General features: G+C 30.4%; 4 protein-coding genes, 2 long non-coding RNA genes and 3 pseudogenes across 11 annotated transcripts in view; 6 read left to right on the top strand and 3 right to left on the bottom strand.

The window, feature by feature from the left end:
• Positions 1-528, top strand: part of LOC149886976 (uncharacterized) — a 1,027-nt gene extending 499 nt beyond the window's left edge. The window contains exons 3-5 of the long non-coding RNA XR_016453715.1: positions 1-66; positions 141-339; positions 433-528. The exon at positions 1-66 is cut by the window's left edge and continues 5 nt beyond it. This is a non-coding gene — a long non-coding RNA (uncharacterized LOC149886976). The remainder of the gene's footprint in view (positions 67-140; positions 340-432) is intronic.
• A 1,212-nt stretch (positions 529-1,740) lies between these two features.
• On the top strand, positions 1,741-8,559 carry LOC145182723 (uncharacterized). Its single transcript, XM_090089603.1, has 3 exons — positions 1,741-1,980; positions 2,159-3,203; positions 6,237-8,559. The coding sequence occupies exons 2-3, from the start codon at positions 2,984-2,986 to the stop codon at positions 8,480-8,482; spliced, it is 2,466 nt and encodes an 821-aa protein (XP_089945729.1). The 5' UTR covers positions 1,741-1,980; positions 2,159-2,983; the 3' UTR covers positions 8,483-8,559.
• Positions 8,560-8,623: 64 nt separating this feature from the next.
• Positions 8,624-13,080, top strand: LOC149886975 (uncharacterized; annotated as a pseudogene). The gene is made up of 12 exons (XR_016453107.1): positions 8,624-8,830; positions 8,928-9,094; positions 9,210-9,371; positions 9,591-9,840; positions 10,101-10,268; positions 10,425-10,599; positions 10,916-11,072; positions 11,182-11,288; positions 11,464-11,611; positions 12,360-12,430; positions 12,703-12,726; positions 12,847-13,080. The product of XR_016453107.1 is annotated as an uncharacterized LOC149886975 (transcript).
• A 1,245-nt stretch (positions 13,081-14,325) lies between these two features.
• LOC145190785 (uncharacterized) lies at positions 14,326-34,759 on the top strand. Of its 2 annotated transcripts, none has more exons than XM_090089602.1 (18): positions 14,326-14,480; positions 14,744-14,812; positions 14,933-15,010; positions 15,130-15,282; positions 27,162-27,276; positions 27,411-27,523; positions 27,761-27,832; positions 28,295-28,414; positions 28,508-28,609; positions 28,733-28,909; positions 29,313-29,495; positions 29,593-29,730; positions 29,812-30,080; positions 30,747-30,843; positions 30,925-31,026; positions 31,113-31,148; positions 34,269-34,391; positions 34,548-34,759. In XM_090089602.1, exons 2-18 carry the CDS (start codon positions 14,752-14,754, stop codon positions 34,694-34,696), a joined length of 2,088 nt encoding a protein of 695 aa, XP_089945728.1. In that variant the 5' UTR covers positions 14,326-14,480; positions 14,744-14,751; the 3' UTR covers positions 34,697-34,759. The 2 variants fall into 2 exon arrangements, with proteins under 2 accessions (XP_089945728.1, XP_089945727.1); XM_090089601.1 differs by having other exon boundaries at positions 14,358-14,480; positions 34,254-34,391.
• Positions 23,614-26,327, bottom strand: LOC149886974 (uncharacterized; annotated as a pseudogene).
• Positions 34,760-39,195: 4,436 nt separating the features above from the next.
• Positions 39,196-42,779, top strand: LOC149886973 (uncharacterized). Of its 4 annotated transcripts, none has more exons than XR_016453602.1 (4): positions 39,196-39,338; positions 42,193-42,280; positions 42,402-42,461; positions 42,557-42,779. It is a non-coding gene; the product is annotated as an uncharacterized LOC149886973 (long non-coding RNA). The 4 variants fall into 4 exon arrangements; XR_016453600.1 differs by having other exon boundaries at positions 42,360-42,461; XR_016453601.1 differs by having other exon boundaries at positions 42,360-42,461; positions 42,546-42,779.
• A 4,873-nt stretch (positions 42,780-47,652) lies between these two features.
• Positions 47,653-49,769, bottom strand: LOC149886972 (uncharacterized). The gene is made up of 4 exons (XM_090091105.1): positions 48,904-49,769; positions 48,435-48,573; positions 48,142-48,204; positions 47,653-47,791 (listed from the first exon to the last, which is right to left on the bottom strand). The coding sequence occupies exons 1-2, from the start codon at positions 49,039-49,041 to the stop codon at positions 48,454-48,456; spliced, it is 258 nt and encodes an 85-aa protein (XP_089947231.1). The 5' UTR covers positions 49,042-49,769; the 3' UTR covers positions 47,653-47,791; positions 48,142-48,204; positions 48,435-48,453.
• A 4,407-nt stretch (positions 49,770-54,176) lies between these two features.
• LOC149886971 (uncharacterized) lies at positions 54,177-56,698 on the top strand. The gene is made up of 2 exons (XM_090090732.1): positions 54,177-54,292; positions 54,589-56,698. The coding sequence occupies exon 2, from the start codon at positions 55,172-55,174 to the stop codon at positions 56,645-56,647; it is 1,476 nt and encodes a 491-aa protein (XP_089946858.1). The 5' UTR covers positions 54,177-54,292; positions 54,589-55,171; the 3' UTR covers positions 56,648-56,698.
• Positions 56,699-60,156: 3,458 nt separating this feature from the next.
• LOC149886970 (uncharacterized) lies at positions 60,157-63,403 on the bottom strand (annotated as a pseudogene).
• Positions 63,404-72,089: the final 8,686 nt, after the last annotated feature.

Here is a 72,089-nt window from a genome sequence, read left to right as displayed (position 1 = left end):
GCTACTTAGACACGAGGGATGTGGTATCAAATCGAAATTCTGATATTGTTATTTGCATCTCTTTTGGTGAGCTAATTTATTTTTGATTTAATTTATCATTATTTAAGTTGGAGACCTTTTTTTTACTTTTTTTTTGACAGGTTTTGAAGTATGTGGAAATTATAGAACCTTTCAGTTATCAGATAAGATTATCTTTTGTTACACATTTTTATTAAAGATATTATTTAGTTGTTGCATTGAACTTTACCTTTAGAAAATGGTATCAGAAATTAATAAAATAAAAAAATTTCTATTATCAATTTATAAATCAGGAATTAGCAATAGCAATATTTCTTAAAGGTACTTTGTAAAATTTTATTTTCATTTCATACTATTTATATAATTTAGGTTCCATATTTTCTTTATTGTATTTTATGTTATATTTACCTTTAGGAATTGACATCACGTTGCTGGAATTGAAGCGTGAAACATGTACTCAGAACAGCAGCGTTGGTTTAGTTTAAACATCTATTGTGTATATGGGGGTGTGTGTTTTATACAGATGTTTTATAACCTCAAATATAATGACTATTAAAAATATATTTAAAAACTATTTTGATTGTAATTAAAAGTTTGTGTACTGAATTACATTATTACAAATATTTGATTAGTTTTTAATGACCAGTTAAAGAGTTTTTGAAGCTTGCTAAAAAATTGAGCACTATATTTCTCCCAACCATGGTAGTTTGTATGATTAGTACTGCTTGTATCAGATGGGTGGTAATTATTACATTTGTAATGGTAAGAACCAATGTGTATTAAGAATATCATAATAAAATAATCCAAATATAAAAAAATGTAAGGATTTTTTTATTATCAAATTACAATACTGTGGCTTAATTCATCTTTAATTATAATGGAATGATTTTAACTGATTATTCCGTACAATAACGTTATTTTAACTGAACAGCGGATAATTTGATACACTGACGTAGTAACTCCTTTATTTAAAAGGATTGTTTTATCGGAAAAATATCAACGGACTTCAATCCGTTAAAACTTTAATCCGTTAACTTAACGGAAAAGCCGTTGGTGCAATAGCGACGGATTGATCTGTTACTCAATTCGTTGTATACAACGGATTTTTTTTAGAGTGTACTCTCTGGTTGCAGCAGCCAAGGGCGGTGCTTAAGGTTGTAAAACAAGCGCGGAAATTAAGGGTTAACAAACTTTCTAAGGTAATAATAGTTTCCTTAATCTATAAAACCAACTTTGATTGGTTTTAAGGAAGGTTTAACACAGGGCGGTTTTCGTATAAGCGAACAGGCAGTAATACTTTCATAACTTTATTTGCTATTTTTGGAATTTTTTTGTGGTTGATCAAAATACGTTGTTAATGAAAGTTTTTCAAACATTTCACTCTTCACTTTTCAAATGTGTCTAACTTTTAGTTGGTTTAAAAGAAGTAATATTATCTTGAAAATGATTTACAGCTAGAGCAATAATTCCAAAGAATAAAATTTTGAAGATAATAACTAAGATGATACTGTAAATAGATCTCGTAATTTAACTAAACATTTTGGTTACATAATCATAATAGTTAAAGAATTTCCTAAACAATCTGTTTCAATATCATCAAAAACAAAAAAAAATCTTCAATTTCGTCAGCAACTTTCATAAGTTCCTCTATGGATTGTTGTTATTAGTACCGTATATTGAACAGTTTATTCTTTTTCTAACTTTTTACCAACAATACAATATAATATACACTCTGTATGTAACCTTACAAGAAGCAGCAACTTTTTCCAGGTTGATTGGCTTTCGACAGTTGATGAGAATTAAAATATTTCGAAATCTCACATTCATTTCTCTATCGGTGTTTAGCACACTACTTTAAAGCGGATTTGTGAATGTTTGTCGACAACCGTTACTTTTAGTACTAACACCTGCTACTCCCGATGTTGGTTAATCCATTCATACTTTAAAGTGCCAGCAATTTAGGTGGGGATTTTCTATCTATCATACTTAATAAAGTTTTAAAGTTTTTTTAAAGTTAGTTTTAAAGTTTTTTTAAAGTTAGTTTTAAAGAAAAATTTGTCTGAATATTTTCATACTGGTATACAGCTTTTGAACAGTGTATTCAGTTAACAGAGAAATTATTTGTGATTTTGTATTTCAGTTGTCATATGTGATGCACCTACTTGTGCTTTTGTAAAATGTTTAAGAAGACGTGGTGTTTACATTGGATGTTAAAGTGTCTACAACATGGAGTATAGATTGGAAGAGTTACATATCCAGAGGTTGATGCTGAATTGCAAATTGATTAAAAATTTAAATGGCACTGAAGGAGCATCATATTGAAGAATCTATACTTGTACATTCAAGCATTAGCATGGTTTTTGGTGACACAATTTCCATGTGATTATATGAACCTGGTCTGTATAGAGATTATAATGAAACTCAGCTATATATGAATAAAGAACCCACTAAATATCAGACTTAACTCAAAAGATGTTATACAACTTTCAGATATAACGGATATTTCTATGATTACGTTTACATTTTGAAAATAAGAATTTTTTTCCAACAGCAATACTAACCTTTGGATTGATTCTTTTGTCATAACCACATTTTTGCCACGTGTTTGTGACTTTTGAATATTTTTGTGAGATTCATCAAAAATTAACTTCTTAATTTCATTAGGAATTTCCAAAATTGTAGATTTGTTATTTGATATCGTCTTTCAGAATTTCATTATTGTTATACCCCATCAAAAGTTCCAATCAAAATATTAATACACTCTAAAAACAATCCGTTAGAAAAAGTAACGGACTGCGTGTCTCCGTTAACTTAACGAAGTAATTCGTTTCCAAAAACAACAAAATTAACGGAGTAAAGTTAACAAATTACGTAATCTTCGAAATTCCATTAATTCAACGGATTAAATAATAAAATACGTTGAAAAAAAAAAAATTTTTTTTTAAAAAGGTTACCGAAAGAAATTATGAAGTGCTTCCTCTGTAGATTGTATTTTTCTTCATTACATGTCCTTTTTTCTCATTTTCGAAATTTACATGGATTGACTTCGAGAGGTTCAGAAGTCAAATGCACTTTTGATAAATGCAGTAGAGTTTTCCTAAGTTTCATAAAGTTAAGAAAACATTATGAAACCCAGCATTCAACAATTCCTGATGAGATCAAAGCTGCAAGTTCAACTACCACTAGTTAGTTTCTTTTTATTTTGTTCAATCGTATGTATGTATGTATGTATGTATGTATGTATGTATGTATGTATGTATGTATGTATGTATGTATGTATGTATGTATGTATGTATGTATGTATGTATGTATGTATGTATGTATGTATGTATGTATGTATGTATGTATGTATGTATGTATGTATGTATGTATGTATGTATGTATGTATGTATGTATGTATGTATGTATGTATGTATGTATGTATGTATGTATGTATGTATGTATGTATGTATGTATGTATGTATGTATGTATTAGGGCCCTGCGAATCGCTTCGATTCGATTCGATTCGCGAATCAAATGTCGCTTCGATTCGAGATTCGATTCGAAAAAAATGATTCGAAATTTTCGAATCATTTTTTTATTTAAATCACTTTATGTTTTCATACAAACGGCGTTAAAAAGTTTTCAAAATATCATTATTTATGTTATCAGAAAATTCAGCGGTAGAGTAATTTTGGAACGTAAACATACTTTTCATTAAAATTAATTGTCGATTAGGGATTTAAACAGAGCGGAACGCAAATTAGTAACGCAAAAGTTAGGTTTTATTTTTTGCGTCGTTAATGTTTAACTTCGCTTTCACTAAAGTAATTTTAAATTCGATACTTTTTGTTTGTGCTACATCAAGCTATTTTCGCATCAAGCTATAAAATGACTTCTAAAAAATCGGCAGTTAAAGAATTCTTTGAAAAAAAAGGAGTATTCTGGCAATGCAAACAAGAAAATTGCAACAAAAAGTATTCTGTTCAGAAAACTGGAACTTTATCTCATCTATGGAACCATTTAAAACGTGACCATAAAAAACTACACGTAGAAGCAACAAAAAAGCGCACATCTGTTTAAAAGAAAAAAGAATTCTGATAACACAATCGAGCAATCATCAAGTTCCTCGTTAAATTCGTATTTTATTCGACCTCCAATAGATACAGTTAATAAAAAAAACTACGACCGTGCAGTGCTTAGATTTGTAATTGAAGATGGAAGATCATTTGAGACAACTTCTGGATCTGGCTTTATTAATCTGTGCTCGGTGCTTACTCAAGGGCAATATCATCCACCACACCCGACCACTTTATCTCGAAATTTAGGTGACATGGTCGATGATTTATATATTAACTTCCAACAAAGTATAAAAAGCCAATTAATCTCCAAACCTAGCATCACTTTTGATCACTTTAAAGCCGACAATGGCGATAACTTTCTTGTTTCTACTTGCCACTTTATTTCATCCTCTTGGGTTTTAGAATCATGCTGTTTATCAGTTGTAAATCTGGAAGTAATAAATGCTTGTCACAAAGCTACTTCCACTGAAGAAATTTTAAGAAACGTGCTGTCAAAATTTGACTTGACTTCAGATAATATTTTCCGAGCTACAACCGATAGTACTCCTAGTATGCCATGCACACTTAAACTTCTTGGGATTGATTGGCTAGGCTGTTGTGCTCATAAACTCCAACTTTGTGTGAAATCAGCTATACACAACCAACCAATTCTTGTTACATTAATTAGCAAGGCTCATAAAATAGTAGGATTTTTTCACTCATCATCAGTTGGACAGGCAGCTCTCAAAAAGTATCAGATTTCTCAAGGAAAACCTGAGTCAAAGCCTCCAATGGATGTGGAAACGCGCTTTAACAGTACTTCTAACTTATTGGAATGGATTAAAAAAAATAATGATTCTATAGAGATTGCTCTAGTTGAGTGTTCACAAAAAAAAAAACTGTATGAAAGTGCCACCGACTTGTCTAACTGAAACACAAGTGCAATTATTAACAGCAGTCGCTCCTATTTTTAATGCAGTATCTGAAGCCACCACTATACTAAGTGCGGAAAAAAGCGTAAGCATTAGTTTAGTTTATCCGTGCATTACAACTTTGAAAAATTATCTTCGCTCGATGGATAAAAGAGGGATGGGTAAATTTGTTGACGATCTTATTACGCAGTTGGAAATGAGGTTTGATTTAAGTGAAGACGTTTTTCTTACCGCTACTTTCTTAGACCCTCGATTTAAATCAGAAATGTTTACTTTGGCAGAGAAACAAATCGTAAAATCTTATCTAATGACATCTAAAAAAAAAAAAACACGATTTAAATATCACTATGATTCCTGCTGAAATTCAACTCGAAGTAGCAAATTTGTCATCTGAAGCAAATGGAATTTTTGATAAAATGTTTGAACATATCTCTAAAAATCGTACTCTACCAGAGAAAAGAACTTTAGATGAGCAATTAAATTTTGAAACTTCTGCATACATCGAAGATAAAACGTTGGGACGTTCAGATTGTTCTATTCTCTACTGGAAAAACAAACGGAACATTTTCCCTTTATTATCAAAAGTTGCAACTGATTTTCTTGCTGTTCAAGCTACAAATTGTTCGTCTGAAAGAGTTAACTCTGTGGGAGGAGGAGTAATCGACATTAAACGCAATAGTCTTTCCGAGCAAAATGCGGAACGGTTAATTTGGGCTAGAAGTTACAAAAAGAGTTTGTTCAAATAACATTCAAATTTTGTAATATTTTGTATAGTATACATAAAAATAAAGATAAAAAACTTAAATTTCTTTCAATTAGTGATTCGATTCGTGATTCGATTCGATTCGCGAATCAAGACCTGCTTCGATTCGAGATTCGATTCGAAACTAAAAATGCCGATTCGCAGGGCCCTAGTATGTATGTATGTATGTATGTATGTATGTATGTATGTATGTATGTATGTTACATATATTATATATATATATATATATATATATATATATATATATATATATATATATATATATATATATATATATATATATATATGTATATATATATATATATATATATATGTATATATATATATATATGTATATATATATATATATATGTATATATATATATATATATATATATATATGTATATATATATATATATATATATATATATATATACATTTATATATATATATATATAAATTTTTTCTTTTATATAAATTGTTTTCTGTAATTTTTTTTTAGATATCACTGATGAAGAAATAACAATTGAAAGCCAAAGGATTAACACAGATGACATTATTGAGGATGTAGAACAAACCACATCCATTAACTTGGAAGTTTCAATTATGAAATTTTTTTCAGAATTATCTGCAAAAGGTAACATTACTTTAAGTAACTCACAAATGATAATGGAAAATATAATTGGAGTTGTAAATGACATATCATTTTTTGGTTCACAATTGCTTAAAGATCTGATAATCCAGTTAAGTTTAACACAGGATAATACAAGTATCAATGAAGCTTTAATAAAAATGCAAAACATTTGTAATATAACAAATAACATTGATACAATTCATAAAAGGGAAAAGTGGTTAGTGGACAATGGTTTTTTTATAAAACCGATAGAAATACCTCTTGGCATGCGATTAGAACAAAGATTTTCAGCTGGTTTAAAATCAATGCAATCTGTAATTGTAGAAGATAAATGTTATTTTGTTCCAATTGATCAGCTTCTTGCAAAGATAATGGAGTCTGCATCCGAAAAAATTATTTTTCCAATGTACCGTCCTAGTTCAATTCCAACAAGAATTAGAGATTTCTTTGACACACGAAGATTTCACAGTCATCCTTTTCTCCAAAAATATCCAAAAACATTTTTACTTCATTTTTTTGTTGATGCATTTGAAGTAACTAATGTGTTAGGAAGTCATACAATTGTTCATAAACTTGAGGCTTTATACATGCAAGTTAGAAATGTTTTGCCAGAGTATCAGTCCAAGACAGACAGCATTTATTTGATTGGAATATGGTATGCTTTAGATGCCAATATTACAAGCTATTCATATGATAACATTTTGAAAAATGTTTTATGTCAGCTCCAAGAATTAGAAAGTGAGCAAGGGGTTCAAGTTATAGTAAATGGAAAGAAAATAACTATTCATGCAATAATTGTCATTTTTTCTGCAGATAATTTAGGAGCACATTCCTTATTTGGTTTTATGGAAAGTTTTCGTGCCACCTATTTTTGTCATTTTTGTAAATGTACTCAATCTGAATTGCAAGAAACCTATAGGTCAATAGTTTTTGAAAAACGAACAATAGCTGATTACAATCTGTGTGTAGTTGAGTCTCAATCAACTGATTATGATCCTTCCAAAACTGGCATAAAACATGGTTGTTCTTTAAACTGTCTTAACTGGTTTCACTGTATAGAACAAAGTGCTGTAGATTGTATGCATGATTTGTTGGAAGGAGTAGTGCCGTTAGAAATATGTCTTGTGTTACGGACTCTTACAGACAAAAAAATTATTTCCCTTGTAGATATAAATAATGCAATAAATAATTTTAATTACTCCTTGGCAGACAAAAATAGCAAACCACCAGAAATAAATCTTCAGAATTTACGTATTGAAGCTGCTGAATCATGGTGCTTGATACGGAATTTGCCTCTCATGATAGGCAAATATATTCCAGATGAAGAACCCCACTGGAAACTTTTGGTTCTATTATTAGGATGTTTGGATATTATTTTTGCTCCTGAAATAACAGATGGTCTTATTACTCAACTTGAATTTTTAATCGAAGAGCATCATTACTACTTTAAATCAGTTTACCCAGAAAACAGTTTAATCCCAAAGCATCACTTTATGCTGCATTACCCAGAGTGTATGGCTAAGTTTGGGCCATTAAGTAGATATTGGTGTATGCGATTTGAGGCAAAACATCGTTTTGCTAAAGAACTTTCTTCAGTTATACGTAACTTTAAAAACATCTGTTACTCAGTCATGCATCGATACCAATTGAAACTTGCTAATTGCTTATTTAGTAGGTCATTGTATTCAGATAATAAGCAGCTTGGTAAATGTGATAAGGTTATTGTTGGAAATTTGCAGGTAGAAATTGGAAACACCATATGTGAATCATTGAATTTAAATATATTTGATGAGGTTTATGTTGCTCATTCAATTACTTTTGGATCATATGAAATCAAATTAGGTTGCATTTTATGTCATGATGTTGTTGAAAGTTATCCACAATTAGGAGAGTTGCTCTGCATTGTTCATATTAAACCTAAAACTTTTTTGGTGTTGAATCCACTAGAAACAGTTAATTTCAATGAGCATTTTCATGCTTATGTGGTAAAAAGAAATGAAAATTTGTTTAAAAATATTGTTATCAATGCAGATGATTGTAAAGATTATCACCCTTATAACATTACTAACTTAAATGATCAAATGTTTGTCGGCATACGCTATAGAATTTTTTAATTGTTATTGTTAGCAGTTATGATTTTGTCAATAGTTAAATTCATTACTTATTGAGAATAACTTTAAATTTTTGATTACTTACAGAGTTGTACATTTTAACAAATACTCTTTTTCTCATTTTTTAATATTTATTAGATGAAGGTGTTGTTTTTTTAAGCAAATACTGCTTTATAATACTTGTTATGTTTATATAAAGTAATTTTGAAAACAATTTATGATTTTTGTTTTGATTTATATCATTGTTGAATGATATGTATAGAATGTCTCTAATTTTGAAAATATGGTCTGTTGATCAATCAAAAAAAAAGTTAATTCTGCTGAAGAAAGATGAAGACTTCGTTACTAAAGGTGAAATAATTATTAGATAAATAGATAGCATTTTATGTTTTGTTTTAAATTTTTTTTACGGAGAGTTTGTAAAACTTGTAGTCATTTGCTATTTTAGTTGCCAGTAAATTTGGTTTGTTGTCTGGAAATGATTTAAGATTTGCATTTCAAAGTGATGGAACAGAAATTGATGATTTTGACTATGAAGTTCTGAAACATTTTTCTGATAGTGGCACAAATATCACAGTGCTTGTCAATGATGAGAAATGGGTACCTAATAACTTGGTAAGCAAATTATTTTAAAGTATTCAAAATTTACATGTTTTTAATGATTTAAATCCATTTATATATTTTTAAATTTATTTTTGTATAAAAAAGATATTAATACCACATTACACAGATTGCGTGTACACCTGAAGTTTGCAGTTCTGCAAGTATAAAAGATGATTTTGTTGATGCCAATAAAGCATTTGTGTTTAATGATCAAACCTCGTTGAGCCTTAAGCAGGATGACACATTTTCTTGTTCAAAAACGTTAAAAGCTTACCTAGCACAACATCCGGTGAGTATGTAGCGGAATATATTTTTAAAATTATGAAGTTTCATTAATTGTCTACTATGTCCTATAAATTATAGGTATTGTCAACAGTAATTGTTTAAATTACAGGAAAAAAAAAACTGCATTAGTAGTGCATTTATTATTTTTATTTTACTGCTTTACATTTACTATAATTTATTATGTTTTTCCTAATAAAAAAAATTTCCTTATCTTTGTTAAAAGAATACCTTACAATATATGAGTGAAATAAATAATTTCAATGTCAATTGCAATGCAAGACAACATATTGTTAGAGTGGTTGTGCACAAAATGGTTTGTCTTTATGGAAACTATCCAAACAAATTTCAAAAAAGTAATGTTGCAGTATTGCTAGGCGAAACACTTGGATTGCCAAGCACCCTTTTTTATGATCCTGTAAGTTATCATGGGTATCTTGACAGGGCTCTGGAAAATGCTAGGAGAAAATTGTTACGTGAGTATTTTATAACATTTGTATTATTATAAAAACACTGGCTTCTATTTTTCAATTGTGTTTCTCATTTTAATGTCATCATGAAACATTTAAAGTTGTATTATAAATATTTAAAGGAACTTCTACCCCCACCCAACTTTCATGGAGGAATCAGCTCATAGTAAAGTGGCACTACAAATTATAAATAAAATTGTTCTTAATTCATGCATTTACCTCTTATAATGGTAATAATTAAGAAAGTATTTACGATGTTCATTTAGCTTCAGCTAAAAAGCATTCATGGTCAAAAAAAAGGGAAGCAGATAAAATCAAAATACCTGATTCTACTGTTTTGGGGTCAATTACAGAACAAACAGAAGGAGCCTCGTGCTCAAAACAATTGAAAGAAGGGTGTCCTCGTGACTTGGCAGATTGTATGATTTGTGGAGGTTTATTTTCATTTTAAGTTTATGAACATGTATACTAAATCTTCAATAATAGAATCCAGTTCAGTGGTTTTTCTAGATTGTGATTTAATTTTAATTTCATTTGCAAAATATTATATAATGGTGAAAAATTTTAAATAAACTGTCACTTTTATAAAGGTGTTTCAAACATTGAAGATGTTGAGAAACTAAGATATCTTGCCTTGTCGAGAGTTGAGGAAATAAAACAATGTACGCAATCTACCTTTTGTTTGCGACATGGATTGCAGATGAGAAACCAATCTTGTCTACTATTATAACAAATTATCCCAAATTTGCCTTAATTCCCAAACTGGTAATATTCTGTATTTGCTTTTATATATTTGAAATTTTATGTTTAAACATACTTTTTATTTTTTTATGTGTGACATATCTTTAACAATAACATGAAATGTTTTTTTTACTTGTAACACTTTCAGTGTCTAGTTTTAGAAATAACTTTTGCTTATACTACTATACTATACGATTAGATTTGTATTATATTCGATTATAAACTTTTGGACATCAATTGAATAGAATACACTCTGTCAAATTTTATAACACCTTGCTTTTTTTTTCAAAAACCATTTTGTATTTGATAAGTTTTTTTGAAATAATATTGACTTTTTTAGATTGATATGGAATTTTCAACCAAATATCCTTTATGTAAGCTGAATGTAATGGATACGTTTTTGACTAAAATCGTTCAGCCACTGTTTCAGTATTGTGGACAAATGAAAGTTCTTTATCTGACAAATCTAGTCAATGCACCTAACCAGAGCAACATTGGTATACTCTTTGTATTTCAAATTTTATCATAAAAATTTTTTTAAGCATACCGTTGAAAATGGTATGCTTTAAAAAAACTTTTATGAAAAAATAATTATTTATTACCTAGATTGGAGAGTGTACAATGCATGCAAAATGTTATGCTATTTACTGCGACAAGGAGGAAAGCAAAGGAAATCTGCTCCTGAGATAATGGAACACATCATGATATGCAATGTAAGTATCATCTCTATAAAAGAAATTTTTGCCTAAAAAATTTTTATGCAATGTAATTAAGAAGAACAACCACCAGATACCTGATTTTTTGAGAGAAGAGAAACGGCAGTGAGGTGTTAAATCCTCAACAATAAATTTTATTGTTGAGGATTAAAAATAGTATTTTATTATTTAGGTAGGTGATGCAATCTCATATTTTGCAGAAAATCTTGATAACCCATATCCTGTACTGTTAATACAAGGACAAGAAGGCGAAAAAATTTTATCAATAAAAATTGCATACGAAAAAAAAATAATCAATGCGGGCCAATCTATAATGGAAGGTATAGATCGAATGCTCAAACTTTACTGGTGTTTTAACATTCAATACAATCCGATTTCCAATTATTTTTGGCAGTTTATTCAAGCTTATTATGATCTTGACTATGGAAAAAAGCCTAAATGTGTTATTGAACTGCTTGCTAATTTAATAAAATATACCACATAGTCATGTGGCTAATTTTTTTTTAACACATCCCATGACCTATAATATTTAGGTGTCTTGAAAAACAATATTTTTTGAAAATGTTTTTTAGAGTGTAAATTTGTTTGTATTTTATAGCTTTACTCTAACTATCTTGATTTTCCAGATATTTGAGATTTAATATTATTTTTATTCTTGTCCATATGGCTATAGGAAAAAGGTCTTACAAAATCATCAATAATTTTAATAAATTTTTAGATGACAAAACATTTATATATTTTAAAAACTTTTACACTTCATTTTTAACCTGGAAAATAACTTGTTATCACTGTTAACTAAGTCAATCAATGACTAACAAATTAATGGCCATAATAATAGTTATAGTTTTATAAGTGTGTGATGACACGCAGCTCGTTTTATTGAGAAAGATATTCTTTTGATAAATTATTTTTAAAATCTTGTTTGTTAGAGTTTTATCTGTCAGCATATTTAAGTTAATTGCATAAAAAATAATAAAGTTTTGAATTGTTTTTTCTATAATCATATAACAATAAAAAAATAAATAGATGTGTTTTTTATATTTGTATTATAATTTTATATGTTTTTAGCTTTAATATGTAGTTTAAGCAAGTTAAGGACTTACATGGACATCAACTTACAATGGTTTAATCATGTTCAAGTATTACAGTTATTTGTTCCTTGTTATTATACTTTTTTTTTTAAATAAATTTGTCAGTTACATCAGATAAATATTTTAAAAAATGAGTTGTTAACAATATTTTTTGTTTACAGGATCTTTAAATCACATTTACATCGTAGATAAAAGGTTTGTTGCAATAAGTTTAATTTGCTAGCTTTTTTGTAGTTACACAGTTTTAGTATAAACTAAATGGTCATTTACACAATTTTATTTATATGGCTTGTTTATATTCTTATAATTTGCTATTTTAGACACATGGCATGCAATATCACGCTGTAAGTTTAAATTAGTTGTAAAATTAAAAATTAGATTGTAATTTGCATTTCTTTTGATGGGGATATTTATTTAGGTTAGGTACAACTAAGTTTATGTATGTCTTGTTTATATTTGTTTAGAATTTGCTACTTAGACACGAGGGATGTGGTATCAAATTGAACTTCTGATATTGTTATTTGCAACTCTTTTGGTGAGCTTATTTATTTTTGTTTTAATTTATCGTTATTTAAGTTTAAGACCTTTTTTTTATTTTGTTCCTGACAGGTTTTGAAGTATGTGGAAATTATAGAACCTTTTAGTTATCAGATAAGATTATCTTTTGTTACACATTTTTGTTAAAGATATTATTTAGTTGTTGCATTGAACTTTATCTTTAGAAAATGGTATCAGAAATTTATAAAATAAAAAAATTTCTATTATCAATTTAAAAATAAAGAATTAGCAATGAATATATTTCTTAAAGGTAATTAGTAAAATTTTATTTTCATTTCATACTATTTATATCATTTAGGTTCCATATTTTCTTTATTGTATTTTATGTTATATTTACCTTTAGGAATTGACAACACGTTGCTGGAATTGAAGCGTGAAACACGGAAATATATTTAAAAATATATTTTTAAAAAAACTATTTTGATTGTAATTAAAAGTTTGTGTACTGAATTACATTATTATAAATATTTGGTTAGTTTTCAATGTCCAGTTAAAGAGTTTTTGAAGCTTGCTAACAAATTGAGCACTATATTTCTCCCAACCATGTTAGTTTGTATAATTAGTACTGCTTGTATCAGATAGTAATTATTACATTTATAATGGTAAGAACCAATGTGTATTAAGAATATTTTTATGAAATAATCCATGTATTAAAAAATGTAAGGATTATTTTATTATCAAATTCCAATATTATGTGGCTTAATTCATCTTTAATTATAATGGAATGATTTAAACTGATTATTCCCTACAATAACGTATGCACTAACGTAATAACTCCTTTATTTAAAAGGATTGTTTTGTCGGAAAAATATCAACGGACTTCAATCCGTTAAAACTTTAATCCGTTAACCTAACGGAAAAGCCGTTGGTGCAATAGCGACGGATTGATCTGTTACCCAATTCGTTGTATTCAACGGATTTTTTTTTAGAGTGTAGGTAGAGCAGCTCCTTTTAGCAATAAGAAACCAAGGGAATTTTTCCTCAAACAGTTTTTTTACTAAACATTACTTTTAAAAGATATTATAAACTTTTATAGATTTTTAGTATTTAAATGATTTTCTTAAATAAGTTTTGAATAAAAGACGTGAGATCACGAAGACCATCGATTATTTGTGATAAGATATCGGAGTTTTTAAATTGATTTTAACATTGATTTTTTTTATTTAAATATTTTAACAAATTGGAACAAATATTTGCAGAAGTTTAGTTTTATTTTGTCGAAGATGCTTACTCCTATTAATCATGATTTTTAATAAATAACAATAATATTAACTTTTAAAAGAGAAGAGATTTTTAAATTTATACACGTCAATAAACTTAAAATCGCTGTTAATCACTGTAAGGGATTTTTGTGTTATCATAATATAATATTTTCAGAAAAAATATTTGCGAAATATTGATCGCGTGGAATCTGCATAAATCTTTTTAAAATGTTTTTTTAATACATCATAAAGTATTATCTTGTTTCTTTAAAAAATTTTCAATAAACAAGATTTCACTTTTCGCTTCAAAGACAGATTTTAGTTTCAATTTTCAAAAGGTATCTTTTTTGTAAATTTTATATATCCTGCATAAACACAGTGTAATTCGAAAACAATATATGATCTTAAATGTAGCTAGGAAGGAATCTTTATAACCAAAATAAAGATACATTTGTTAGTAATGCAAGATAAATCTTCAGATGTTATGTAACAACTGGGTCAAAAATTCCAATATATTATTATTATATGTAAATTATTATATGTGGATATGATCCATTTGTTGTAAATGCATGTTTTTATTTTATTAAAAAAATGTGTTTAGGATCAGTTATGTTTTTACTATATCAATTCATCGTCGTTTTAATAGCATGCTATTCTCCTGTCTCTTCGTGTAAGTTTGTACTCTTTCGGAACATTCTTTTTTTAAATGTTTCTCAAAGTTCTAATAGGCAAAAAAAAATCTTTTCATTATGTATATATTTATATTAGTTTGTATATTTTGTTGTTTTAGTTGATATGTGGAAAATAATTGAGACCGAAAATGAAATAAAAGCTCCAGAGAAAAAAGGAAACTTTTCGATTCAACACGGTACTTATTTATTTGAAGCAAGTCATATATTCATTTACAAAATACGGTGTTTTTATTATTTTATTTAAAAAATACGGTGTAATTTTATATTAAACTTACAGCTTCTAATTTTATTTAAGATTCAATTCGCCCTCTGTTGTACGACGGAGATATTCTAAGAGATATTAATAAGCCACAGAAATCACTAACGCAAATGCAAGCTCCTTTTACATGGCATCAAAGACTGTGGGTTAATAGAGAAATACCTTACGAAATCTCTGGTGTTTTAGTAGGTAAAAAATAGTTTTACTCTCAAGAATTATAACAATAACTGTTTTACAAAGTAAACAATGAATGTTATTGTTTACTTTGTTTCTACTTTCTTTAACAGTTAGCTATATCAGTACTCTAAACCAGGTGTTACTTTGAATGGCTTTGATGTTTTAGTTTCATTTTCCACATAATTGAAAATAATCCGAAGGAAATACATCTGGATACTGTGGTTGACTTTTACATAATATAAATTTAAAATAACATTTCAATGCAAGGATTTGGGAGAATGGTTTCTATTTTAGCCATTCAGTTTACCAAAGCAAGTTGGATGACAGTTAAAAGGGGGAGTTTGTTGTATATACAAGCTGTCAAGTGGTTACTTTTAAAAAAAAGAAGAAAAAAAACGATACTACTTTTTGTTAAAAATTTTTAAAAAAATGACAAACTTCTTAATAAAAACACAAAAAGTCATAAAATAAGTTAGAGGGGGAGGAAGACGGTGTTTAAAAGAGAAGTAAAAGAGTTTTTAAGAAAGTTATTTTTAAAAAAAAAATGTGGATTTCAAGCTCGCTGTTTTTCAATTTGTTTTCAATTAGTAAATGGCTAATATATATAATTCTAAATGATAGCGGTTTAAAAATGAATACATCCCCAAATAATATGCCAACCTTGTAAAGCAGAGAACTGAGTGGGGAGTTTTTGAAAGAAAAAAAAAAAGATCAAAAACCGTCAAAAACCTAATTCTTACATTTTTGGACACATATTACGTTACATTTGACACAAATTAAACTTAATGTTTCGCATAATTATGACTTTTATAGTCCCGCAACCCTGTATTTGAAAATATTCTCATAATCCTGAAGGATTAGGCACAAAAATTGTGTTAAGATTATTAAAACCACAGATTATAATCACTGGGATGTCTGTGTGGCACAGTTTAATTTAAGTTATGAATTAAATATGTGCCCATTTGTAAAAAAAAAAAAAGAAGAATTGAAATAATGTATAAAGATTGTGTCCGGGGCTACCCCCCAAGTTTGAAAGGTGTCATATAATTTCTCTTATTATTAATCTTATATAATTTATTTTAAGTTTTGTGCTTTTATTAATTACCCTTTCATTGTTTATTTGTTTTTAATTCAATAAATAAGTGTTTCTAACTTTATTAAAACTTTTTTTTCACTTTGTTTTCTCTTTGCTTATGGGTAATATCTCTATTATTCTTAAGTGCCCGGGATATCCACCTCTCCCCTATTACTGCACTAACATGCATTTTGTAGTAACTCATTTAGATTCTGCTCAAAATCTAAATGAGTTACCATAAAAAATCTTAGATTTATTCAATTTATCACCTGATCAACCAAAGGAGTTAATGGCTGGATGATTGATAGAAATCAATTTGAAGAGTTTTGTTCAGTGAATAAAGTTTGATCATAGTAGAAAAACGCAAGTTGTCCCAAAATGTCTAAAAGATTAGGATTAGTATGTTTAATGCTCATAGATATACTGAAATATTTTGGAACTGCTGTATCAACTCAAAAGAAGTGATTATTTTAAATATAAAATTAGATTTGAAACTTTTAAAATTAATTCTAAATTCTTTAAACAAGAAACAAGATTTTTGCGCCTGAAGCTGATGTCCTTCTGGTCCTTTGGGTATTCTCCTGTTGGAGAAGTCTGGAATATACCTCCCGCATTAAAACGACAACAGCAAGATTTTTAAAAAAATGTTCAAAAACAATCACCAAACAATGAACCTACTTTGAAAAAGTAGGTTCATTGTTTGGTGATTGTTTTTATCAACAAAGATGTTCATCAATAAATGCTTTGATTTAATTTAGAAGATTACACATTTTTACAAGTATGAAGTTTGGTATTTTGCGTGTTAGACATGATATGTGCTATTGTATGTTATTTGTTAAATAAATCACATTTTCTTGAATCTCAATCAAAAAAATTTAACATTTTAGCATTTAACAATAATGGAACACCCACATGAGCAGGGCCGTACCAAGGGCGGGGCCGGCAGGTCCGCGGCCTGAGTCGCCAAAATTAGGAGGTCGCAAATTTTAATAAATTAAAAAAATAATAATCAGTTTATGAAACAAATTTTCACGGCGTCGCTGCTGTTGATAAGAAAATTAATTAAAATTCCACCTCTTTACACAAACTCCTAAATATGTTTTTTTTTTTTTTCTGCTATATAAATTCATTAAAGTCGTAAACCATAATATAAATACAAAAAGCAGGAGCAAGAAGAAGACATAATTGGTCTTATCACCAAGCCCCTAGATCTATTGGGGCTTTGGTAATTGGAGACACTAGTCTCATCTCCTGATTTTAGTATAGGTATTACCCTCGCAACTTTAAGTCTGTCGGGAAAGATTCCTTGGTTAAAAGAGAGCGTAAAAATATGCAAAAGCGGAATTTTTAAATAAGGCATTGATTTAATTACTACATTACTGCTTACATCATCAACTCCATTACCTTTATTTGGTTTAAGTAAGTACACGGCATCAAGCAGTTCTGTTTCTGTTAGCATATTATTAGCCATTGTATTATTATTAGAGACTAGGTATGATATTAGGTATGGACCTGTGCTAACAAATGCATGGTTAAACGAATTAGCAATTATTGCGTCGTTAGTAATTTCACGGTTATTTATAATTAGTTTTTTTGGTAAACAACTAATATTCATATCTTTTTTACCTACAATATCTTTTATTATGTTCCAAGTTTTTTGTATATTATTTTTGTATTTTAGTAATTGGCTACTATAATAAAACTTTTTTGAGCGCTCTACAATTGTCACAAAAAGACGATTATAGTTTTTATAGAAGATTTTATGATTCCGGGTGTTATCCAGGGATTTTGTTGAGTTTTTGTTTTAATAAATTTAGTTGTTATTGGGAATGCTTTATTATAGTGACATTCAAATATATGATAAAATTTATCATAAGCTTCATTAGTATTTTTTGTTTTCAAAACAGGTTCCCAGTTTGTTGTTGATAAAAGGCTGATAGAAGTCGCAAGAGAAGCGTCTTTAATTACTCGTTTTTTAGTTTTTACTTTTTTAGGAAGATGATTTAGCGATTTTTGTGCTGTTATAAAAACCGGAAAATGATTAGATATGTCTTTAATAAATATTCCTGTTTTAGTTTTTATGTTTTTATTAATTATAAATTGATTAATTAAAGTAGCAGTTTTTTTTTGTAATTCGAGTAGGTTTATTTATAGTTGGAATAAGTCCATTTTTTAAAAAACATAATATCAAAAAAAGTTCTGACGTTTTTTTTTTTGTTGTATTCAAGCAAATCAAAATTCAAATCGCCTACGAAGTAAACGCATTTGCCACATAATTCTTCGCTTATAATTAAGCTTTCAATTTGTTATATTAAAATACTAATGCTCATTTACTGAACAAAAGAGCGCCCTTTAACACTAACATACCTTTGATAACTTTTGAACATTATGATTTTATCATGAATCGAACCAAAAAATTATCTGGTGCTGAATTTAAGAAGAAAAGAAAACAGCGCCAAGAAATTGACAAGAAACTACGAAACAATTTCAAAAAGTGGTTGGTAATAAACTCAGTGGAAAAACAAATTATTTCGGAGGATACTTGTATTGAAGTTAATGACAATTCAACAGATCCTATAATTGACTTAAGTTCAGATCATCATTTGGAATTAATTGAAGAGGAGATTTTCATCAGCCAAAGTCAAGAAAAATTTTGCATAACTAATTCAGAACCAACAAGGGAAGATAGAAATTCCCAGCTTTCAGGCCCAGCTGAAATGGACGAGGATGAACTTCATTCAGAAATCTCAGAAATTCCAGTGGCCTCGGAAGAAAATTTTCAACACAGGGCCTCGGAAGAAAAGATTTAAACACATCCAGCAACATGGCCTAAAATAACGGACAAAATAAGATGCTTTTTGATTGAGCAAGGGGCAGAGCAAGACAGAAGAAAGTTTTTCCCAAACACGCTGTGTGATTTTGACAACAGAATGCGACACTTCAGCTCAAAATGGTATGAAAAAATTCATCCCAATGGTGAAAAGCTTGTTCGCACTTGGCGGCAGTTCAGCAACAAAAAAGATTCTTTATTTTGTTTTTGCTGTTTGTTATTTTCAACAACAAAAACCAACAATTTTTCCGAAACTTTCAAAGGGTTTTGTGACTGGAAAAAACTAAACCCAAGAATTCCTGAGCATCAAAACAGCAATGAACACCAAAGATGCTATTCTGATTGGAAAACTCTCGAAAAAAACTTAAGGAAGGAAAGACCCTGGATTCTGATCTGCAGAGAGTTATCAGTGGAGAGATGAAAAAGTGGAGAGACATCTTGAAAGTGATTTTTGATGCAACTTTGTTCTGTGCCAAGAACAATCTTGACCTTCGGGGAACAACAGAAGACATCGGTCAACAAAACAGTGGCATTTTTCTGAGTTTAAATTGAGTTGATTAGCCATTATTATCCTTTAGTGACTGAACACATTGCGTCCGTTAAAGCAAAAAAAAACCACAACATTCTACTTTACTCCTCGAATTCAAAATGAGTTGATTGAGTTACTTGGGCAGAAAGTCAGGAACAAAATTTTGTCAAACATCAAAGAAGCTAAATACTACTCTGTTCTGTTTGACTGCCCTCCAGATGCCTCCCACAAAGAACAGATGGCTAAGATCATCAGGTATGTCCACATCTGTGATGAAACCTGCACAATTAAGGAAAGCTTTGTGGACTTCATTGAATCTCACCAAAAAACCGGAAAAGGTCTTGCAACAGAGATAACTGAAAAATTGGAGAAGGATGGTCTAAACATTTCCGATTGCTGGTCTAAACATTTCCGATTGCTAAGGCTATGATAATGGATCCAATATGTCTGGAAAATACTATGGCCTCAAAGCTTACATCCATTCTCTTAATGAGTCAGCAAGATTTGTTCCATGTGCAACTCACCCTTTAAATCTTGTTGGTCACCCTTTAAATCTTGTTACGTTTTTTGGAAAGGTTCAAGCCATCTTTAACTTTTTTTCTAGCTCCACGTCAAGATGGGAAAAACTGATGAAAACGTTGACCATTTCATTAAAGGGAAACAGTGACACAAGATGGTCTGCCAAAAAAGAAGCAATCACACCATTGCACAGAAAAATCAAAGACGTTCTTCAAGTTTTGGAATCCATTATCCACAATCCCATGACAAATGCTGTCACGGTTAGCAGTGCAAAAGAACTTCTCATTCAAATTGATTTCAGTTTTTTGTGTTTGTTGGATTTCTGGAGTCAAATTCTTTCTCTAATTGACCGAGAAAACAAACTGCTTCAGTCAAAATTCTTTTCAATTGACATTGCTGCAAAAAAAATGAAATGATTGAAGGCTTCCATTCAAAATCTTCGAGATGTTGGGGTGGACAACATTATCAAAGATGTCACAGAAAAAGCCAACCAGAACGGAATTGATGATGGCTTTCCAATCAAGAGGAAGCTCAAAGTGAAGCGGATGGCACTTTGTAAAGCTGAAGATGACACTCACTTTCTCACAGCAGAAACAGAATTCGGATCTCAGTGCAACCTTGTGTTTGACAACATTATTACACAAATTGAGTGCCGGTTTGAGGCTATGTCTGCTGTATCCTCTGAGTCAGAAATGGCAAGCTTTAAATATGAAGCTGCCACAATGTTGTTGGACAACTTTAAAAAATCTTCCCCGATCGACATTTTGCAGCTCATTCATAAATATTGTTTGACCGATGCTTATCCCAACACGGCAATTGCTATTCGCATCTTCCTCATCATACCAGTAACAGTTACTACGTGTGAGAGAAGTATCAGTAAACTTAAGCTCATAAAAAACTATATGAGGTCAAAAATGGGCCAAGAACGTTTGTCTAGTTTGGCAATAATTTCAATTGAAAATGAAGTGGCAAACAACATTGATTTGATGATGTCATTAGTGAATTTGCCTCAAGCCAGAAAAGTGACATTGAACTAAATTTTGTGCAACCTTAATGACAAATTTTACTTATAACTTGATGTGATAAATTTTGTGATCAATAAATCATTTTTTTCGTTGAATTTTCCGAAGCGCAAAATTGGCTCGGTACGGCCCTGCATATGAGTAATGCAAAGATCACTGTATATCAGATATACAAGTGTCAAGACATCTATGTATCATGTTTCTCCAAAATCTAGTGTGTTTATGTTTTGAAATTATTTCTCTTAGTTTTGTGATTTAGTTTTCTAAACAATCTACTTGGAGAGTTTTTTTAAGAGTTTGTATAAGCCATTTAAATCGATTATAAAATGATCTTTGAAAAATGATGCACATCATTAAAATAAACAAACACACATTATTGCACATCACATCATTGTGTTAAACAAATTTTTTGTTTTAAAATAAATACTAGTCAAACTTTTCACTCACTATTTGAATTACTAAGACAGGCCAAAACTGTTGGCCAAAACAGTTGGCCTAAACTGCAACATAAATTCTTTGACACGACTGTAACTTTCTGTATGTTTGTGACTTTTGCATCAAGTGCAGCAAACAAGATTTACATCTGATTAAAATTTTCTGTTGCAAGGAGAAACTTTTGAGAGACTGTGGGTTACACTCAAGCTACATCTTCTTCCTTTGGTCTTATTTCTTGCCCTGTATATATAACCGCTAAACTTAGCAATTCCACATTTTATTTAATTTTAAAACTCTTAGTCTTGAAAAGTTGAAGGATTTTTTCTATTATTTCATTAAAGTTTTAATCTTAAAAAGTTCAAGAATTTTTTCAATTATTTCTTTTTAGAGACTCTTTACTAGACTTTAATTTAGAAAACTGAAATTTGTTCTACTGGGTAATCCTACAGTTAAGTGGTGCAAAATAATTTACCCTTCGTAGACTTAAAAAGTTCTTAAAATAATTACAAAAACTAAAGTAGATAAATTTCAAAGTAGTTATATGCTTCTTTTTTTTTAAATACGTTTTTGTTTAATATTTTTGTTATTCGTTTTCATTGTTAATATTTAATCATTTTATCATTTATATTGTTAACATTTACTTAAAAAATTACATTTTTGGTTGATGATTAGTAATTAGTAGAAGAATTTAAACTTGCATGATTGCAAAGTAAATATTTTTGTTTTGTTTCATAGAGTTCAATGAACTTTTTTTTATCTCTCTATGATGAACTGAGAGAAACTAAACTATAAAAAGAAGCCCACGATTTACAAAATAAATTCTAATCACTGCAAAAAATCAAAAGTTGTCGTTAAGTGCTTTGATCCAATTTACGACGTTATTAAAATTAGTGATTGTGGCATTAATTTCATTTTGTCTGATTGTGGCATTAATTTCAATTTTGTCTGAAAATTTGACTGTAACATAGAAATTCTGGAATACGAGGGTACGGGATTCAAAAACGATGGTGGGAATCAACCATGGGGTTTGTTTGGTCTGTTGTTGCTGCTTTTTGCATTATCAGGACAGGCTTCTTGCAGGAATATTAGTCTTTAGTTGTTATTCAAATAGATCTTCTTTCTATTAAGATAACATCAACAGTATTTTTTGTAAAATCAAGACGACTATGTTTTCATTACAGTTACATATTTCTCTCACTCCTCTTTCCCAGCTTTTAAAATTTATATAGGTTTTCCAAATTCATTGTGAACAATAAATTATGTATTCATTGTGTACAATGAATAATGAATTTATTGTGTACAATGAATTATACAATAAATATGTGACGCACGAACAACGCTCCTTCTGACGCGACACAATGATGCAATTTTTACGGTAATTACAACACCCCACCCCCCACCCCACCCCCCTTAAAAAAATAAAGTTCTTAAGCCACATAATCAGTTAAATACATTAGAACTTTTCTTTCTCTGGTAGACTATCTAATCACTGGCAGCTCCTCATTATCTATAATTTCTATACTGTTATCTTCTTCATCATTGCTAGCATCTACCTCTTCGCCCCTGACAGTAAAGATACCTATATCATCCATTTCGCCATCTTTTTCACTATCTTCAGTGTCAACATGGAATATGTTATTTTACTTTATTTATACGGCCGGATATTTTGCATTTTGAAAAAAAAAATAGAAGGCCAGTGTTCAAAATCGTAATGTTTCGAAAACTTAAGACTTTTTGAATATTTGCAAATGTATTTTACTTTCTAAATTTAAAAAGTCGACAAAAGTAGTTTATATTCATAAATTTAGATATTAAAAGAATATTATATAAGAAATAAATAAAAAGATATCAAAATAAGCCTTTATTTTAAAACTTAGAATTTAAGTAAACAGACACAATTTAAAAAACAAGAATATTTATATAAAATCTTTAAATCTTTTTATTTTTTCATCAAAATAAAAAATTGTATTATATATAATTTATTGAGTTTTTACAAACTTTCTCTTTTTAAAAGATTTTACATGATCAACAGCTACTTCGCTGGTAGAGATAATTCTTTTATTATTAAGAAAAATGTTGATAACGATTCTTCCAGCAAGTTTTATCTCAGTTTTCTCATGCATGGGACAAGAAAAAGTCTGAAAAGAGTCACAAAAATGATTTAACAAATATTCTAAAGCTTGTCGTGCATGTAAATTAAATTTCTTTATTTTGTTATAAGAGTAGTCAATCATAGCAAACGATGTGCAAACATAATCCAAAAGTTATGGTGAAGGAATAGTGAGACCACCCATAGAAATAATTGTTAAATAAGTATGATCAGCATTGCTTTCATCAATATTAGCACAACATAAAAATTCTTGGCAACATTTACCAAAGCATTTTTTTAGTTTCTTTGTTATACATCCAGCAATATGAGCGCCTACTTCTCTACTTTCTGGTGCTAGATTCATGATTTCTGGAGTACACTGAGTTGTATCGATATCAAGAAGAAAGTTTTTCAAATCTGTTAAATTATTTTCTGACTCGAGTGGTACTTTCAAACTATCAAAGTTAATACTTTCTCTAACTATACTTTTGATTTTTAATATTTTTTCAGAAATAGTGACATCTTTTAAACCAACCAAAAATCTTCCACCACTCATTTGTCTATATTGTCCAAATCTCCTTTTTAATTAATCACTTTGAAACCTCCCAGTTAAAACAAAGTTATATCTGTCATTAAGTGAGTCCTCAATCAATGAGGCATGACAATTAAGTGTTCTTATCAATGCTGCAGCTGTTTGAGCACTTAAAGTAAACTTCTCACAGTTTGGTACCTTTTGCAATTGCCAAGCTTCAATCCAGTGTGCCATTTCCCTAAGAAATTCAGGTTTTTTATCTCCAGAAACAACTGCATTACCTAAAATATTACACGTTGAATACTGAATTTTTGAATTTGATAAAACCCAACACTTGTAAAATAATGTCAAAAAATCTGCACTACTTTTAAGATCAGGGAAATATGAGTGAATTGCTGCAGAAGTAGTTTCATTAAAAATTGCAAGCGCTAAAGAAACGTTTTGTTTAAAATTGCCTGGATGTAATACTTTCATTGTTATTTTTGGTGCTTTACGCAAACCAGCATCAAGAGCGAGGTCTTTTTTCATAAATATTGTGGAAGGTGCTCCATTTTATTTCTCCAACACATACAATTATAGGATCTTTAAATCCATCAAACTTAAAATCTGGAAATAAAACTCCTTTACAATTTAACAAATTATTTCTGATATTTTTAATAAGATGTACAACATCGAAACAAAGGTAAATCTTTTTTAGATTGTAAATAAAAAACAAATCTTCAGCTTGTTGATTTGATGCACAAAGGATTTTTTTAAAACAAGAAACATTAGAGGAATGGTTGTCACACACAATAACTCTAACATTAAATTCACATTCAGTAAGAATATGAAGACATTCAAAAATTTCTTCTTTCAACCATTCAGCATTGATTGTTTTTTTAGGTGATGATTTAATCACATATGGAATGTTTTGTTTCAGGCCAACTATCATAAAACAAACTATTCCATTATACAATTCTCCAGACTCATCACTACCAATCATCTCTCCACCAAAATACTCTTTACATTTTTGCAAGTACATTTCATCAAAAATCAAGCAAATGTCTTGAGATATCTTCCCTTCTAATTTTAAATGTTTTGCACAACTTAGAGCATCAATATTTCCACTAGTTATTTTTTTAAGTAAAGATATTGATGGTAAAGGCAATTCTTCACGCAAAAGTTGGTATGACTGTGTAGAAGTATATCGTAACATCAGTGAATACTTTATAATATTAGCTGAAAAAATAGGTTTCTTCATATACTTAATTTGCTGTAATTCAGTCAATATAGATGAAAATTGTTCAGCTTGTGATTTAATGTAGGTAGGAAAATTATAAAGCATACTTTTACAAGATAAACAACAATCTCTTCCATGAAGAAACCACTGAGGCAATGGCAGGGGTGAACCTTTGTAAAATAATTTAACATGCATCTCATTGTTTATGCGAATGCACTCTGTAACTTCAGGAATAGATAAAGTACTATGACTCAATTTATAAAAAATTACATGATCATCATACTTCAAGAATGAAAAACCTTCTGGAGCAATACTTTCAGTAATATCATCAAAGTTATTAATCAAATCACTCAATAAAAATTGTCCATATTGATCTGGCTGAAATATTCTTTTAGTTGGTGATTTTCTTAACGAATTAGAAGATTTTATAAGTTGTGATGGACCTTCTTCAGGGAAATTTGTGCAATCCAAAATAGTTGGAATAGTTTTTTTATTATTCGAAAACGTTGATTCGTATCACCTTTCTTACAATATTTTTTTTCAAAATGTTTTATGCATATTACGGAAGAATTAGTAGGTGTCCAATCTTTTCTATTTACAAATTTAATCCAATTTTTTTTCAACTCTTCATTTTTGGAAACGAAAATACTACTGTAGATACTTCACCATCATAATTTGAACGACAATTCACAATACAACATTTGTTAACCATATTCTTTGAGACTCCAGTTGCTCCTTTAATAACGCCTCACGAAAAAACTGGCCTTCTATTTTTTTTTTCAAAATGCAAAATGTCCGGCCGTATAGATAAAGTTGGCCATCGTGTCAATAATTTTTGAAACTTCCTTCTTTTTATTTATATCTGATGCAGGAACTTTCCTTACGTCTCGCACATGTCTTGGTACACCACCTATTTCGATATCTGTTTTTGTGATTATGTTGGTTACATCGCCACTTTTCCTAATCGAGATGCACTTTGCGTCGATGGGACGAACGTAAACTTGTTCTCCAATCCTGTAGTTATTTGTAACCTGTGTTGATGTTTCCTCAGTTTCAGTGTTCTTCTCCCCTTGAAGTGTTAGACACCATTCGTACTTATACTTTTGAGAAGCAGGTGTTGAGTCTTCTTGCGTTCCAATCCTTAGTGTTGAATTATACCAAGATACTGCTTGCAACGGACATATCTGTGCCCTTGTAGCGGTACGTTTTACTGTACGGTGGTTACGCTCCACAATCCCATTTCCTGCTGGTCTATATGACGCGACACAATGATGCAATTTTTACGCTAGTTACAATATTTTTTATAAAGATTTGATGGAACTTTTTATACGAGTATATATTTCTTTTAATATATTTTTAAGTATATAATTTTAAGTAGCCCATGCTTTTATCCTTGGATCTGTTAAAATTTAGCTTTTGAAAACCATTACAGGAGTAAGACTTTAGGCACTCTATTGTCTTGAGATTCTTAGGACATTCCTATTAAAGATAAATCACTATTGGCCCTAATCCCTAAACTATATTTGTGTTTTTCTTTTGGATTGCATAGTTTTAGATGATATTTTTTAAGGTAACCTACAAATCTTATGTATAGATGAATTATGTTAAATTTCTTATTTATAAGTTTGAATTTAACTTTAGATTCAACAACTATTATTATCTCATCATTGAAAAAAATTTCTAATGTCACTTGTTTAACTTTTCCTGAGAAAAAGTCTACTGATTACAATTGGATTAGATTTTTCAAAGGACAAGGGTAAGTTTTAAAATTCTGACACTTTTTCAAGTAAGAACCCTAAAGTCCTAAAATGGGAATTCTCTAATTCCAATCCATATGAAGATTTGGATTGAAATTAAAGATTGGATTTTAAGATTTCTGAAGTCTTTTAGATGCTTCTCTGGTATTGGTAGGAAGTATTGGTCCCAGCAAGAAACTGGAATATCATTGGGAACAAACTGTGTGCATCCCTCAATTATTGTGCATGAAGTATTACATGCAGCTGGTAAGTAGTTGTAACATTAAATACATATATATTAGTTATATGAGTATCAAATGTTGTTTTGATGAGTATCATAAAATCATTTGATACCCAAATCACTAATGGAATTAAACTGATAATAAGTTTAGCAACCTTGACTAAATTTAAGGTGGTGATTTTAAAAATAGTTGTCATTATAATGATGAAAATAATGATTTTTTTTTGATAATATACATTAGTATTGATTTGATCAATTTTTAGGTTTTCCTCATGAACAAAGTCGTATTGATAGGGACTCTTATGTAAACATATACACAGATAGGGTTTTACCATGTAAGAGCTTTTACAATTATGGATTTATGTATTTAAATTAATTTACTTGGCCGTAAAATTATTAAATATACTTGATAGCAAAAAAAGTTATTATTATTATTAACAAGTTGGTTTAACAACTTTTAGTCAATTAAAAATTAAAAATTTTTAGTTGACTGAAAGATTAAACTTTTTAAGATATATTATCTTTAATTATTTAATTAGTTAGATTTTATTTGCATTTTAAAAATCTTTTCTTAACAAACACCTTTATTATATTAAATGTAGAAAAGCTTTCTTTGTCAAGAAAGTTATGATTTTACTCTGGTGATTGTCAATACATGCTAGTATTGTTGTCATTTTGCACAACTAATTTCAAAGACTTTATTCTTATTTATATAAGTATTGCATATGCTGTACTTAAAAAGTATGATATTTTAATGTATTTACAAAAAACATTTTTGTAAATTTTTTTTTTTTTAGCAATGTTGAATAATTTTGAAAAAAACTATGATAAGGATATAAATTTGATGCAAACAGAGTATGACTTTAAAAGTATCATGCATTATAGCAGAAGATCATTTGCAAAAGCACCAGATGGCAGTAATACTGTTTGTATGAACTTTGCTTTCTTTTTCTAAACTGAATTTTTGAAAAAAATGTGTGTGTTTTTTTGTTTATCTTTTTTTTTTATAGGAAATACAATAGAGCATAAATTTGATCCTAACTTTGAACTTGGAAATTCTGAACTTTCAAAAAGTGATATTGAAGAAATCAATAAATTGTACCAATGCCACAGTAATTCTTACAACTTTTAAAATATCTCCAAAACTTGCGTAATATCAACATTATATTTTGGCAATGTTTTCTATTTCATTTCATAAATGATATATATCTTAAGTTTAAAAAATCTTTTTTCAGTTAAATCTGGGTGGAGTGAATGGTCAGAATGGTCTGATTGTATGTTTGACTGGAGAAAGCAATGTGTAAAAGCTATAGTTCGATTTTGTTTATCAAAAGATCTAACGAAATGTCCAGGAGTTACAGAATTCGGAACTCAAGATATAGTTGAAGAATGCAGAAGTGACCAATGCAAGGGTTAGTTTAAAATTTACAAATAAGTGAAAAATTGAAAAAATACTAAATAATCATAAATTTTAATTTTCCCTTTTGTTTTTCAAAAAAGTAGTAATTCTTATATATGCATGCATATTAGTATGTGTAGGATAACAATTTGCATGTATTGTTTAAAATACTGGCAGAATCATATCCCTTTCACCAAACTTACTGCTTTGTGTCACTGTTTTGTTTTATGTGTTAAAAGAGGTTTAGGATATTTACTAACATTTTTAAAAATAGTTGATAATAGTTCTTAGTTTTTTTTCAACTTTTTTTTCAGCATCCAAATCAAAACTGAAACTACTTTCTTAATCTATTTTGTAACCAAAAGTCCAAATACTTCAAAATTAGCTAGTTTAAAGTAAAAGATCTTTGCTTATAGAGTTAAAAATTAATGGAGTATGGGGTCCTTGGGGTTCTTACTCAACTTGTTCATCTACATGTGGATGGGGAACACAAGTCAGATATCGTGAGTGTAACAATCCTTCCCCAATGTTTGGGGGTAAAAACTGCTCTGGTAATAAAGAAGAAAAATTTCTTTGTCGTAATACAAGATGTGGTGGTGGTAAGTTCTTTTTTTTTAAAACTAATTTTTACCCTCAACTTGTTAATAACATTTGTTAATGTTTTGATGCTCTTCTATTTTTTTTTAAATGCACCAGCTAGCCCTTATGATTTAAATTTTGAAAATAACTTTGGCAAATGGCAGTTTTCTGGATTTGTCATCCGCAGCAAGGAAGATATTTTAACTGAGGGTCCCTCGCAAGATGTTACTTCTGTTGATCAAGGAAAACCTTATGGTTAGAGTGTGTTTTTTTTAGTAAATTAAGGCTCAAAAGTATCATTCTTGATTTTGTTCTGAATCATAATTTTTTTATTAGGGTTTTATGCAGTTGCTTCAGGAAAAAGTATTAATGGTACTTCTCCCAAATATTTCATAAAAAGTCCCCCAGTAACTAATTTTAAAGGTGAAAAATGTTTGAGTTTCTTCTACATGCTTAATGGTGCTAACCTTCACACAACAGAGGCGTTGTCAATTTATTTAATTGAAAACTCTGTGCCAGAACTGCTATTCATTATTGGAAACCATCAGGGAAATTACTGGAACCGAGTTGGCATAAACATCAGAAGCAGAAAGCAGCAGTTTCAAGTAAATTAGTTTTATCATTATTTTTTTAAACTGATCTTAAAAGTTATCAATTTGTTCTCATGTCATTACTCTAACTATCTGACCCTCTTTCTTTTAACAGTTAATAGCAAACTTAAATTTCTATTTTTCTTCTGAGGAATATATTAATTTTAAAACACAATTATTATACTATCTTAAATTTTTTAAAGGGAGCCGCAATTGGAGATTTGAGAAAAATTTGGCAAATGTTTCCAAAAATGTTTCCCCTATATTGTTAATTAACTCAGTAAATGATAAAAGTTTAAAATTTAGCATTTTTGTTTTACTACACAGTGAATTTTCAATCTAAAATAAAATTTTATTGAAAAGTAATATTTTAATGACAGTAAATTGATGATGAAATTGTTACAACATTTTTTTTTTATAATCAAATACTAAAACTAAAATTGTAAAAATATAATGTATAAATGAACTTAAATGTCATGAACGTATGAACATATAAATCATTAAGAGTTCTATCAAGCAAAAAAAAATTCATATTTGTAACATATTTGTATATTTTTTTATGCCTTGAAATAAATGTCATTTTTTCCAAATCATGTTTTCAAATCCAAAGTGTTGTTTTTTTTTGTTTGTTTTTTAATTTGTTTTTTAAAACCGTTTTATGCGTACAAAATTTTCCTTTAGATCATGATTCAAGCCAAGCATGCATTTTATGGGAAATCATCTGTTGCTGTTGACAATATTTTCTTTGATGACAACCCTTGTCCTGCAGGACTATCAGGTAAAAAAAAATTATTTTATTGTGTAAAACACTTTGATTTTTAATTTTTTTAGATAAAGTAAATTTCCTTTTTCATTATAGGTTGCAAAGACTTGCATGTAGATTGCAAATCACGAGCTTTAAAGGGTCAGTGTGTTTCAAATTGGAGAGTAATGGTTGCAGAGTGTTGTACATCTTGTTCAGGTAGTTTTTGAAGTATTTATTCTCTAAATGATGTTCTTTCAGAAGGTGAAAGACTTGTTTGTGATTATTCTCCGGTTGTTTTCTAGATATGATTTTGGTTCCTGATGTGCCTTCTGCTCCATGTATGTAGAAGTTTATCTCTTTCAAAAGTTTAAAAAAGTTCAAAAATTGAAAGAAACATTTTTTAAGGAAGTGTTTCATGGTTCTAAACATTTTAGACAAAAATTTAGCAAAAAGTAGTTTATTAGTAAATATGAAGCTAATGTGAACTCACTAAGCTTATTGAAAAAGAGTAGCGTGAAACTTATATACAAACTGGAAACCGCCTAATATTAGAAAATTAATAAAAAAAGATATTATTGAACCTCTTTGCAAAGAAAATTATTTAGCATAATCCTTTTTTTTGGGGGGAGACCGAAACTAGTTGGCTACAGGTAATTTGCGCACGTGAATATTTGTGTTTTTTTTTTACTAACTTTATAATACGTTATCTGACATTATTGAAGAATTGTAATTTGATCGAAACAACAGCCACAATAGATAGACAAGGTTGCAAAAAGAAGACTTCTAAGAGTTTTGATAGAAACTTAATTATATAAGTAATAAAAAAATCGCTTTATTTCTGCTCAAAAACTGGCTGAGCAAACTGAAGCAGATAAAGGAATCAAATTATCCCATCAGACAATCAGAAATCGTATCCGAGCCTAAGAATATCAAAAACAACTAATAAACTATTTTTGAGTAAAAAACATGAACAGAAGATTGGAGTTTGCTAAGAAGTACAAAAACATTCCATTAAGTTTCTGGAAAAAGATCCTGTGAAAAAACAAATCGAAATTTTACTTAAAATCAGCTGATGGAGCCCAAAAGTTAGGAGAAAAGCAGGAGAAGTCTACAAATTAAACTGCATGAGAGAAACCATCAAGTATAGTGGCAATAATGTGATGGTATAGGTTTAATGGCTTGAAAAGGTGTTGGAAAACTCCAATTTGTAGATAATAGAATGGATCAGGTGCAATACAAAAACATGTTAAAACAAAATTTGAAGTCATCTGCTAGAAAAATTCGGCTAAGACCTGATTTTACATTTCAGCAAGATAATTATCTCAAGCATACTGCAGCTAAAACAAAGGAACAGTTTGCTAAAATACTGTCAAGGTCTTAGAATAGCCTAAATTATCGCCGGAACTTAATCCCAATGAATATTTATGGGATATTTTGGACCAAAAAATTGGAGATTGATCATTTTTCATAAAAGAAAACCTCAAAGTAACAATTGAAGAAACCAGGACAAAATTCAACTAGAAGAAACAAAATCTTCAGTCAAATCAATGCCTAGATGTCTACAAGCTGTAATAATGTGACTGAAAACTTTGTGAGTAATAATTTACACCAATTTACATTTTATATGTTTAACATTCTACAGGAATTAAAAGCAAATATATATATATATATTTAAAATATTTCACATACACAGATTTATATATATATATATATATATATATATATATATATATATATATATATATATATATATATATATATATATATATATATATATATATATATATATATATATATATATTATATATATATATAAATGTGTGTATGTGAAATATTTGATACTTTATCTATGTCTATGGACTTTCTGCGAAAAGAAGTGAGGAAACTAGCTTTCTAGTATGGAAAAGCCAATTTTCCGATCTAGCTTGATGTTTACCAATATTCAGTTTTTATGATATGTGCAAGACACATTCCATGCAACGCATCCAAGCATGTAATGTGAAGAGACCATACTTTAATTATAAAGTAATATAAATTTTTAAGATTAATAGAAGTTGTGTAATCAGTTACATTTAAGCTGTCTCTAACATTTGACATACATTTTTCTTTTGCTTCTCGAACAGGATTGTAAGGAGAATACAGTCTACAGCCTGCTTCAATTTCACCTAAACGAATATGCAAGTATCAATCCTTAATTCAAAAGAAGCAGATATGCTAAAATCAATCCTGAATACAAAAGAAGTAGATGGCTCATTATAATCTGCAATCTTTAATACAGCTTTAGCTTTTTTTTTCTCTACCATCTTGGCGCAAACTACAACCTGTTGCAAACAATAGTTGTGAAGATGATACAGATGCCGCTATTGGGCTTAATCTTCTCTTTGTTTTATTTGATGAGTTGTTAAAATTCACTGGGGGTCTGCCATATACTTTGAATACAGTTGGAATAAGATTATGATTTTCTTCATTCAGAGCAGGTGGTAAAATCAGTTTAATATCCACCCATTCTTCTTTTCTCTTCGAAAAGAACTTAGGAGCTTCTACATATGTCAGTTTTGACGAAGATGCTTCATGAAAGTTGATAGTTTATTATTGAAAGTTAAATTCATCCCATTTGCAACTGCATTCTAAATGTTAGGATCAGTTATCTTTAAGTTTTCTCACACAATAAATGAATAGTAGCTATTATTTCATGGTAAAACTACAACAGTAAAAAATAATTATATGTACAAGTTTGCAAGATACTACAAGTAGATGATGTTTTAAGATGTTAGTATATAATGTAAGTTTCTAACCCTAATCTAAGTGTAACTGAAACTTAACATAGTACAAGTCAGTCAGAATAAAATAGAATATTATTTATCCACGACAAATGCATATGCAACTTGACCTGTAAAGATAACTAATAGAGATCAAGATGATATCTAATGATGTTCAATTAAATTTAAATTGTTTTTATATATATTGGCCAAGGTTTGCAATATAGTCAAATTTGAGAATATTTTTTTTACTTTGGTGCACTGACTTTGCTCTTGTTGAAATTCTGTCCTGGCTAAATATCTTTTGTGGAATAGGTTCCTAAGAGGGTATTTAAAAAATTAATAAACCAGTTTTATCTTTCGATCGCGTTTATGGCCTAAAGTTTGCAAAAACTTTTAAAATTTTTTGCAAACTTTAGAGCATATACGCGAGAGGGTCAAAATCTTTGGGGTTTCCCTTATACTAACAATTTACGCCCGTGACGCTCATTGAATTAATGTAATTTTCAAAAAAAAAAGAGGTTTAGAAGGAATAAAGAGTTTCAGAAAACCATTATTTGATAAAATTAATAGAACGTGACAGTAATTCCTCTTTTTAGTTTTACCCAACGTAAATCTATAACCTAGATAGCATGGTACTATAAACCAAACATACATCAAGGCATGCGTAATGAGATATTTTAGACTATTTATCTTCAGTGTTCATCGAATGTACGGCAACTAAAGATAACCATACGAAATGTGAGGAATGGGCGAAGAATGATGAGTGTAGAAAAAATCCCTGGATGTCTACATATTGTTGCTCTTCTTGCAAAAAATATGGTAATCTTTTGAAATAGAAAATTTTAAAATGCATAAATCTTAAAATTGGAAAAAAAAAAACTGTATGTACTATGAATAATTATTTGTCTTTAGATAATAAAATTTAATTCTGCGAGTATTTTCACCTTAATAATAAATAATAGTCCTTTAATTTAGGCAAAATTTTATGTAGCACCATCACAAATACGAATGAAAGATGCGACAAGTGGGCTCAAAGTGGACAATGTCAAACAAATGCAGTTTATATGTCAAGAAACTGCTGTCCTTCTTGTCAAAAATTTGATACCGTTTACTTTAAGGCTTGATTCACTAAGAATCTGATTTTTATATTACACATTTTGTTATGATTTCATGAAGATTATTGAAAATAAGTTGTTTTTCTTTGAAGTTCTTATTATTCTATGCTTACAGCATTTTCTAAGTTGTCAAGTGCCTAAGCATTTTTTTTTACGATAATCAAAATTTATAACATAAATAATGAAATAGTTAAATTAAAAATAGGAAATAAAAGTATAAAGTGATTAGACGACTCGCGCCTTAATATACTTGATTTTATTTGGATCTAATTATGTTAAATAATTTCTGATCCCATTTTTCCGATAAAAACTAAGATTCTCCATAACGTATTTCTAGCCTTATTCTCTATGTTCTAGCCATAAGTTAATAATCGCTTCAATATTGACATTTCTATTGAGAATAAGTTATTGCATAGTTCAACTCTAGCTTAAAGATCTTAGTTCTAAACATGTGTCAATACTCGTTTTAAATTTAAAAATCCCTGATTACATCAAGATTCTCATAACGGCATTTCTAGTCTTATTCTCATAGTTTTAACCTAGTGTCAATATTCGTTTTAGTATTGACATTTTGATTCGGATTAAGTTCTTGCTCAGTGTACTTCTAGCCTTAAATTCTGGCCTAGTGTCAATATCCGTTTCAATATTGACCGTTCCCAGTGTATTTCTAGCCTGAATCTCTTAGTTCTAGCCTAGTGTTAATATCCGTTTTAATATTCTCAGTGTATTTCTACCCTGATTCTCTTCTTTCTAGCCTAGTGTCAATATTCGTTTTAACATTGACTTATCTACGTGTATTTCTGGCCCGATTCTCTTAGTTCTAGCGTAGTATCAATATTCGTTTTAACATTGACCGTTCTCAGTGTATTTCTAGCCTGATTCTCTTATTTCTAGCCTAGTGTCAATATTCGTTTTAATATTGATCGTTCTCAGTGTATTTCTAGCCTGATTCTCTTCTTTCTAGCCTAGTATCAATATTCGTTTTAATATTGACCGTTCTCAGTGTATTTCTAGCCTGATTCTCTTCTTTCTAGCCTAGTGTCAATATTCGTTTTAACATTGACTTAACTACGTGTATTACTGGCCCGATTCTCTTAGTTCTAGCCTAGTATCAATATTCGTTTTAATATTGACCGTTCTCAGTGTATTTCTAGCCTGATTCTCTTCTTTCTAGCCTAGTGTCAATATTCGTTTTAACATTGACTTATCTACGTGTATTTCTGGCCCGATTCTCTTAGTTTTAGCCTAGTATCAATATTCGTTTTAATATTGACCGTTCTCATTGTATTTCTAGCCTGATTCTCTTCTTTCTAGCCTAGTGTCAATATTCGTTTTAACATTGACTTATCTACGTGTATTTCTGGCCCGATTCTCTTATTTCTAGCCTAGTATCAATATTCGTTTTAATATTGACCGTTCTCAGTGTTTTTTTGCCTGAATCTCTTAGTTCCAACCTAGTGTTAATATCCGTTTTAATATTGACTTATCTTAACGTGTTTATAGCCCGATTCTCTAATTCCTAGCCTAGTGTCAATATCCGTTTTAATATTGACAATATCCGTTTTATTATTTAGACTCTGTATTGCGGATAATGCCACTTCTACATCAATGGCAAAATAAATACAAAAAACTGCCTTATATCGTCTAAAGAAGAATTAGTCAATAGAACAAGCAATAGCAAATAAGAAAAAACAACTACAGCCATCGGTTTGGAAACTAGCATCTTATATAAACTACAAAAAATATTGCTAACTTGGTTGTGTTTTGGAAATATAATTTGCTGTAGTTTGATTATTTTTTCTTTTTGCCAGCTAATGTTAAAATTGTGCGTTAAAATTTGATTGTTTTTTCTTTTTGCTAGCTAATGTTAAAATTGTGCATTCTCAGTGTATTTCTAGCCTGAATCTCTTAGTTCTAGCCTAGTGTCAATACTCGTTTTAATATTGGGTATTCTCAATATATTTCTAGCCTGAATCTTTTAGTTCTAGCCTGAATCTCTAAGTTCTAGCCTAGTGTCAATATCCGTTCTAATATTGACCGTTCCCAGTGTATTTCTAGCCTGAATCTCTTAGTTCTAGCCTAGTGTCGATACTCGTTTTAATATTGAGCATTCTCAGTATATTTCTAGCCCGATTCTTTTAGTTCTAGCCTAGTGTCAATATCCGTTTTAATATTGACCGTTCCCAGTGTATTTCTAGCCTGAATCTCTTAGTTCTAGCCTAGTGTCAATATCCGTTTTAATATTGACCGTTCCTAGTGTATTTCTAGCCTGAATCTCTTAGTTCTAGCCTAGTGTCAATATCCGTTTTAATATTGACCGTTCTCAGTGTATCTCTAGCCCGATTCTCTTAGTTCTAGCCAAGTGTCAATAATCGTTTTAATATTGACTTTTCTTAATGTGTTTCTAGCCTGATTTTCTTAATTCTAGCCTAGTGACAATATTCGTTTCAACATTTACTTATCTGCGTTTGATTTTAGCCTGATTCTTTTAGTTCTAACGTAGTGTCAGTATTCGTTTTAAATTTTACTTATTCGTTATTTTATATAGAAATTAAACATTTTTGATTTGATCAAGTAGCTACTCGGATTATTTTCTAGCCTTTATTTCTTAGCTCTATCTGAATATCAATGTCTGTTTTAACTAATGGTACATAAAACATCTAAGCTTTTATTCTTATTGTAAACGCTGGATTAACCGATCTAGAGGACGAAAACTCAATTTTCCGGAAAAAAGATAAAATTTTCAATTAGTGGTTCGACCCTCGCATCGAACCTGAGGCCGATATTCGAATGCGTTTTTCACATTCCACTAAGCTACGCAAACTTATTTCATGCGGAGTTTTAGTAAAAACAATCATGCTTATTTGATTTAGGCGAATACTATATTTATAAATTCGTATTTATAAAATACTTTCGGTGAAACCGATTGTATTTGAGTTTTTATACTGGCCACTTAGACGTTGAAAATCTATATATATTAATATATAACAAAATTGTTTAACGGTTTTAACTGGTATAATGTACTGTAAATTTAATATAGTTGAATAAAAAGACAGGAATTCGCCGTTGCTAAGGGCGTTGCTATAGAAGCTGAAAAAACTGCACCTTAAAAAAAAGGATATTACTCATAATATTGAGTTTGAATTTATATAAAGATATATATTTTCTGAATCTAGAATAAATTTCAAAGAAGATAACAGATTTTTTTTTTTTTTTGAATTTTTAGTGTTTTTTAACCATAGAGCCACCTTAATGTTTTAATGGTAAAATGTGTTATGTATCAGGAATTAAGTTATTTTGATTTATCTTTACCCTAGGGCATACCAGATATATTTTATTTTGTTTATTATTGCAAGGTTTTATCAGAGCATGCTGAAAGTTAGACTTTTGCTTCTGTGGATATTGATGCCTTCAGAAGACAAGATTATACCTGTTTGAAGATTCTATATCTTCTATCTATGATGTCAATGCTGTATGGTAAATATAAAAGATGCGTTTTGTTCGGATAAGGCAGTCACAATCATTACGAAAGAGGCTTTTTTCATAGCCACAATTAGATCACTAAGTTACGCTCATAGCATAACAAACATCTTTTGAACGTTTAAAAAAAATTCTGAACGTCTTTTGAACGTTCAAAGTCGTCTTTTCCGGACCAAATTTCAGCTGGGATATCAGGATCAATTTTATACGCATATGGAACTTAATCGCCCAAAGAGGACATCGTTGAGCGTCTTTACTTGCATACGTTTAGAACACGTCCAAAACGTTAATTATACGTCTTTGTACGTTCCCGTGCTGGCTAGGTTGTGAAACTAGTTTTTTTTATCGATCTGGTCATATGATAATGCATTTCAGATAAGTTAAATTGTTAATGATTTATTTACTGATAATCCGTGTTTAGGGTTTCTCACAGCTGGTAAAGTTAACATTTTGAGAATATTTCAAAGGCACGGTTAAAAGTACTCAGACGCTCGGACTAAGCAATTCCAATAGGGCCCCTTTTGGCAGTATTCCCAGACAGCCTACGACACTGGGCCAGAATTCCGGCGAATCATCGCACGCCGTGACGACAAGATTAGTAACGGGCCAGTGCTGGCCTGAGTCTGGCATGCTTCTGGCAAGTAGTCGAACGCCATTGCGATGGCATTTGATATTGGCCCGATTGTGGGGGCTACAGTAATTTGGCCGAATGTCGTTTTGCCATAACCGCCATTATTTTGAATATTTTCTGCGTCATCCATTATGATTTTATAGAAGCGAAGCCAAATGCTTACAAGATATATTTCGCAAATTTCTTGCTTTTGCTGTTGTTTTTTTATTATGTTATTATTACAAAACGTATTATAATAATAATAGCAAATGTACGTTTGCTATTAAAAAAAATGCTGCTTTTTTTTTAAAACGCATAGTTATGTTGTAATTAGAATTTCAATTGCTACATCCTAACTCTTGCAGTAGTAAATACTACTGTAAAAAGTTTAGATGTCGTATGGATTAAATACTGTAAATTTCACTTATGTTAGCACACATCATTACAGTTATTTTGTATAAAGGTTAGCTATGTTTTTATATTAAACAGTTTGAATAATATTCATGCAAGATATTGATTTAACAATAAAACAGAAATGGTTAAAGAAAAGGCTATTTAAAGGTTAGAAGATAAAGTTTTAATCACAATAACTGTAAGATAATGAAGTTTTTTAATTAACACCTTTTTTATATTATTTATATATATGTTTGTGTGTGTGAATATATATATATATATATATATATATATATATATATATATATATATATATATATATATATATATATATATATATATTAAATGACGACATCTTGTATGAGAGTTGAATAAATTTAATATATGAACTTCAATAAATACGTATTCTCTCAATACTAATTTTTTATTTTATCTAATAAATTTTCGCTAGATTATTGATACTAGCGAAAATTTAGTAGATAAAAGAAAAAATTATACTAGATATTAATGGTAATGTCACTTTGTGACATTAATGTTTGTTTGTAATTTAATTTAATAAATAATTTGTAATTAAAGCTGAAGATGCTAGTATCAATAATCTAGCGAAAATTTCTTAGATAAAATAAAAAATTAGTATTGAGAGAATTCATATTTATTGAAGTTCATATATTAAATATATATATATATATATATATATATATATATATATATATATATATATATATATATATATATATATATATATATATATATATATATTAGACATGTCCAAAAAACAACTTTTTTTAAAAATGTCTGAGCACAGCCGCTAAATGTGTTCTTTGTAATAAATTAATACTAAATTTAAAAAATTTTTGAATAAAAAAATTTTTTAGGGGTTGCTCAAGACCCTTAAACATCAGACAAGTCCCTAATATTTTGAAAAAAAAAGTTTTTTAAAACCATATCATGTTGGGTCTCAAAAGAAGTGAAATTTTATAAAAATTTCAAAAATATTAACTATTTTATATAAAAATTACCAGTTCAAATTTTATGAATTAAAAACTATCGTTTTTTAACAAAAAATAAAAAAGTGCATATTTTTAAAGTTTTTTTTAATAAACTTTTTAATTTGTGTTTTTTATAAACTTTTTTTATTATTTTTGAAATTTTTATAAAATTTCACTTCTTTTGAGACCCAACATGATATGGTTTTAAAAAACTTTTTTTTTCAAAATATTAGGGACTCGTCTGATGTTTAAGGGTCTTGAGCGACCCCTAAAAATTTTTTTTATTCAAAAATTTTTAAAATTTAGTATTAATTTATTACATAGAACACATTTAGCAGCTGTGCTCAGACATTTTTTAAAAAAGTTGTTTTTTGGACATGTCTAATATATATATATATGTATATATATATATAAAGATGATAACAAAATAATGGCATAACAACAACAAAGAAAAGATAGTAACAATATATATATATTGTTATTATGTTTATTTTTGTTGTTGTTTTTGCTGTTATTAATTTATCTTTGTTTTTATTATTATATGCTCCTTTATTATTATTTGTCATTAAAATAATCTTATTTAGTTTAAGTTAGTTTTAAACTCATTTTAAGTGACCTTGGTTGTAATCTATTGTTATTTACATTATAATCATAAAATGACTTTGTCAATTGTCGCTTTTCTCATTTTAGCAATTCAATATTAGAGTGAGCCATCCAAAATAAATCTTTAAATATTTTTCTATCTGAACTTCAGATAATGTATTGTTCCTGTTACATATATAGTTAGAGTTATTTTAAAAAGCTTGCAACAAATATTTAATGAAGATATCAGTTGTGAAATATTTAATCTACAAAACTGATTTGGTGAGATAACTGTTACCCCCTCATACATATCTACAAAAGACAATTTTCCTGCTATAAGTGAAAAAGTTGTAGATAATAATGATTCAGTTTTTGAAACTGTTGTTAATACATTTTCAGATAACAATGTTAATGTTGAAACTGAACTTGGTCATATTTAAATTTTAGTTATAATAATGATGATGAAATATTCTCATCAGATTTGACTACCCTATTAGCTGATTGGGCTGTTCAGTTTAGTGTTAATCTGACTGCTTTGTCATCTTTAATGTGTATTCTCTGTCTGTTTCATCCTGATTTGCCTATTTAAAAAACTCTACACAATTTTATAGTTGCATATCAAACAGGTGGTGATTGGTTTTGGTGGTGGTGTTTAAAAGTAGCAAAATATCATTTTGGCCAGTTTTGTGTCTTTTGCAAGGTTTTAATTTTAAAAAACCTGTGTGATTCAAGTCTGTTAAGAATCGCATTTAGTATCACACTTAGATAAAGTTAAACACATTGCAATTTTAGATGACAGAATTCTCAAGTGTGTATTCAACAAGTTGATGATAGTTTTGTTGTTTCACCCATACTTCACTTGTTATAATTTAATTTGTTGAAATCTGTACTAAGTCTATTTTTTTATATTATTACTGACAAAATCAATATGCTTATTTCATACATAGTTTTATATGAGGTAGTAATTGAAATATTTAACTTATTTTGGTTAATTTTACTTGTGTCTTAAGTAATTTTCTTTCTTATAATAACAGTTTTATAACAACATTGTCTATATTTATGCATTCAATAGCTGCTGAATGGAGAAATTACATTTGGTAAATGTAATTGGCATAGAAATGATTCCCATAAATGTTTAAGGAATTGTTTTTGATTTCATATTTTATTTGCATTAGATTTTTGAGATACTTTGGTATTTTTAGTATATATATGTACACTACAATGTAGTCATGAATTTAAGTTAAAGGTTGTAATTTATAACTTTTAAGGTTGTAATTTATTGATACTTGTATTATATTCATTAAATTATTTCGTCAATGGTCACTCTCCTCATTTTTGGAATGCACTATAACTATATGTATATATATATATATGTATGTATATGCAATAAAATGCACATTAACCTATTGTTAAAATAAGCAGTTTCATTAATTTTTTCTTCTTAATTTTAGTTTTCAGGGTCTTCATTGACATTCAATCGATGTTCATCTGTCAGACGGATTCTTGCCAAAGTGAGTGAAGGAACACTTCATTGCACTGGTTAGTAGTAATATGCTTAGAATTTATACTTTCAGTTATTTTAAGTAATATTTGTAAATGTTTATTTTTATTTTGCTAGAATTTTAAGAATGAAATTTCTAAGAGATCCTGATTTTTACAGCTGTTAAAAAAGAGCTGGTTATTTCAGTGGAAAACTTGAAGAAGAAAAAGATTTTATTGGGTAAAAAGAAATCTTTATTTTTATTTAACATATATTTATTTGTATGTGTTCCATTGTTATATTTATAATTTTGTCAAGTTAAAGTTTGCATTTAGGTGCTGTAAAACTAAATCATTTAATTTCGGGAGCATCAAGCGAAGAGTTTGAGCGTTGGCTGAAGAGTATTTTCAGCTTTCAGGAGATCGAAATGGTGGACGAAAGGCTTGAGAAGAACGAAAAAACCCGTTTGATAAATAGCACTATTTCAAACTATCAATAATATCTGTACTATTTAAAATTATTTTTGTCAATTTGAACTGGAATAAATATCAAAAAATATTTACTTTTGTATTTGCTTTTTGTGCGATATCACATTAGAAATGGCTAATAATAGTGCGTTAGTGAATGTATATTGGTTAAAAGTAACGGGTCAGTGCTGGCATACGATCACGGACGAATGCTGGAAAATGATCCCGGGCCAGTGCTGGCTAGCGATGCTGGGCCATTGGCCGTTTTGACATTGGGCCGTGATCAGTTGCCGGCATCGCGCCGCTGTGGCAAGCGGAACTGGGCCAGCATTGGGCCTCTAACGGGAGGCTGTCTGGGTATTTAGTTGATGTTATTTTTTTTCAAAAAAAAAGGAGAAAAAATTACGATTAAGTAATTATTGTTTCCGAATAACCGAACTTTAAAATTAAATCATTAATGCACAATTCATTTTTTAACTTTGAATTAAAAGTGAACAAATTTTACTTTCAATTCTATGTAAAAAGAAAGTTAATAAAGGCTTAAAATATTTAAAACAATGCTAACTATATGACTTCTAAGTCATACAGTTAGAATTATTTTAAATATCTCGAGCTTTTTTTAACCTATTTCTTATAAAAAGCTAAGTAATAAATTTTGATTTTATTCTTAGAATACAATTGTCGTTTACATATACAGTCGATTTTTTTATAATCAGCCATACTGGCCTTCAGTGTATGCTATTCTAGTATTTTTTTTAAGCAACTTGAATTATTACTGAAAAGTACCAACAAATTCAACAATTTCAATTACTACCTTGTACTTCTAGGTAATAATTGAAATTGTTGGTTTTCATTACTTTACTACCCAGACAGCCTCCCGTTAGAGCCCCAATGCTGGCCCAGTTCCGCTTGCGACAGCGGCGCGATGCCGGCAATTGATTACGGCCGAATGTCAAAACGGTCAATGGCCCAGCATCGCTAACCAGCACTGGCCCGGGATCATTTTCCAGCATTCGTCCGTGATCGTAGCCAGTACTGAACCGTTACTCTTAAACAATATACATACACTAGCTCGTTATTATTAGCCATTTCTGAAAAAAACGTGATATCGCACAAAAAAACAAATACAAAAATAAACATTTTTTGAAATTTATTCCGATTCAAATTGACAAAAATAATTTTAATTGTACAGATATTGATTGGTTGAAATAGTACTATTTATTCAACGATTTTTTTCGTTCTTCCCGAGGTTTTAGTCCACCATTTCGATCTCCTGAATGCTCTTCGGCCAACACTCAACCACTTCGCTTGATGCTCCCGAGTTTAAATGATTTTTTTTATAGCACCTGAACATAAAATTTAACTTTAATGTATGATTATATTTTTTAAATATATATATATATATACAGTATCGGACAAAACATGGTGGACAAACTCAAATTTAGAACAAAAGTTGATCAAAAACTAAAAACAACTAGTAAAACAATTGAACATATTATTTTTTATGTAGTTTATTATGTTGTTAACAAAACTTAAAACTTTTGAATCATACTAAAAATCACTAATAAAGTTTTAAAACACATTTTCCCTAACAAACTACATTTTTCTTTGGACAAAACAAGGTGGACATTCAAAAAATCGACTGAAAATTCAAAAAAATTCAAAAATTAACTTATTATTTTTCAAAAAACTTCAAAAGTTAACTTAATATTTGGTAGGACCTCCTTTACTATTAATTACTTCTTTCATTCTTCGGGGCATAGACGCAATTATTGAGTCAACAATTCTCATATCAATCTCTCGCCAGGCCTTCTCGATTTGCTCAAATAATTCCTCACTGGTCTTCACATTTGCACGCTCAATCTTATTGTCAATTATTTCCCACAAATTTTCTATGGGATTCAAGTCAGGGCTTTGTGCAGGCCACTCCATTATGGTGATATTCTTGTCCTTGAACCATTGTTTTACAATTTTTGACGTATGTTTGGGATCATTATCCTGTTGAAAAATCCATTTTAGGGGCATCTCCCATTCAGCATGTGGTAACATAACATCTTTTATTATATCTTTGTAAACAAAGCGGTCCATAATTCCATTAATTTTGTGAATAGGACCAGTTCCTAGTGCTGAGAAACATCCCCAAACCATAGCAGACGTTCCATGCTTAACACTCTTCTTGGTATATTTAGTATTGAATCTGGTGTTCTTTGGTCTCCAGACTCGCTTCTTGCCGTCGCTTCCAAAAAGGTTATATTTTGATTCATCACTAAAAAGTATGTTTTTCCACTGGTCTACAGTCCAATTTTGGTGTGCTTTGGCAAACGCAAGTCTTAGCTTTCTATTTTTAAAGGAAGTTAGCGGTTTCTTGGCAGGCATTCGAGAAAACAATTTTGCTTCGTTAGCTCTTCGTCGCACAGTGCGATTAGAGATTTGTAGTTCAAGTTTTTCGGTTAATTTTGTGGATGACAAAAATGGATCTTTTTTAAGCTCTTTAACAATTATTCGATCTAGTCTTTGTGTTGTTTTTCTTGGACGTCCGCCCCGATGGTTTGTTTTATAGCAGTCACGAGATCCAAATGATTTGACAGTTTTGCTTACAGTCGATTTAGCTATATTATATTTTCTACAAATTTCAGCTTGACGTTTTCCGCTTTTAAAATCTTTAACAATATTTTCACGTAAAACACTTCCTAATTTGTCGTAAGCCATTTTAAGTTGCAATTTTTGCAAAATTTACCCCATATATCACGAGTTAAATCTATTTTTAGTTTAATTGAAAAAATAATTGGCCAGACGTTCCAAAATCTATTTATTATTTTAGAGTAATGTTAGGATAAAAGTGAAAACAAAAGAATGAGGTAAATTGAATAAAGACAATGAAATCTTATAAAAAAAGCTTCGTTTTGATTTGTCCACCTTGTTTTGTCCAAGGAAAAATGTAGTTTGTTGAGAAAAATGTGTTATAAATTTTTTTTGTAATTCTTAGTATGATTCAAACGTTTTAAATTTTGTTAAGAACATAATAAACTATTTAAAAATTAATATGTACAATTGTTTTACTAGTTCTTTTTAGTTTTTGATTAACTTTTGTTCTAAATTTGAGTTTGTCCACCATGTTTTGTCCGATACTGTAAATATATATATAAATATATGTATATATATATATATATATATATATATATATATATATATATATATATATATATATATATATATATACAGTATATACAGTATTGGACAAAACATTTGCAACCAAATAATGCTAATTTAGTTTCTTTTTATAAAAGTGCTGCATTTTTTCAATTTAGAGAAATAACTATGTAACTGTTTAGAGACAAAGTTCTTCAAGTTTTATTCATCACAAAGAACATTATTTGTACACGAAAATCAATAAATTAATCAAAAGTATTAAAAAAAAAAGTTGATTTCCTTCTGTACAAAGCAAGTGCAACTCGACAAAATGTTGACCAAGCTGTATTTCGCTATCAATATTTCGTGGCGAATCCTTTGTTGTCGATCACAGCCTTGCATCTTCGAGGCATAGATTCGATCAGGTGATCAATGAAACTTTGTGGAATCGCTGCCCAGGCCTTTTGGATTTGTTCAAACAGTTAATCCTTATTATGAACACCTTCACGATTAATTCTGCGGTTGACGATCTCCCACAGGTTCTCGATAGGGTTGAGATCCGGAGATTGAGGCGGCCAATCCATCACCGATAGGTGGTTGTCTTGAAACCACTGCTTGACTACTTTTGCAGTGTGTTTCGGATCGTTGTCTTGCTGAAAAACCCATTTTATTGGCATATTCCATTCAGCATGAGGTAACATAACATCTTTCAGGATATTTTTATACATGAAACGGTCCATTATTCGATTGTTTCGGTGTATTGGACCTTGACCGTTAGCAAAAAAACACCCCCAGACCATTGCCTCCACCAAAGTATTGAACACTGCAAGAAGCGTAAGAGAATATTATTTGTATTATATAAAAGTTATAAGAGTAAGAGTGCTACCATTACACATTAATAGAACATTTGTTGATTTTTATTATATTAAAGAATATACTGAGGACGGCGATTATAAGTTTAGCCCTTTTAGATTAAACCTTGCCCATTCCTAACCAAACTATTCCCAAACCTCGCCCTTACCTAACCAAGTACTCCCCAGACCACTAACCTCGTTCCCAACCTCCATATACCTAATCCAAACATAACACCAAACCCAAACTTCCCCTTCCCCTTTACTGCAAAAGAGAAAACAGAATAATAATAATAGTAAAAAAAAAATAAAGAAAATCCACCGCCCTCACAGTATGAAGGGGTAAGAGTTTTCTCACGGAAGCAGTTCTGTGGATTAAATATTTCACAATCGATATCTTCATTAAATATTTGTTGCAAAGATTTTAAAATAGCTCTAACTATATATGTAACAAGATTAATACATTATCCCGAAGTTGAGATAAAAAAATATATAAAGATTTAATTTGGATGGTTCACTCTTATATTGAATTGCTAAAATAAGAAAAGTGATGATTGACAAAGTCATTTCATGAATATAACCCAGCCAACGCGAATAGCAGGGTCCCATATGGGGTCTTGATGGGCCGATACATGGGAGCCATGTAGAATAACTATGTGGGGCCCATGTTAAATTGGCCGCGGGCTCCAACTGGGTCTCATGTGGGCTAACCACGGTTCGGCGAAAATTCTAAATCCTACTTTTTCATTTGATTTTTCTCTAAAAGATACTTCAACGATACTTTATATACGCTTTTCTGTTGCAAGGGTTACTTCATTATAACTAAACATGACTTAGCATGTTGACGCGTAGACTAAGTAGTTAAACTTTAAGTCAATACATAACGCTAGTCAAGCAAATTGCGCATAAATCTAGATTTTAAAACAAGTTCGAGCCACTTTGGGTGAGACAGTTTGTTTGGTTTGGGAAAAAAAGCAAACCTTTTGCATATCGTCAAGAAACAAAAAAAAAATATACATGGATGTTATAAGTGACTGTATTGATAATAAAAAAAAGTATTTAACAATTGCCCGAACAATGGCACGGTTACCGTCGCGGTCTCGACTTCCCAAAAGCCTCTTTCCTAAGACAAAAACATACAAAATTGTTACTTTTCGTTGCATTTAGAACAGTTATATTAATTAATTCACTTTAAGTGATGACAAAATGATAATCCCCTATAACTCCAGATTTAAATTTTGTGGATAAACCTTTCTATACCAGAACTGAAGATAACCTTTAAAACAGGAAAATTTTCAGCTTATTATAGATGGATACAAAGAAATTTTACAATACAGTTCTGCAAATTTGTTGGTATAGTTTTTAAGGGGAAGAGTTCTATTATGAAAGCACTCTTTTTTAATTCACACCCTAATAAACGTAGGATTTTCATAACAAAGAGATTAAATATACAAGAAACTTATCACTAATTACCTACTGCCTTCTCAAAGTCTTTTTTATTGACCTCAGCTGTTTATTGGTTTCCTTTAATTGCCTCTGAAATACAAAATGTAATAAAACTATTAACAAAATTAATAGTGCATGTAATTGATTTAGCATCCTTAAAAGTGTTTGTTTTTTTAACTCTGGAAAGTAAGGAAGAAAATAAGGAACTCACATAGAAAGATACCATGGTTATTACTCTAAAACTATTTAATTTATAATATTGATTGAAAATTCGAAATGAGAGAATCATTGGAGTGTTAATTAGATTATATTGCACTTACTGTACACAGTATCAAAAAGTCAGGTGGACCCAAACCCTCTCTTGCCACCACAACCAAAAACGTTAAACTTCATGGCTAAGTTGTTGCTCATCACAAAAGCCATCATCCGCTTTGTTATAAAATTAGCAATAAAATTCACCTAAAAAAAAATTTTTAATTTTCTATGAAAGTAGAATCATAGTCCTGCTATCATTTTTTTAAATTAATTTAATCAAGTTCTCTTACAGAACACTTTGATTGATATTTCTCATTGTATATACTATATTATCATATACATCTTATCATTTATACTTGCCCTCAGAGGTTTACATGAGCACACAGTATATATGATGGGACAACATGTGTATTCTTAGGGGCTTTGTAGCATGTAAAATAAACATAAACTAAAAATGGGTAAGAGATCTGTTTAATTTCAGGGAATTCACAAATGGTGGGTGGATAACTTATTTAGATGTTTAATGCTACTAACCACACTATTCAGGAAATTGATGTCATCAAGTTTTCCTTCCATTAATGTAAAATTTTCTTCTGTTAGCAAAGGAAAAATGGCTCCTTCTGGAAGTATTGCAACATTTTGAACTGGTTGTTGACTTCTAATCATGGTCATTTGTACATGCTGAGTTTCTTTAACTTCTTCTAGCTGTCTTAAGACTCTCCCCAAAAGGTTTTCAATTCTATTGAGCTGATCTGAAATATATTTCTTTAAAATAAAAAAAAAAAATTAAAACCTTTTTTAACAATAAATAGTTTTCTTTAATGTATTACAAATTACAAGGTAAAAGACGCCTCATTTAAAAAAACATAACTTTGATATGTATAAAAAAAGACCATTTGCCTATCCTGCAGTTCAGTGTTATAATGCCATCAAACATAATTCAATATATAAAATTATTTTGTAAAGGAACAAAAATCTGCCACAATATCAACCCCAATACCTGCCAGTTGAATCATTGAGTAAATTTGAAGGTCTTGTAGTGAACAGTGTTTCAGATGGACGAGGAAGGTTGAAGTTGAAAGGTGACTGAGAACTAATTAGTGAATGTGATGAAACCAGAGAGGATGATGTTGACAGGGGATAACAAGGGATGAAGGACTTTGGAGGTGGTGGAACCACAATGTCATCATATTCAGACCAGAAGTGCATTTGTGGCTGCATGTGAAATATTGTAATGAGTTGCCCATTCTGCTAACCGCTTTCGAACATTACAATCTGGTTCTTGCTCAACTTCTTCATGTTCTTCAAGTTCATCTGATAAATCATTATCACCAAAGTATACATCATAGTGGGTAATACTGCAGTTAAGCGGCGTAAAATCATTTAATATTTTTGCTTTTATCGCTCTCGCTCGCAGAGGCCAAAAGTATTTAAAATAATTTTAAAAACTTAAGTATATAAATTTCAAAGTGGTTACTTTTTTAAATACGTTTTTGTTTAATATTTTTATTTTTTGTTTTTATTGTTAATATTTAACTATTTTATCATTTATATTTTTAATATTTACTTAATACATTATTAATTATGTAAAGAATTTAAATTTGTATATTTTATGATTGTACAATTTTAGATTGTTTTAGGCCATTTTCTTGTTACAATTATGGAATATAGGGTACCACAATAATTGTTCTTGCTAAATATGTTTTTAAAAAACATGTGGCTAAGAAAATAGCCTTTTTATTTATCAACTACAGAGGATACTGACGAGACACACAAGATAGAAACGCCGAAAATATTGGAAACCCTTTAAATGTTTGACGCCAGCAACACACGTGGTTCAGGATTTCATCTTTAGCAACAATAGTTGTTGGAGCACTTGGTTTCCCATGACCAACACGTTACATAGCCATCTAAACAAAGACTTACCATGTTAACTAAGAATAACTATTTACTTAATGTAAACAATTTATTCAGTGCAGAATTAATTAAAATTAATGTTTGTATATATAGTTACAATACGTATAATGTATAATAGAAATGAAAAAATAAAAAAATTTAGCAGTGACTATTACTTTTACTTATCTTTTCTATGAGGCTTTTCTTTTCTTTTCTTTTCTTTTTAAACATTTCGAATTTTTCCATATTTCGAATGCGGTTTTCTTTCACATTTCGCAACGTCACTTACAGATTAATTTTTTTTTTCATTTTCACCATCGCAGAGTTTAATCAAGCGAAAATTAAAAATTATTTTACGCCGCTTAACTGCAGTATTACCTCATAGTGTTCTACACAAGGGTCAATATCTTCAACTTCCATCAAACTTCCTACCAAATAATCTTCATCAGCAACATTTCCATATTCAAAACCATCAACAGCTTTTATCTCTTAAGTTAAATCCTCCTCAGCTAGAGAAACATCAAAAGATTTCTCAGCTGCAATGCAAAAATGCTCATCTACCCTAGAACGGATGTGACATCGTCAACTTTGCTCGCTATATACTTTATTAGACATCTCTACAGTAATGTATTTCAAATCAAATACAAGAAACTAAGACAAATTTAGGAAAAAACTCACTGTGTAAATTACTTGCCTAATTTCGGCGCGATGAAAAATATTTCATGACCGATCATACTGTAGATTGGCCGGCCGCACAGTGGCTCAAAATCCTTAAAAAGTGGCAAAAAAGGAAAAAAAAAAAAAGCCTTTAGTTTCTAAATACAAATAACTTTTAATGATGGTAAGGCCAGATGCATAACAATTTAAAACTTTTTTTGAAGCCATTGCAAGTTTGTGTATTAATTTGAAGCACTTTATTAATGCTTTTTTTATGACGAAAAAAAACCGGAAATGTTCGATAAAATAGTCAGTTTTAGAAATTTATTTTATGGAGACATAGTAGCTAAAGTGTTAGTATTTTTTATTAATTTATAAAAATTGTGTCAATTCACAATGTAATTGAATGATTTTTTTCTAATGATTATTAGGTTTAAGCTATTACTCAGCATGAAGAAAACTATTAGTAAGAAATTTTTTTTTTATTTTTACCACATTACACAGGCCTGCAATGGTTTTCCTCTTTAAAATCTGAGTAACGTTTTTTATAGTTTCTGATGTGCTGATTACGAGAAAAATAATAAAAAAAATCCATCACGTCAGGATTTTTTGATATGGAATATTTAAGATTTTGCTTTAAAATGTTTGAGCGCCTACCTTTTGAAATGTCTAAAACGTTATTAATTTACTTCAGCTCAATTTTTATTTCATATAATTAGTGTAAGGGAACATAGAAATTAACGCCAATTAGTAATTTGTTAATGACTACATAATAAGTATTAGTAATTCGCATTAAACATGTCAAAAACGGGTCATTTTGGCTTAATTTAGTAATGAGCTCATTATTACATAATGATTTGGTAATATTAACTAATTGTTGTGAATATTATTAGGAAAGGGTGTAGTTAAGATAAACCAAAGGATTTTTGTATAAGTACCCGCACTGATTTAGAAATTTAACAGTTGATGTGCGCATCTTGCAACATAAACTTTAAAATGGCATCGCGAGGTTGTTTAAACTCTCCTAATTGTTTCTGTTATATTTGCGGGAAATTTATGGTGATAAAACAACGAAACAGTATTACAGACTTTGTAAAAAATATTTATAAAAGTTATTTTGGACTCGTTTTAAGTAACCAAGACAAAACTTGGGCACCTCATAAAATTTGTAAAAAAGGACAGAAAAATAGCTTCAAAATCGTTTCGCCTGTGCTATGGAGAGAGCCTAACGACCATGTTAAAGATTGCTACTTTTGTTGTTGTGACATAACTGGATACAATTCAAAAAATAAAAGGGACATAAACTATCCAAACGTGTCATCAGTTACGCCTGCAATATTTGGCGATTCAAAAATGGTGCAGCCCCCGGTTCCAGCTCTACAAATAGAAAATTCTGACTGTGATATAGAGGAAGAGGATGTACACCAATCTGATCCTGAATTTCATGGAGATTCTGACGCTTGTCAGCTCTTTTCACAGTCACATTTAAACGACTTGACAAGAGATTTGAATCTTCACAAAGATGCAGCGGAACTCCTCGGATCACGATTAAAAGAAAGAAATATGCTGGCACCTGGTACTTCATTTTCATGGTACCGTCACAGAGAAAAAGATTTTCTTCCATTCTTCGCAGAAGATGAAGATTTAGTGTTCTGTAAAGATATTCCAGGCTTGACGAAAATGTACGACATTGAATACGATCCTAACGAGTGGAGATTGTTTATTGACTCCTCAAAAAGAAGTTTGAAAGCAGTTCTTCTGCATAATGGGAATACATATGCCTCGTTACCTGTTGCACATTCTGTCCATTTAAAGGAATGTTATGAAAATTTGGAAAAGCTTTTGGCTAATATAGCTTATGAGCAACACGGTTGGATGTTGTGTGGAGATTTGAAAATCATAAGCATGCTACTAGGCCAACAAGGTGGTTATACAAAATACCCGTGCTTTCTTTGCGAGTGGGATAGCCGGGATAAACAACATCATTGAACCAAAAAGGAATGGACTCCAAGAACTGAACTAACACCAGGATTCAAAAACGTACTTAAACAGAATTTGGTTCCCAGAGAAAAAGTTTTACTGCCACCATTGCACATCAAATTGGGTATAATGAAGCAATTTGTGAAGGCTTTAAATAAAGAGGGGGAAGGCTTCAAATATCTGCATTCAGTTTTTCCATCTTTATCAGAAGGTAAGATAAAAGAAGGAATTTTCGTCGGCCCTGATATTAGGAAATTAATGTCGGATGAAAAGTTTGATGAAAAACTTAATGATATCGAGTTGCAAGCATGGCAGTCATTTAAGGAAGTGGTGACAAAATTTTTGGGGAACAATAAAAGCTCCAACTATAAAGAAATAGTGGCCAAAATGATTTCCAATTTGGGTGTAATGGGTTGTAATATGAGCATTAAACTTCATTTCTTAAATTCTCATATTGATTACTTCCCAGAAAATCTAGGAGCCGTTAGCGAAGAACAAGGCGAAAGATTTCACCAAGATTTGAAAGAGCTTGAAGTCCGGTATCAAGGAAGATGGAATACCAACATGATGGCGGACTATTGTTGGTTATTGAAGCGCGACGATCCAAACCGGAAATTTAAGCGAAAATCGCACAACCGAAGCTTCCAGGAGAAAAGGACCAGGTTCCACAAATGAAATTTAAATGTTATTTAGACTAGTGTTAAGTTGTTATTATATTTTAGTAGTTTTTTAAGTTAAAAATAATGTTCTGTTTTAAATATATATTTTTTTATGTGAAATCTTCTGTTTTTTTGCTATTTTCTATCTGTGCCTTTTTTGAAAAATCTGGAGGTGATAGAGAAAAACTAAGTACATATTCGTAATCAGCGCACCAAAATACCCTAGAATCAGCTATCAAATTCCAGAGAGGAAGTTATGACTCTCATTTTGCAGGCCTGTGTTATTTGTGGTAAAAGAACAAAAATGTTCCGCATAACTCCACGCTGATTTTAGTGTTTTTGAGTTGTCAGCAATATACCATTTGATGGAATAAAATTTACCTGCTCCAATTTGCTCCAATCTAAAATAGAGCTTTTATCATTTACTCGTTAAATATTACATTTAGCGAGTATACGACACTGATCTCTATAATAACTGGATAGCGCATCTCTAATATCAAAATTCACGCCCCAGAACAATGAAAGCCCCAGAACAATGAAATCTGATATGTGCGATAAAGCGATAAAGCGATAAGCCAAAAAACAGAACTTAAAGCTTACGGGATTAAAATTTTTGGGGCTTTCCAATATGGCGATTTTGGCGTCAAAAAATAAGAAGTTTTGCTCGGAGTTGCGCTATCCAGTTATTATAGAGATCAGTGGTATACGATAAAAGGTTGAAGTAAATTGAAGCAAGTAAATTTTATTTATTTATTTAAAATATAAACTCTTTTAAAAAAAAGAGTATCAGCGTTACCTATTATTTTTAGTAAATATATATATATATATATATATATATATATATATATATATATATATATATATATATATATATATATATATATATATATATATATATATATATATATATATATATATATATATGTATATATATATGGATTTTCAAAATACTTGTAGCTATTAAGCTATAATGTAAATGACAATAAGATTGTTAAACTATTGATAACTTTTGTGTGTTATGTTATAGATAATATATAAAACATGAAAAGAATTGATCTTCTTCAAAAAATTAAAGAGCTAGGTTTCAATAAAGTTAATCTGCTTGAATCTTTGTTTAAAGAAGTTTTAAATGTTTATAACCTTCATGAAGATGACTTCGATAAATCAGAGCTTACTAACTTAAGGAATAAGTTGTCTGTTTTTAAAGCAAAAGTGGGAGCTAAGTTAGATAAGCATAATAGAAACTATGACAGATTGATTTTAAAAGAAGGTGTTTGGCTGCAGGTAAAGAAACAGTTATTTTTTAATAATTTTTTTTATGCAATCATTCTATTTAATTAAGTTTCTATTTACAGGAGGAGTTTTTCCCCGATCTTGTTGAAAGACTTAAATTTAAAGAAGGTCCAGGTAGAAAAAATAAAGTTTGGGAAAATCTTGGTGAAAGAAGCAAAAGAGCTAAAATTGCCCATTTAGCTGAAAACAATCATGAAGCATTGGCATTAGCTTCTATAAAAAGTGCAGCAACTGAATCCAACATTAGTAGAAACAATTTTATTTTTATAGTAAAGAAGGCTTTGGACCCAGATAAAGCAAATGAAATTAGAAAAAACATGTCTATGCTTGAACCTGTTAAAATAAAAGTTGAAGATGCTCTCAGCCTAAAAATTTATTGTGATCCGTCCGATGAACAATACCAGATAATCAGAAATAGCTCCTTATTACAAAATGCAAACATCTATCCGTCTCTTCATCAAATTTTAATTGAAAAAAAGAAATGCTATCCTGATAATATGACTTTTTCAGAAACATCTGCAGTGTGCTCCCTTCAATCTCTTTTTAATCACACACTGTGTAGAATCTTGAGTCTAAATAGTTGCAACAAAATATTTTCTGAATTATTGGTTAAAGATATCAATCAACATGGAATCATGCATTTCAAAGGCGGTTTTGATGGAGCGTCTAGCCAGAGTCTGTATAAACAAAAATATTTAGATACAGCTCTAGATGAAGTTATTAAAAATGAAGAGAGTGTTTTCCAAACATCTGTTGTGCCTCTTAAACTGACTGTTAATGATACAGTGATATGGTACAACAAAAAACCATCTAGTACACATTTCTGCAGACCAGTATGTTTGCAGTACAAAAAGGAAACAGATATGCTAAGTAAAGAAGAAGAGGAACGATTACGAATTGAGATTCAGAAACTTGAATCATTTGTAGTAAGTTTAGAGTCAGAAGCGGCTGAGTCATCTATGATGACAGCAACTATAAAGTATAATTTGGATTTGACTATGTTTGATGGAAAAGTTGTTAATGCACTGACAAGTAATACATCATCTCAAAGCTGTAATGTATGTTCAGCAAAGCCAACAGAGATGAATGACGTTAAATTGACTAGATCTAAACCTGTCAATAAAGCTTTATCTTTTGGTCTTTCACCTCTTCACCTTTGGATAAGATGCTTAGAGTACATTCTTCATCTTGGATATAAATTGAAAATTAGGTCGTTTTATGCTAAAACCTCTGAGCAGAAAGAATCAGTTAAAGAAAGAAAAGCATTTATCCAAAAGAAGTTTAGGGAAGAACTAAGTCTTATTGTTGACATGCCAAAACAAGGCTTTGGAAACACTAATGATGGTAATACTGACAGAAGAGCCTTTGAGGAATCAATTACTTTCTCTGAGATAACTGGTGTAGATGTTGGCATCATTTCTAGACTTAAAACAATTTTAAAAGCAGTTTGTTCAGGATATGATTTAGATCCAAGCTCTTTTCAAAATTATTGTAACGATGCAACAGATAAAATTCTTTCTGAATATAATTGGTATGTTATTCCTCCAAGCGTTCACAAGCTTTTAGAACATGGTTTACAGATTGCCGATGCATTAGAGGCTCTTAACAAAGAGATTAGAAATGCAAGATTAAACCATTCATGCAAAATTTCAAGGATAAATGTTATGAAAAACCAGTTTAACTATCTTATGATAAGGAGTGATCCAGTTATATCAAGCATCCAATTCACTAACCATAGATGTGAAAATGGGAAATTGCTTCCAGTAGAAGTTCTTTCTCTTAAACAGTCGTGATTCTTTTGTGAAATTTTTTATTTATAGTTAAATTTGCCATCAAAAATTAAATTTTTCTATGAATTAAAATTCAAAATAGTTATAATATTATTGCTAAGAGCATTCTATTATATACTCTTTGTTGATGACTGAATTATTATTTTTTTTTTTTTTGAAAATTCTTTCAATCGTTGTTTTTAGCAAAAGGGGAGGGGCCCGGTAATAACTATGACTTGAATTTGGATGGTAGTGTACTGTGTGATCACGCCTGATTACAAGTTGGAGTGAGTTAAAAAGAGATTTAAAAATAAATTATGTATTATGCAAACTATTACTTGATTCGAGAAGAAAAAGTTAAAAAAAAAATCTGCTTGCGCGTGTAAAATTTCATACGCGCGTGTTTTTTAGATACGCTCACGTTTTGCTGGTTGTTGCACGTAAAAATAACTTAAAATCACATAATTGATTTTTAGACAAAAAAAAAACAATAACTATTCATTTAATACATATTAAAATGCGATGGTCATATAATTTTTGCCGTTTTTTCTTCACTTTGAGTCACTGTGGGCCGCTTCGGAGTGGCCGGCTTTATGGGCTTCCCACATTAGACCCATGTCGAATCTTTATTGCCAACCCTAGCCCAGATCAGCCCACGTAGCCCAGGTAAAAATTAGATGGGACCCATGTCGGCTTGTTGGCTGGGTAATGTATTACAACCAAGATCACTTAAAATGAGTCTAAAACTAACTTAAATTAGATAAGATTCTTTTAATGACAAGTTATAATAAAGGAGCATGTAATAATAAAAACAAAGATAGTTAATAACAGCAAAAACAACAACAAAAATAAACATAATAACAATATATATACATATATTTATCTTTGTGTGTGAATATATATAAACCCATATATGTGTGTATATAAAAAAACTTTATATATATATATATATATATATATATATATATATATATATATATATATATATATATATATATTAAGTTTTCTTATTTAAAAACTTGATTATCTTACAGTTATTGCGGGCGCAACTGCAGTTTCTCCCCCCCCCCCCCCTTTTTTTTTTTTTTTTTTTAATGATTGATTCTGATAGAGATTTTTATGCTGATTCAGAAAAGTATAAAAACATAGACCTGAAAATCAACGGAAAGTGCTCTAATTCGAAGTCAAAGTTGTAAAAAATCCCACTAGAAACCATAATATTCGCCTTTTTTTTTCAAAACGCTTTCATTTTTAACGAAAATTAATTACCGTTACATTGCGCAATAAACAGACCTGGTTTCCATCAGCCTTTGCATTATTGTTTTAAAGTAGGCCGTTGCTTCTTGAAGAGCAATGCGCTCAATGCAGCCATATGCTACTCGGTGCGCAATACTTTGTACGCATGCCCTATATATATATATATATATATATATATATATATATATATATATATATATATATATATATATATATATATATATATATATATATATTTTAAAATTATATATATATATATATATATATATATAGATTTAAAATATATATATATATATAATTTTAAATCTTGTTGATGTTAATCCTATCCCTATCCCTTACCCTAACCCTAACCCCAACCGCCTATCTAACCAGCTTTATTGTGAAATATAAATCGCACTGTTATAGTAAAAAATTGCGCATGCGTGTACAATATTGCGCTCTGAGCAGCTAATGGCTATGTAGAGCGCATTGCGCTTTACGAAGACACTTCGTTTAAAGTATTATAACGAAAGTGTTATAACAAAATTAAATTAATGGAAGATTTCAAATAAAGGTTGAACGTAGAATTTGAGAATGTAGACAAACTGATGAATAATTATCATTGTATCGTACGCTGGTTTTTTTTATTAAAAAAAATGGTTTTAAGGTTACTATTTCTAAATCTTACATGTGATAAAACAACAATGAACTAAGTTTCAAAAGTTCTTCTTGTAGGAAAAAAAACTGTTAAATTCTTTTTTAAAATTTATTACAAAACTTCGTCACTTGCATTATAGTTTATTCTCTAATAAATCAAAAAACGGCTATTTTCTTTGCCACAAAAAATTGCGCTAAACATACTTTTACGATTTTTTTAAATGTAAAAACCATGCTATTAATGTATTGCTTTTTTCATTAACTTATTATTTTCAAAATGGCGAAAATTAGGGTTTCTAGTGGGATTTTTTACAACTTTGACTTCGAATTAGAGCACTTTCCGTTGATTTTCAGGTCTATGTTTTTATATATTTCTGAATCAGCATAAAATTCTCTATCAGAATCAATCATTAAAAAAAAGAAAAAGGGGGGGGGGGGGGAACTGCAGTAGCGCAGTTATTGTGATTAAAACTTAATCTTCTAACCTTTAAATAGCCTTTTTTTTTTACCTATTCTGTTTTATTGTTAAATTAATCTTGGGTTGAATCGTATTTTATGTACGTTAACTAAAACATTAAAAAGCGCAACTTTTTCATTACGTAATAAAAAGTAATTAAAAAGTTCTTTTGTTTTCGGATTATTTCTAAACAAAAGAGCTTGCATAATTAAGAATTTCACAAAATTTTAAATTTTATTTTAAAGAAGGGTCATTCCATGCCAAGTGGTGCAAATTTTAATGAGGTCCCTCATGGACCATCTCAGATTTTATTGAAATTTTTTGATTTTGTACATATATATGTTAAAAGCATGTTTTGAAAATTTTAGATCAATATCTAATATGGTTCTTGAGAAAACGCTATTTAAGTAGTGGGCTAATTTGCATAAAATTTCACTCTACAAGAAAAAAGGGTTTTTTCATCATTTTTAACAGCCAATAACTTTTGAACAAGTTAGTTTTATACTTCAATTATTATAAGATAGCAAGTGTGCTGTGGATACTTTGAAAAAAGAAAAAAATATTATTTCTGGCATCTTAACTTTTTCCATAATGGCGGGCTAAAGTTGATTTTTTTGTTTTAAGAATAAGTTTTTTTGTGATTTTAAAGACCTTAATCTTAAAAACTAGTTACAAAGTTAATACAAATCAAATTGCCTGCTGATCTACATGTGGTGCATAAACATTTTTAAAAAAATCAGTTGATTAAAGAGCTGCATTCAAAAGTTATAGGTCTCCAAAATGAGTCAGATCGAGATTTTCGTAAAATTGATCTGTGATGCAAAGCATCTGTTACCTAAGATGGCACTTTTTTTTTTATATAAAATTTTTTATACGCATCAATTAAAGACTGTTAATTAATAAAAACCAAAAAAATTAATGGGCGCTTATTTATAACCCCCAAAAGGTAGTCTCTAAAAGTCAGGTAAATTTTCCATAAAATTCTGAAATTGACATAATAAATAAATGCATTGAATTATATAATGTTATTTATTATGAAATATCAATTAAAAAATATCAATGCTTAAAGCCTTTTAATCCCTTTAGATAAAGAACTTTTAAATCCCAATAGATAAAGTCCCCTCCCCTCTGTCCCCTCCCCTCTTTATAATACAATAATTTTTTTAATGAAAAACAAACAAAATGTTTTTAAGAAAATAAACAAAAATAATAAAATTTACAAAAAGTTAAATTTCTCAAATAATAAAATAATCTCATTGATTTCTTTTAAGTCAATACTATAAAATCTTCTGAATTCTAAATTCTGCAAGTAGAAAAATCCACATTAGTGCAAATAATATCAAATGAGACTCTTCTTATTTTTATTGAGGTAAGTGACATTGGGATAAAACTGTGGTGGTTTCGTGTCCCAGGTATTGTCGAACAAGAACGATATCTCTCTTCCAAATTGAAGTTTGTAGTATGTGTTTCTATTGAAACTTTGTCAACAAAAAAAAAAGATATTCCTTTGACGTGTTGAACACACCAGCTGTACATTTTGCTTGGTGTGTCAATAGGATCGTTTAGTGATTGTAGACTGGCTCGTGCAACAAGACGTTTCAATGTTCCACCAACACCATCACAAGGGCTTTTACCATGCGATGTTGCAAAAAAGTGCCACTCTGCAGTCATGTCAAAATCGTGTTTATGGTAGCATAAGTTGATAAGATTTTTGTAATTTTTATATTGTGATGCAGCTCCATCACTAAAATAGATAATGTGTTCAAATGTTTGTAATTGTTTAAGTTTATCAATAACATTACCGATAAAGCAATGAACAGCATCTGTTCCATGTTTCAGATGATCTGATATAACACAATAACTTTGACTATCAAGTTTTCCATCTTTTATAAATTACGCAACAAAGGGGTGCACAGTTGCTTGGCTGTTATTCCAGTGAAAACCTTGCACTGCATCCTGTATTAGAAAACTATAGTTTTCTGCAAAGTCAAGAAGAACCAAAGCTTGATTTTCTTTTAAATTAGTTTTCAAATGTTGGTAGTAAGTGGCTTGACTTTTTGATATAAAATGATGCACTCGTAAACTATCTAACTGTTCATAAACCTTTTCAATAAATTCATCTAAAGGTAGAGTTGCTGGTACTAAAGTACATTGGTAATTTGATTTTTGCCATTGATAAAAGTCAACTTCATTAATTTCTTTTTCTGTAAACAAAGTGTCAATGTAGTCTAACAAAACCTTTTTAGCAGGACATTTATCGCAGCTATGCAGCATACAATCTCTATTTTCAATGCTACAAACCATTAATTTTAATAAGATTTTGTAATCAGAAATTCCAGGAATTTTCTGTACAAGGAGCTTTACATTTTGATGGTACTGGTAAACACAAACTGCATGCAGACCAGAAGCACCACCCACAGGAATGCACCACTTGGGCCTTAGCTCACAAAATTTTGAAAATCCAACTTTAAGATAATTATATTTCTTTTTAAACTCAATATGTAGCTCTTTCATGTTGACTAGTAGAAGGCGCTTTTGGATATGTTGCTTTTTACTATCTACTTTAACTGAAACAAACTCTTTTTTTCCTGGACAAACCCTTGAATATTCATCGCATTCGTAGAAATGAACAACCTCTGTAATTACATCTTCGCTTAGTTTTCTACCCGATTTTGGAGAAGGTTTTGATAGTATTCCACTTTTTTTACTTAATTTTCTGGCTTGTACTACAGATCTTTTTGAAGTAAAAAAAAACTTCTGAGTTTTCTTTATTGACCAACTGTCTGGAGTGAGTGTAAGAAGTGTGATTTTTTCAGAATTTGACAATGTTTTTTCAAATTTTGACTTAATTTTAGTCATAATATTGTCTAAATCTGTGTTTGTTTTTTTCAAACATTTTTTTGAGGGTGATTCAATTTCACAAAGTGCAGCTATTTCTATACCTAGCACATTGGCAACAGTCTTTTGTGTATGAGCTCTTATGCTATCAATTTTACGCTTTCCATATGCAACTCTATCTTTTTTTGAAACAAGTTTTAGAGGTGAGCATCCAAAACTTGCAATACTTGAATTAAGATCTTCTTTTAATGTATGGTTGTCAACATAAATTTCTTTTTCTTGGAGTTCAATTTCTTTTGTATTATGTTTGCAATTCAGAACTTTTCTGCAACTAGTGCAAATTTTTTGACCAGGTATTAAACCAAAATCTTTGGCATATGAAAGACTGATAACTCTAAGAGAATCTAAAAAATAACGGAAATAATTATTAAATTTATTTTTTTTTTATTTATTTAGTGTTATTAAGGTATTTTTATTAAATTAAGATATTAAATATTGAAACTTACTTTTCACATTTTTTGCGTGCTTGTTCTACGGATTACAACAATACCTGCGATGTTCATTCTCATACCTCGACAAGTAAACTTTCTCGTGATAGCTACAAATAAAATCTATGGGATTTATTTTGCTTCTCAAAGAAATAAGCTCTTGGTTTAGTTTAGACAGTTCTTGGTAGCGTTTACTTTTATTAGATAGATAGCACTGTTCATTTAATGCTTTACCAATACAGCAAGTAGAAAGCTCAGGCATATTACTTATTATTAATTAGTTCTAAAATACAACAATTTATTTGGTTTTATTAGTACTTTTTAGATTGACATACTAGTAATATAGAATTAAATGAAACAATAACTAAACTTTTAAAAAGTAATAATTTTTTATGGAAAATTTACCTGACTTTTAGAGACTACCTTTTGGGGGTTATAAATAAGCGCCCATTAATTTTTTTGGTTTTTATTAATTAACAGTCTTTAATTGATGCGTATAAAAAATTTTATATAAAAAAAAAAGTGCCATCTTAGGTAACAGATGCTTTGCATCACAGATCAATTTTACGAAAATCTCGATCTGACTCATTTTGGAGACCTATAACTTTTGAATGCAGCTCTTTAATCAACTGATTTTTTTAAAAATGTTTATGCACCACATGTAGATCAGCAGGCAATTTGATTTGTATTAACTTTGTAACTAGTTTTTAAGATTAAGGTCTTTAAAATCACAAAAAAACTTATTCTTAAAACAAAAAAATCAACTTTAGCCCGCCATTATGGAAAAAGTTAAGATGCCAGAAATAATATTTTTTTCTTTTTTCAAAGTATCCACAGCACACTTGCTATCTTATAATAATTGAAGTATAAAACTAACTTGTTCAAAAGTTATTGGCTGTTAAAAATGATGAAAAAACCCTTTTTTCTTGTAGAGTGAAATTTTATGCAAATTAGCCCACTACTTAAATAGCGTTTTCTCAAGAACCATATTAGATATTGATCTAAAATTTTCAAAACATGCTTTTAACATATATATGTACAAAATCAAAAAATTTCAATAAAATCTGAGATGGTCCATAAGGGACCTTTGCACCACTTGGCATGGAATGACCCAGAAGAGTTTTAAATTGAAAATATTTGTAAAATGGAAATAAGTGTCTTTTATTTAAAAAACTGTAAAATGCCAAGACCTCAAGCATTTCGTATTATTGTTCCAGATAATGAGTTAGGTTCATTTCCTTTTTAAGATACAATCTTACCACATTAGATCGTCTTTTATCAGACCTAATGGCTAAGGTCAAATGTGGCTGGCCTAGACCGGTGTGCTTGTATTAAACTAATGCTTCTCTTTTTTTTTCTCGCCCGCTCTTCAAAAGGGAGGCAAATTCAGGGTCGACGTTCTTCTGGGTTTTCCCTGGAGAGGAGTGAGCAGTTTGCAAGGCAGTTGCTGGAGGACTTAAAACACTACAATACCTCGTCATATCAGATGAAAGTTCGGTCATACCCATGGCTGCCGAGAGGGGGGTGGGTGGACGGGGAAGATTCCCGGGGCCCCGTGTGTGTACAAATAACTTTTTAAAGTAATTTTTAAAAGATTTAAATAGTTTTGACTTTTAAAAGATTTAATTCACTTTTATTTTTAATTTTCAATGACCAGAGCACGCTTCTTTTGGTCCTGGTCATATAATTGATCATAATGAGGGCCCCTTAAGAAAACTTCCCCAGGGTCCCAAATTTCTCTCGGCGGCTATGGTCATACCAGATGAAAGTTCGGTCGCAAACAAGGCTTTAATTTTAAATGAATTTCTTAAACTAGTCATATTAACTTATCTAGTTTGAATAAATTAAAAAAAGAAAAAAAAAAAGAAAAAATTTAAGAAAATGATAATTTTTATCGTAGAAGTACTCAAAAACGTGATTTAAAAACATATTTTAGGTCTTTAGAATTGTTGTATAGTTATTGCATAATTATGCGCTTTTACATAAAATACGATTTAACCCAATCTTGCATGAATGTTATTCAAACTGTTTAATATAAAAACATAGCTAACCTTTATATAAAATTACTGTAACAATATGTGCTAAGACAAGTGAAATTTACATTATTTACATTAAGCGACATCTAAACTTTTTACAGTAGCATTTACTACTGCAAGAGTTAGGATGTAGCAATTAGGGTTGCCAGATTTCTTTTCTAAAAAAACCGGACACTTTCTCATACATCCGACCCCCACCCCACCCCAATATTCTTCGTGAAAATTCTTTTTGTTTCATTTGGAGAACTTAAGACGGAACAATATATATATATATATATATATATATATATATATATATATATATATATATATATATATATATATATATATATATATATATACTAATACTACAATACATTTTATGAGGATATACAAGGAATAATGAGCCGAGGGACCCCCTACTTTTTTCTAAATTTTAATTATAAAATATGAAAAGATATAAGTAGTAGAGAAATGCGGGTTCTGGCTCATTGATACTTTTCCATACTTAAGCGCGTTAATTTTTTGCATGATGAGTTATATTTTTTAAAAAAAACTTTATTTTTTAATCAATTTATTATGAAGTGCGGGTTTTGGCTCATTTTCATTTTTCGTTAACTTCTATATATGCGTTTTTGTCGACTTACCTTTTTATTGTGGTGGTGGCAATCTGTAATGCCCGTGAGCCAGCGTGCTGATTCCATCGTCTAAAATGATTCTTTTATCATCGTCGGCGCTGAGAAATCAACAAAGTTGCACTTTGTTGATTTCTTCGGTGTAGATGTCGTGCTTATATGACCGGATGTCATTCATGCTTGCGAACTTTTTTTCTCCATTCATTAAGCAGTCTTTGTAATGTTCATGTTTTATTTTTTTATCGACAACATTTTTCTTAACCCCTTTGCATTTTTTGTGTTCTTTTTCTTTATAGATCTTGTAAGAGTAGAGTTTTGGTCGAAGTCCGACAAATTCTTCAATTGTTTTCCTCCTGTTTCGTCTTTGAACATTCCGATGACCTTTTTGTTAACTTCAATCTTGAAACCAACGTTTTTAATGGCAGGGTGGTTTTTATCGAAATCGCTCGTGTCAAATCTTTCTAGTACGTCATCGGCAATGTCTTCATAAAAATCTTCTGTTTCAATTTCGTAAATAGAGAGTCTGTATCGGTCATAAGTAGTTTTGCGCGGTCATTATATTTCGGTTTGATGTAGTCGTAATGGTGTTCAAACATTAAAGTTTTGCTTATATCCAGGATGCACATTCCCAAATAAATCGGTTTGTTGTAAACCAACTTTGTTTTCTTCATGTGAACAGCGATTAAGTTTTCATCAAAAATGGTGCGACTTTCGAAATTAGGCTTTCTAGACAATTTTAAGGCTTCTTTTTCTTTAGTGACGAGTCTGACGTCTACAAGATTTTCAATGTTTTCCATGGTTTTTCCAAAGACTGAATTGTTCATGAGTTTGAAGAATTCCTTTTGAAAATCGTTTGGAGCTTTTGCTCTTAAATTGGTGTTGTGATCGATGTATTCTTTCATCCATGGTCTTTCTTTAAATGTGATACCTCGATGTATTTTTGTAATAACCAGTCCCAATCGTTCATACAGTTTCAGGTTTTCTCTATGAATGACGTAATTCTTTTTGTTGTTTAAATTTGGAACGAGCTTTTCTACTTTGTTGAGAAGCATTTTGTCAGGGGCTAGAGGGTAATTGTTATGTTCGTCATGAAGACTTTTGGGGTAATCTAAATCAACTTCTAAAATGCATGGTATGGATTTCCAATTTAAAAGTTCGTCTTCAGTCATCCATTCAAAGCCGTGAGTGGGAAGAGGTTTGCTCATAGCCCATCCGTATAAGTTGTTTGCGTCCAAGTACTGTATGAATTTAGACACTTTGGTGGGATCGTACGAATCACCCATTTATTTGTTATTTGAAGTTCCATATCGGTTTGAAATCATGCTGATTCCTCCGCGTATTCCTTTTTGAAACATGAGCAGCATGTCAGGATCGCTCAGAAGCTCCAATTCTACTTTTGTCTTTTTATAACAAGCCTCTATTGTTAGTCCTGGAGTGGTGTAATACCAAACAGGGTCGAGATTGTAGTGCTTCATGCACGCGTCTCTGAAATTTTCAAAGACATCAGCTAGTATCAGCACATCAGAGACGTTATACAGCTCGTGTTAGTCTTTAAACGTTTTGCAGCCAAATTCGTTCCAAACAGTTTGACCGTGTGTATAGTCTTCAACTTCTATACCTTTGTCGTTGAGTTTGGAGAAGAACGCTTCTATTGGAGGTAATTTTGTTTTGGAAAACTTTTCAATCGAGTCCAACCAATCGTAAGGGTAAACTCCTTTTCTTCGCAATTAATCAAACTTCTTTCCATAGTGATATTCAGCGACGTTTTTGCATTGGTCGTTGGTTAGATTTTTAGCCAAACTGTCTAAACTGGAAGACATGAATCTGAAGCTGTCAATAAATCGCAATTCTCTCCAAACTTCATGCAGTTTACCGTTTTTGCCAATAAATTCTCTTACTTTGATTTCTTTTGAGAAGCTGATGTATTTTTCTTCGTTGTTGGGGATGCATTTTATTTTTCCAGTCAATTCCTTGATGAACAAGTGACTGTCGTAACCAGACAAGTTGTGTGAAATGATTGGTATGAATTTTGGATTTTGATAATCCAAGTTGCATTTTTTGTGAGCAGCTCCTCGATACTTTCCATTCAAATGACAGTGATCGCGCACTTTGTCATTTTTGAGATCTTCTCCGCAAATGTGACATTCTGTTGCAGCCTCAAAATTCTTATTATCCTCATTAGTCACAATCATTTCTTTTTTAAAATCAATCCCGTTGAAAATCTTTTTAAGGTCTTTTTCAAGCATGTTTACAAATTTTTGCGCAACGTCGTTATCGTCGCTTTCTGCTGTGTACATGACAGGTTTTACTTTATAAACGGTTTCGTCAAAGCACTTGATAAAATAGCAAAAGGAGCTTGGAGCATGCTTTTGGTATTTCTTGGTGTAACACTTTTCATTATCTTACTCGCTATCTAAATTAACGGGTTTGATGAAACTTTCAAAGTCGGCATACACCACAAACGGAACTCTCATCGATCTGTTTTTGTTTTGAAACTGAATGGTTATGCCTTTTTTAGGAAGTTCGATTCGGGCCGAGCTGTGTTTACAACAGTCACCTCGATGACTTTGAAGCTTTTCTTCTTGGTCGTAACATTGTAGACAATTTCTACAAAAATGTTGTTTTCTTTTACTTTTCGATACTGAAGAGGAGGCAAATCGACTGAAACTTTTAATGAGGCAATAATGGTCAGTGTCTTCGTTTGAAATGAGTAGCAAATCGATTTCTTTCTTTCTGTTGTAATGTTCTGATATTCGTAAAGGGTAGGGTTTTTTGTTTTCGAATCCAAAGACGTTCACGCTAATGTCTTCATTGTTATCCTCAAACTTGTTGATTTTATTGAGCTTGACAGGAAAATCAATTCCTCCCCATTTTAACTCTTCAGACTTTTCAATGAGCTCATTATCAATTCTTCCGTTATTTTTATTCTTTGGATTCAACGCTCTGGTAACACACCATTTAAAGCATTCATTGTCTTCGTTTTCCATATTTGTAATTGCCTTTTTGTTTTTTAGTTCAGGGGGAAGCTCAATTCATGACGAACCGCTGAGGGGGATGTAATCGATCATGTTAATGTCCATTCTTAAAATTTTAGACACTTTCCAATTCGATCCCTCCTTGTTGTAGTTAACCATTTTTTCCAGGACTTCTTCTTTCTCTGTGTCATAAAACTCTCTTTTATTTGTGGCCTCTAGCACAATTCCATAATTGGAAGGAATGGAGACAGTGCGATTGGTTTCTTGTCCAGTGGAAATGCTTACGCGTGTCATTTCGCACGTTAAAACAAGGTTCGTTTTTCTGTTTCTTTCCATGACTTTTATCGCTGGCTCTTTTACCAAGTTTAAAAAGGTAGAGACGTCTAAATTCAATTTTTTTAATTGTTCCCGTGAAAAGAATTAAAAATTCAACGAATATGCGTATTTTTAAGTGCTCTAATTTGTTCAACGACTGCTCTTAATTCTTTACGCTCTTTAGAATTTATACGAGTATTAAGAGAATGATGAAAAGAAATAGTTTTATTACTTTAACCACTTCTTCAAATGGAGCTACTTCAACCATTTCTTTAAAAATGGTTCAATATTCTTTTGAAAGTTTTCTAAGGTTGTTTAGTAATTTAATCAAGCTTTTAGATCTTACTGTAGTTGAATCAGGTTTACCACCAAGAGCATTCAAAAGATCATCCTTTTGCATCCTGTAATAATAATCCACTTCTTGTTCTTTAGACTCATTTGGATACCTTTTTAACAGATCACTACCGATTGAAAATATTACAATTTGCTCGTTTTCCATCTTTTTTAAATATAAATGAAATTTTTTAACTCAAATTCAATTTTTTATTTCAGCATAATTTTACACATTTTCTCAATTTTTTCGAAAAGTCATTTACAAAATTTACAAAATTTACACCATTTTAAAATTTTAGGCTGTTTTGAAATTTACACATTTTACAAATTTACACATTTTAGGTTGTTTTAGACTTTGTCAATTTTCCGAAAAGAATTGAAAAAGTTTAGAAAGTAATGGGAGGCTTAGCCAGTATGTTAAGTATTCCATTGATTTTATTGTGCCCTTTAACTGAAAGAATATTGGTCATTGCATATATTTTGTTCCTGCATCTCTCAATCTTTTTCTCAATCTTTATCAAACCAGCAGGACTTAATTCTCGTTTTATTTTGTCTTCGTTCATATTTTTGAAAGAGCATATTTCAAAATACAAATTAGCAGAGTCAAAAGGTCTTAAACCCTCTCGTCTCGATATCCTTTTAATCAGCAATTGAATGTCTGCAACAGAAATACGCTCATTACCCATCTTTTTAATATGAATTAATTTATTTAACTCAAATTCAATTTTTTTTGTTTCAGCAACTTTTCTCAATTCTTCAAAAAGACTTTGACAATTTCGAAATTATTATACACAATTTCTAGAGCGTTAAACAGCATAGCCATTTTCAGTTTTCCAGAAATTCTTTTCTTTTCACCGAAATCGCAGTCCAAACGAAGCGCGTACTTGTCGATCGATCTCATCTTTTCTCCCTTGCTCACATTTTTCCATTCTCTGTTGTGCTCTTTGATTTTTTTTTCCATTTTCGAAAATTCATCCTCCTCGCCTCCCCACAAAAGTGCATAAAGTTAATTTTTTTCCTTCTCGCTGTAAATTTTCGGAATTTTAATTTTTCCTTTTTCAGTCACGTAAACAGAGTCGCGCCAATTTCCAAACGCAAGAACCTCGAGCTGCTTTTTCTTGTTTACATCAGTCTCTTTCCTGCTGCACTCCAGAAAAAACGGATAAAAGTTGTTAATTTTTTTACTTCTGATCTTTTTTAGGCCGCCTGCTTGCTCACATCAAAAACAAAAAGCGGACAAATGTATCTGTAACTAAGCCAGTCATATTAGGCTGAGCCAAAATGTCGTCGAATCCATAAAGCCTATTGTCAAACTTGCACGCATCTCTGTAAACCCTCGAGAATTTGTTGTTTTTAAAGTCCAAGTCGTAATCAACAGCAGGGTACCTTTTGCTGTTTAAAGTGACGTACATTTTTTTCAAGTCGCAGTGGTCAAAGACGGAAGGGTTTCTGTCTTGGCTGCCGTTCCTATTCGTCTGGAATCCAACAATGACGTACCTCGGTCTTTCGCTAGCAGATCTAGCGCTCAGCCTCAAACTAAATGTATTAGCTACAGGCACAGGAATAATGTCGCACTGTCTGGACCTGAACGATTAAGGCACATCCACTTTGGATTCGATAATTTTGTAAAGATTGTTGCTCTCCAAAAGAGAGGGAGTGACATGAGGCATAAACAAGGCCAATTTGGTCAGATCTACTTTTCCTGCGCCCGTTGCATTGGCTTTAAAAATTACATCAGTGTCGCTCTTTCTCGCAATAGCGATCGTGTGCTTAAATCCGTAAAGCATTTTGTTATAATCGTCGCAAAATCTAAAAATGTGCTTCAAAGGAATGCAAAACGAAAATGTTCCTTTATCGACGGGCTGCTTAATGATGTAAGCATGTCTGTTTATAAATCCAGAGTTGTTGGCAAGATCTGCATCCACTGTGGTGTCTTGCTGCCACAGCTGATTCATGCCCTAAGATATTTGGAAATTCCACCGGATATTTAAGATAGCCAAACATGGTGGTGGATTGACCTGGACTGTATATGGTTTCCACTACTTGATTCGACAATTGGTAGGAAATCTGGCTAAACAGATGCATGATGCCGTTGTTTGCAAGAGTAACCACATCCGTATCCACGTAAGACGTTCCGTCCGCTTTTGTCAGTCTTCCTTCAACCAAAAGGTAGGCCTCAGAGGGAAGCGTGAACAAGTCTTGCTGCTCAATGTTAATTCTTATTTCTCCAGTGGTATTTAAATTGGTACTGACCGGTTCGTATTCGTGAAATTCAAATCTCTCGATTCCTTCGTCGACCAATGATTCTTCTGTAAAATTTAAAACTTCGGAATTTGCCATTTTTTATATAAAAAAGAAAAAATATTTTGCGTCCCTATAGCGCAAGCTTCATGCCTTTTCCCTTTTTGACGAGGTCTTGTATTCTGATGGCGTTTTTATTTTTTAAAGAGCCTCCTAGCATGGAATATTTGTCGACAAAGCCTGACGTTGCTGGCGTTTTGTTCACCATTGTCGAAATAATGTCTTTGCTCTTCTGATTTGGTGTTCCAGTCTTGACATACATTTTCTCAATGGTCTTTTTACCTTTATCGTTAGAGGTGGCTATGGCTGAAGAAGCAAGCTCTTTTCCTGCAGATTTTGTAGCCATAATCGCTTCTCTTCCAAGCTCGCTTTTTTGCAATTTTATTGCCCAAAGTGGAAGCTGCTCTCAATGCGCTCGACGCGGCCGCTCTTCTCATGAAATTTTTAAGCGTATAAAATATTCCACTCCCTCCAACGACGTGTTTTTTGACATATCTGTTTCCGTAAACGGTCATTTTTTATAAACGAAAAAAATTTTTATTTTGCGTCAATGTACCTCTGAATCGATTTGTATTGGTCTTTGTTAATGACTTTTTGACTCAGCAGCTCGTCGCATATGCTCACAGCCTTGTTTCTTGACCCCGTATTTCCAGCATGCCAAGCAGCCACGCTCAATTCAAGTCTTTTCACCAACGAATTCTGATCGCTTGGAAGTAAAATGACTCCAGACCCTTTTTTGCCTCTAATTTCAATCTTAAATTTTTCCCAAATGGGCTCAATGATCTGTTTGAATTTTTTGCACCCTGTAGATCCATGCTGTATAGCACCAGTGTTTTTAAGGATTTCTAAGTAACTTTGCAAATCTTCATTGGTGATGTCGCTCCATTTGTCGGGAGGAGTAGATTTGGATATAAGCTCCCAAAGACCTTTTGTCCCTTCATACTTTTCACCGCCAACAACGATATCGTTTCCATCAGTGATGTCGCTCCCTTTCCATTTTTCCAATGTGCATTTTATTTCCAACTTTTTTCACTTCGTAATATCTTTTTCTTCTTCGATCGGAAGCCTCCTTGCTGTACGTGCTCAAGTAACGAGATGAAATATCGCCCATATTGCTCAAGTCTAATTCCTGCGATATATCCAACTCTTCCTTCGGTTTAACTGGCTCTTCAATCGGTTTTTCATTTTTGATGACCACTTTATCCACCAGGTTTTT

This window comes from Hydra viridissima, unplaced genomic scaffold (assembly GCF_058129835.1).
Source record: "Hydra viridissima isolate aposymbiotic clone 2 unplaced genomic scaffold, HvirCarnegie_v1 scaffold_6, whole genome shotgun sequence".
NCBI lineage: Eukaryota > Metazoa > Cnidaria > Hydrozoa > Anthoathecata > Hydridae > Hydra > Hydra viridissima.
The sequence above is the reverse complement of the archived record's forward strand: the minus strand, read 5'-3'. Positions and strand labels throughout refer to the sequence as shown.

Coding starts and splice junctions, on each gene's coding strand:
- LOC145182723 (XM_090089603.1), top strand. CDS start 2,984: ATGAAGTGCTTCCTCTGTAGATTGTATTTTTCTTCATTACATGTCCTT. Junction 3,204..6,236: donor TGCAAGTTCAACTACCACTA/GTTAGTTTCTTT, acceptor ATTTTTTTTTAG/ATATCACTGATGAAGAAATA.
- LOC145190785 (XM_090089601.1), top strand. CDS start 14,752: ATGTTTTTACTATATCAATTCATCGTCGTTTTAATAGCATGCTATTCT. Junction 15,283..27,161: donor AATCTCTGGTGTTTTAGTAG/GTAAAAAATAGT, acceptor ATTTAACTTTAG/ATTCAACAACTATTATTATC. Junction 27,833..28,294: donor CACAGATAGGGTTTTACCAT/GTAAGAGCTTTT, acceptor TTTTTTTTTTAG/CAATGTTGAATAATTTTGAA.
- LOC149886972 (XM_090091105.1), bottom strand. CDS start 49,041: ATGACCATGATTAGAAGTCAACAACCAGTTCAAAATGTTGCAATACTT. Junction 48,574..48,903: donor TCAATTTCCTGAATAGTGTG/GTTAGTAGCATT, acceptor ATTTTTTTTTAG/GTGAATTTTATTGCTAATTT.
- LOC149886971 (XM_090090732.1), top strand. CDS start 55,172: ATGTCTATGCTTGAACCTGTTAAAATAAAAGTTGAAGATGCTCTCAGC.